The following is a 72,089-nucleotide window of genomic DNA, read 5'->3' on the forward strand; positions in this document are numbered from 1 at the left end:
ATATTCTTCATCAGGCTTCTAGAAGTATACTATTCTTTCTCTATATCATACGTATGAGTTTAGAACTGTCGTAATCTCTGGTTAACCTTTGCTTTACGATGCGAGGTAAAGCTTAGGCTAATTAGGGTGTTACAAGTTACACCTATGATCCCTAGGTTTCTTAGCATGTAAGTAATTCCTGTGTTTTTTAAGGCTCCTAGCTTATTGTGTTCTTTCCTAGGTGTAAAGTTCTGTGTGGTAGGGTGTTACACTTGTTGCTTGTCCTTTCTCTGAGATCTCCTTTTGAGTGACTCGAGATTTGTTTTGGTGCCATACGTGACCTTTAAGCATAGCAAGTGATACGCTAGTTGTTTAGTACATGTTTTGTGGATGCGAAAGGTGAAGCTTTTAAGTGTGCGACGTCACAGGTTATTCTAGAGCCTTGTTTCACGTAAAAGAGTTTTATTGATGTTTGGTTTGTGACCAGTAAGGGGTTGCAAAGTATTTGATGGGGTTGAGAATTCACGAATGATCTGTTTGATAAAGTATGGATTGAAATGGTGAATATACGTCAGATTGAAGTTTGGGAACTTGAAACTCTTAAGTTAGTACGAGATCAGTGTGCAAACGTTAATCACATTATTTTAACGTCGGCTTGTTTTGTGACCCTTCGCCACACTATCCTACCATCGCATGTTTGAACCATATAATTTTTTGCATCAAGTCTACCTTGTAGCTTCTACTTCGCACCATACTTTTTTTCCTGTATATATTTTATGTCATATGAATATCATGGTATTTGAAATTATATGTATATATCTATATGCTGAGACATTTTGATTTTTAATAAGTTGTTTAAAAAGTAGAGTGCTGAAACTATGTAATGTTTTTTGTATTATGTTAATTTTTATATGCTTTAATTTGAATAATTAGATTTTAAAATTTATTTTATAATTTAAAAGAAATTAATTTAATTATCTCTAATTATTAAATTAGAGTATTTATTTGAAAATAATTTGTAAGTTGATAATTAAATAGAATTTTTATACATATGAGAGAGAGAGAGAGAGAGAGAGAAAGAGATGTTGTGAGCTCGCCAACAGAGGATCCCGCATCACTGTCGTTCATCCGCGTCTTGCTGTCGTCGTCTGTGGAGTCACCAGGAGCTGTTACTGTTGCTGCAGAGCCACCATCAATGCGAGGAATAGCGTGTGAAAGAAAGGAGTTGTCGAGGGAGAAGCAGGTCGCGCGGAAGAAGGAATCTTCACCGCCGTCAAGCTACTGTGCGCCGCAAGATCTTTCTGGAGCTGCCATCCCCTACCGCCGCTGTCATGGGCCTCGTGGTTGTTCCCCTAAGTTGCCGTCGCCGTTGTTTGGATCGCAGTGGTCAAAACGGCTGCTGATGGAATTCAGCGGAGCTGTTCGGGGGTTGTTACCACTCCGTTGTCTCGAATCTTTCTTAGTACAATAAGCTATTTTCCTTCAAAACTTTTATAGTCATTGTTCTATTATATGTTGCTGAGATTTTTACAACGTTAATGTCTTAAGGTTGAAATACAGTTCTTGCGTGCTGTGTTTAGAGGCTATGGCTGCTGTAGGGATGGTCGGTATTGATGCCACTGCTGCGAGATAAGAATAGAAACAGAGTCTATCGCGAACAAGGTAGGAGCTCTTTCCTTAAACTCATTTTATTTTCAAGAATTGTTATAAATCGATATTGATGCAAAAATATATTTTTGTTGATTGTGTGAGTCTTATGGATTGACTAAGTTATTATGAAAGAATGTGATTGTTTACTTGATTGAATTCTTGATTGATTGAGTTGTTGTTGTGATAGTTAATAAAATCTTGATTTGAAAATCTGATTGGTATATTTATATTGAGAATTGAGTTGCGTTGGAAGTCTGGTTTATATATATTTATATTGAGGAAATGTTTGGTTTGAAACTGTTTGAGAAGGCTGAGAATTCTAAATTATTGGTTGATGAGATTGGATGATTGTGCATTCCTTGTATTGTTTTGACTATGTTTGAACAAATGAGAGATCCCTTATGCTGATGCTGGTGACATTGAAGGTTGTTCCTGATGTGATATTGGCTATAATTGTTCTCTAATTGATTCTATTTTGAGACTGAGTTTTGATGGTGATTTGATTTGAGTTGGGCCGGAGGCCGTATTTTGGCTTGATTTGGGCCAGAGGTCGAGTTGATTTGATTATATGTTGGGCCAGAGGTTGAAATTGATTATGTTATGAGATATTAATTGAGTTTTGAAATTCTTTTAACTAAAGAAGTGAACTTTCAATTTTTGGATAATTAATTATTAATGTTTTAAATATATTCATAAGACGAGCGATAATCACTATAGTTGAAATCAATTCTTTTCTTATACGTATCCTCTTATGACAATTCTTAAAAAGCCTCTACTGAGAATCAGCGAGGACTATGTTCTCACCCCCTACAGATTTCCCTTTTAACGACAGACAAAGAGTTTAAGGAGTTCCTTCTTCACATCTGATTGTGTTTTATATCATTGTATGTATTATAGTTTTTCCTAGCCCTTGTTATTATATCTTTATAAGAGGGATAGGAGTTGTAATGACATATATGCTTATAATAATTTGTAAGTTAATTGTATAAGAAGTCTGGTTTGTTTATATCAATATATATATATATATATATATATATGAGAGTTGTGATTAAAATTTGGTTATATGCACATGTTTGATTCATTAAGAAAAGTATTTTCGATTTTTCAAAGAAAACAGCGATATGGTTTTGAGTCAAAGGCTCTTATTCTATTATTAAGTATATAGAAGAAGTCGTAATATTCTCACCATCAAAGTGGCGCAGCCAGAAGCGTGACATTCTGATAGTAAGGATGTTACAGCTTATTTATACAAATTATTAGATAGTGATATCTATATAAAAATTCATGAAGAACTAAAGATATTTAAACCATCCAATGAATATTCATAAGAGTTATACTCATTCAAATTGCAAAGACCTTTATATGGTCTAAAACAATCTGAACAAATGTGGTATAATCGTCTTACCTAGTATCTGGCCAAAAACGGATTCAAGAATGATGATATCTGTCCATGTGTTTTTGTAAAAAAATCTACATCTGGATTTGTTATAATTGCTGTGTACGTTGATGAATTAAATATCATTGGAATCCTTGAAGAGATTCTAACCATTATAAAATCTCTAAAAGAAGAGTTTGAGATTAAAGATCTTGGAAATACCAAATTTTGCTTCGACTTACAGATCGAGCATACAAACAATAGGATCTTTATTCATCAAACAACATACACAGAATAGATCTTGAAGAAATTTTATATGGATAAGTCACATCCATTAAGTACCCCCAATGATCGTAAGGTCTTTGGATGTGAAAAAGGATCAATTCCGTCCTAAATAAGAAAATGAAGATATTTTTGGTCCCATATCTCAGTGTCATTGGAGCACTAATCTATCTTGCTAATAATGCATGACCTGGTATATCATTTGTTGTGAATTTACTAGTAAGGTATAGTTCCTCTCCAATCAAAAGACATGGAAAGGAATCAAACAAATCTTTCAATATCTTCATAGAACTATTGATATAGGAATATTATATCCATATGAATCCAAGTCACAATTAGTTGACTATGCAGATGCAGGATAATTGTCTGATCCACAAAAAGGAAGGCCTCAAACAAGATACATATTCACATATGGTGATACAGCTATATCAAGGAGGTCTACAAAAACATACGATAGCCACAACATCCTCTAATCATGCTGAAATACTAGCGGTACATGAAACAAGTCATGAGTGTTTTGGCTTAGGAGTTTAATCTAATATATTCTGTTATATTTAGACTGATTGATCATAAAATAGCTCCAACTATTCTGTTTGAAAATAATACAGCATGTATTGCTCAACTTAACGGTAGATATATCAAAGTTGATAGAACAAAATGTAACACCCCAATTAGTCTAAGCTTTACCTCGTGTCGTAAAGCAAAGGTTAATCAAGGATTACGACAGTTCTAAGCTCATACATATGATATATAGAAGGAATAATATTATCTAGAAGCCCGATGAAGGATATAGCTCAAAAATCAGGATTTGAAAAGCGCAAAACGTACTAGCGAAGCTACTAACTTAAGGCACAAGGAATAGGTACGGCATAACAAAATATCATAGTAAAATAGTATAATATCATAAGACGCTAGCCACGGCTCGCGGAGTTTAAGCCGACTAGCCATATACGGACAATACATGAACCCAAACAGTAAAAACAGCTTATACAAATTTTTTTTCTCTCAGATACAAACCTCTAGGTGAAAGAAAATACAAAAGTGAGAGACATAATTCAAAATAAATTAAAAAACCCAAAAGGAGTATCCAAATCCTCCGCTTCTATCACCAACTAGATAACTCACCAGGGTGGGTTGCGACCTACATCTGAAAACAACAACAGAAATATGATATGAGAACCGGGGGTTCTCAGTATGGTAACAGTGCCCAGTGGTGTAGGATATAAGACCCAAGGACGCCAAAGGCAATTCTAGACTCCATATCCATCACAAGAATTCAAGCTTAAATCATTCTAAACCAAATAAGCATAATAGGTAAAACCTTAACAAAACTTAGAACCATAGCACCATAAAAGTGTAATCTATCTTAGAGAATTTCTAATCTAATCAAACACCGCTGTCCCACAGCCTTCACCAACCGATCCTCCATGTGATCCCATCGCCACCGCCTTCCGAACCTCCTCAAACCCAGTAAAAGCGCAAGTATATACAATACAAGTAAAACACGAGTATAGGCATGAATAGCAATTAAGTCAAATAGCAATTAGACATGTTATACAGATAGGAAAACAATATCAAGTCGGCAAAGCATACAAACAGATAGAAGATGCACATGATGAATGCCTGCCCTACTGGCTGTGATATCACATTGTCGGTTCAACTGCCAACCCGACACATCTCCATGGAGACGTCGCCTTTCGGAATCATCATATGGGAACCCCCGAGATATACTGCTCAGATCACTATCCAAGATTGTGCGCCTGTACACTTTGGAGATCCGAAGGGATGCGAGTGGGATCTATTGCCACCGACCTCACATCTAAGCGCAAGCGGGACGAACCACCGCCCTTACGCCGCCGCCGCTACCTCGAACAGGTGGGATCCAACCTCGGCCCCTGCCGAGCGCATAGCGTCTTATAATCTCAATATACAATGATACATCAATGGTTCTCAGAAAACATTTTCAATATGTCATGGATCCTTCAATTCCTTCAGAGTCTTCGACTCAACCCAACCATTGCCAATTCATATTTCCATTCCTCTTCTCACTCTGCTAACCCATCCTCAGTACACCAGAAACCTAAACCTCAATTTCTCTATTTTTTCATAATAAGCATCAACTAAAACCCTTAGCCTATTTCCCATATTTTCATACTCAAAAATTAAGTCCAAGAGTCCTAAAATGGTGTTAGAGAAGCTTACAACCTTGTTGGAAATGTAGAATAGTTGAAAACAAAGTAAAATTTGAGAAACAGAGCGTGTGCGTCCGCACAGGGGTGTGCGTGCGCACGCCCAGGAAAATTTTTTTAAAAATGTGTGTACGCACAGGGGTGTGCGTACGCACAGGTGACAAAACTTGCAAGATTTGTTCACTCGCACAACCTGTGCCAGTGCCCCCAACAGACTGGCCTCCCAACGTGTGCGTGCGCACGAGTTTGTGCATACGCACAGGTTGTAATTTCCCATTGGTGCGCACGCGCACGAGCTGTGCCAGCGCTGCAAGCAGACTGCCTGCCTCTGCGTGTATGGACGCACATGTCTGTGCATGCGTACAGGTCACAATTTTCGCAGAGTGTGCGTGCGCACATACCAGAAAACATAAAATTCTGTAACTTTACAGAATTTCAAATTTTCCACACCAACTTTGAATGATCATAACTTCCTCTACAAAATTCCAAATTTCACAAACTTTATATCAATTTAAAGGGTTTTCAAAGATCTTTAATTCTAAATAAATCTCAACCAATTTTGAAAATTGAGGTGAAAGTTATGATCAGACAAATTTTACCAAAATTCAACTTTTACCCAAAATCACAATTTCCTCAATCTTTCATAAAACACAACCAAAACCAAACCAAATTCCATTTTTCACCACCATTAACACTATATGTCATATTACACCAAGATTACTATATTTTCCTTTACCATTCCTTATCATCAACCTTAACATCAATATATTACATTATAATTAATCCTCATTAACACTCTCCCAACAACATTACCAAATCATCAATATTATCATCACATATATCAACACAAATCACTTCTCAACTTTACAAATCATTCATCATCATTATATCACTATCAATTAACATAATCCAACTCAACAATCCTCAATCCTTCATAAATCACCACATACCATCATTCAACAACTCAACAACCATATAATTTCAAACATATCTTATGGGTCACTAGTCTAAGTGTCCATGAATATTATATACTACATAGAGGAAACCGAAACCATACCTTGGCCATTCCCAATATGAACCAAATGAGCTTTCAACCAAAATCCAACCACCAATGTAACTCCAACAAGCACCAACAAGCTCCAAACTCACAATAATCAAGCTATATACATATAAATCACCACAAAATCAACCTAGGGTTCCATTTAAACATAATATCACAAGGGTTTAATGGCTCTTACCTTTTTCAACAGATTTGATAGCAAAAATTCAATGCTAAGCAAGGATTAGAGCAAACCTAAACATCCAAAATCACAAAAACTCACTTAACCTAAAGTCCTAAAACCCGAAATTTAGAGGAGAGGAACTGGAAAGATTTTAAACTTTTCTTACCAATTTCTTACATGGGTTTTATAGAGCTCTTCACAAGAAACGCGTAGCCGCTGACGGCACGTAAATCGGAGCACCATAGCTCAAGATATTAGCTTGGAAAGATTGAAGTGAATAGTGCTCAAGGATTTCTCTTCTCCCCCTTCTCTTCAGCTGAGTGTGTGTGTGTGTGTTTGAGTGTATTATGAGTGTTTGGGTTCATTAATGAACCTTATATATGTTGGACTTGGGCCCAACTTGGGCCCGGTTCAACCCGTTAGTGTTTTTAGTCAGTTTGGCCTAATTTCGGACCAAACTTTTAACACTAACACCCGATTTTTCATTTCTAATGTTTTTCTAAGATTTTTGACTGTTTTCACTGTTTCTTGCGCAGCACCGAGTATACTTGAACCGGTTCAACCGGTTCGACTACTGGTTCGCGGTTTTTCACGGCTTTTCGTAGAAAACACATTTATCGGAAGGACCTACTGAGTTCAAAAATTATATTTAAATCCCCAAATTCTCATCCTAACTTTCCGGAATTTAATTTGGGCATTTAAATGATTTTATCCGTGAAAAATCCGGTTCTTACACAAAACATATTTCTCCCAGATTCTTCTTCACTCATGACTTTCAAAATCAAGGAATAATTAATATCCAACAGATCAGCTCAAGCAATAATTTGGCAGATTTATTTACAAAGTCGCTTCCAAAATCCTCCTTTGAAAGATTGGTATATCAGATTGGGATGCACCGATTTCAAAATATTAAATAATGTCAACAAGAGGAAGAGACTGTACTTTTTTTTCTTGGTCATGTTTTTATCCCTATTGGATTTTTTTTGACAAGATTTTTAATGAGACATTTTTCATCATAAAAGATATTGTACTCTTTTTTCTTCACTAAAGTTTTTTTCCATTGAATTTTTCTTTAGTAAGACTTTAGTGAGGTATAATCCTAAATGGACATTCAAGGAGGAGTGTTATGATATGGATGTCCATGACTTCTTTTACAATATGAGTGACTCGATTTTTCAATGTTGGGAGACTCATGTTATCAAGAGAGATTGAATTTAATGAGATTTGTATAAATAGAATAGTAGAGTCTCAGATAAGAAATACACAAAATACTATATATATATATATATATATATATATATAAGTGTTTTATGCTATGAAAAAGTGAATTATCAAAAAATATATGAATTGTATCAATTATATTGAGATAATAATATTAGAGAATATTAATACTAAAATTTTTTATTTACATTTTTTATTTTATATTTATTTCCTCTTTTTTATTTATTTATTTATTTTATAACACTTTGTTATATATAAGTATATTATTCGATGATCTTGCTCTCTTAACACATATAAGTATATTATTTTACAACACTTTATTTATTTATGCCAACTTTGTCTTCTGCTTCCTGTTTCCCACTTTCCCCACTTTGGTACTCTTAGTTTTCCTTCTAGGGTTGACTTATCCGAAGCACTTATTTATACTCTTAATTTATATAATTTATTACTTTACAGATGAAATTCAAAATAAATCAAACTATAAATATAATTTTCATTATATTCGAATACTTACTATTATGAATATTATCATTGTTTTTCTTGTTCAATATTAATTTATGATAGATTTTAACATGTAGAATCTATCATGATGTAATTCTTTCTTGAGATACTTTTTCTTAATGTTTTTGCTAGAATTTTTCACTAAAAATTTATTCTTGAAATTACTTTATCCCTTTAAGACATAAACAAGAAAACTTTAAGAACAATCAATGCTCGTATACACTAAAGACCAACCATCAAATCAATTATTTGTATAAAATATATATTAAATATAAATTAAATCTCTCATATATTTATATACAAATATATAATAATTAATCATTAATTTAATGATTGACATTTTGTGTACGAAAAATTTTTTTGAAGAACAATATTGAGTATATTAATATTAATAGTGTTAATAGCCTTTAAGACGCACACATGGGTTGTTACCGTATGACACTAATCACTAGTAATGTGCATCAAAGAATACAGTGTATTTGATCCATCCGATATTGAAAAGGTTTAAGTACATGTTTAACCCAAAACTTTCCTATAACAGAAACTAATTACATTGCCTCTAAAATGTTGCTTGTTCAACACAAGAAAATTTAGACATGCCCCCAAAACATATGGTGAAAATACCACACAGCCATTATGCTGCCCTTAAGATTTCCCTTCAAATAAAATCATTATCTATGAAAGAATATTACAAATCAACTAAGCCAATAGGAAACACAATTAAAATCCATATACCATAGAAGTTTCTTCTATTTTAACATGATCACCAGCGGCCAGAAGAAAATGTTAACCTGCAGATTCGACATTTTTCCTTACTCCTTTTGTTGTCTGGCAATTTGCTTTACATCCCAGATGACGATGTTCGGTTTATCCTCTGAGCACCTAATTTTAGAGCAGCTGGTTTGGCTCCCCGGCCTCGGCCTGCTGCCAAGGGTTTGACCTTAGTGGTGGGTGCAGGAGCAGCAATAGCGGCCCAGGGGTCATCATCATCAGTTGCATTTGGTTTCAAATTTAAAGGTTTTGATGTTTTCGGAGCAGGAGCTGCTATGTAACCCCACAATTCATCATCTTCGTTCAACTTCGGTGTACTTTTGCTTCTCGAATTTGAGGCTGAAAGAAATATAAATAAGAAAGCCCACTCGATTAACACATGAGCAAACAATCAACCAAATTATACAGATGACTAGTTATAAAACAGTAGAATCCCTGAAAAATAACTGTATTTCTCAAGATAATTATCAAATTCAATGCCATCTAACAAACAACAAAAGCTCAAAGTGCGTTCTGCTTTAATTCCCTTTTAGTAAAGGCCAATCCATTCATTTGGTGCAAGAATTCACACACACACGCACATAGTATACATGACTTTCAATATCTCATTCATATTTGCAGATAATGGAAACAAGGAATTCCAAACCAGAACATTAACACTTGAATACTTGATACCTAGTTTTGTCTGTGCAACAGGTTGAGTAACTGGCCGCCGTTGAGCTGCTTGAATGTTTGCAAGAGCCGGAGCTGGCTTCGATTCTTCTAGTGGTTCCAGATCACCCCACCCATCTTTGTCATCTTCATGCTCTTCATCAATTCCGTTCTCTAGTTCCCCCCAACCATCCGTTGATGTAGGGGATGGAGGAGCAGGCTGTTCAGCAAAATCAGTTGAGGAGCTTACTCGGACAGGTACTGTTGATGGTGTTTCTACAGCTAGAATACACAAAATGCAAAAAGAAATAAACATGTTAGACCTAAAACCAACTAATAGAAGGAAACCTTTCTAATAAAGCAAGATAGCGTCAACAAATCAAATAAGGAAGAAAAAATAACGGGTTCAGTTTTGCCTTCTCTTCACACTTCTCCATTTACTTATCCTCCCCTTCATTTAAAAATCATCACAAATGAGAAGTAAGAGGTATGCAGACGAGTTTTGGAAGCACACGATTTCATTTAAGTAGAAATATGTTGGAATAAATGAAATGTAAGTTTAACAGGAGTAACAGTAATTTTAGCTTAAACATTAAAATTAAAAATCATATCATACCACAAGTAACATACATTAATAAGCATCTTGTGTTTGTCGTACAAAATGATGACAAAATAGAGGGATGTAAATTAGATAATCTAAGATAAATGGATAAACTAAAGGAGAGGTGACTGTTACTTGTGGTAGAATCTAGAAATGTATCATAGAAATGTATCATGTAAGTCTAAAATAAAATATTACAACTAATAAGCCTACAATGTCATATAGGAATATATATTGGTTATTACAAAACCAAGAGAATAAACAAAACATTGTAAAGATGAGAAAGTTATGGTTAATAACAGCACAGATTAGACTCTGTCTCTAACAGCAGGTAGGGCACTTGACATAAACGAAAATGCACAAGAAAGGAGTTATACCCAAAGTTAATAAACCAAACTGTATCGTGGCTTCATCGGTTATATAGTAAGAACAGTTCAATCTTCAGATACCCTCTCAAAGAAAAAGGGGAGAGACAACAAATCCTTTAAGAAACTTTTCTCAGATAATTTCATTGTTTTAGAGGAAGTTCCATTATCTTAATCCTGACACTTACATTTGTCATTCCAGGAAGTCGATTTTTTATTCTCTAAATAGCTAGTTTTAGCATTATTCTGGTTAACTAGTATGATTGACTAAGGCTAATTGGAAGGCATCATTAGCATTTGAAATTATCTAAATGATAAGCAGGGTGGAACCCTCCCGCATGGTGTAGATGTTCAGTGCGAAAGTAAAGACTAATCAAAACAGCTAGATGCAATTCATGACACAAATTTAGATTATGCAATAAGCAGATCAGGTTCAAAATAAGTAAATGCGTGAGACACTAGTACCCAAAAACACACAAGCACACTGATCATTTAGCATACCTGAGCTGGCACTAGAAGTTGTTTGTGTACGTGTGCTAGTGGTTGCTGAAGCAACTGGAGCATGATGATCAGAAGGTTTACCCTTCAGGGTCAACGAGCTCATAGCCCATCTGTGGAGTGACAAGAGTTTAATCAGGAACACAAAGACAACGGGAAGAATCAATCATGTTAAACAAGGAGAAATATCAGGTACTCTAAGTTGACATGCACACTCGCCTTTGAGAATATGAGATATCTCATGCTTTCCTATGCTATCATGTACGTTATCATTGGTGATCCTCCCTAGTTATCACATTCATATATTTATTTATGTGGCCACTGAATCAAGTTTTCAAAAGCAGATTACAAGAGATTACATATTAACGAAAACAGTACCAAAACAAAGTAGACAGGAATTTAAGAATTAGCTACTATTTTCTGAATTTCTTTGACATTAATAGACGGGGTACTGCAGTAAATAATCATAATAAGAAAAGCTAATGCCAAAAAATGTTTAATGACATTCTTGCTTTCTCTTATACTTTAACTTGTTAACTGACAGGCCAATAAAATTTGCACGGACATACCCAAGTAAGCCAGCATTTTCTGGAACAGATGAGCTTCCCATGCCTGCAGCTGCAGCACCCTCTGCTACATTTGTCTGGAAGAGAGAACAGAAAAGAACATGACCATCAGAAATTCAGTATCACAGATCAGCAATAAAAGGCGGCAACAACAAATTATCACCACAAAAAATATTTAATTTAGAGGCCAGTCAGCAAAAATAAAAAAGTTGCTCAACCAGTCCAACACTAAACTGTATATATGCAGTCATTCATGATGGATGCAGGCCATAGAGGATAAACCGCAAATACATAAGAAATCAGTTTAGCTAAGAGAAGTTAATAAACTAATTATGTGCATACACATAAGATTTACTTACAGTTAAGCATCTGAATTAAAGATAAAAAACTTCAGAATTTACCTTCTGATAATAATTCTTCGCTATCTGTAAAAATTGATCAACAGCTTGAAATGCCTTAGCTCGAACATCACTATTTGGAACATGACAAGGATAACATAATCACTGTCTTAAAAAGGAGAAATAACTAAAGATCTGATCATAAGAATGATATCTATTTGGAATCTGAACACACAAAACAACCAAAGCACCACATAGCACAAATAAATGCTCACACAAAGGAACATTCATCATGAACATTCCCCTACAACAGTACTGGAATTTGAAAATGGAAATCAAAAAGAGAATCTTGCAGCAATGCTAGTACAATTGTATGATGAAAAACTAAGTGAACCCATTAAAAGATATTAAATAATCGCATATATCAATTTACTAGAGAACTCCTTCATGTACAAATAGCAAAAGGAATATAAGGAAATAACAACCCATTAATCATTCTCTTATCTTCTAATGAAATGTCTTTTTCTAGAAAGAAATAAAGAAAGAAAGAAAAAAAGATGTAACCTGTCAGGATCAATTGTGAGTACAACAACATTAGGAAGAATACGCGTTGCAACTTCAGTAATGTCATAGTAGGAACTGGTGGCACATAAAGCCATAATGCCTGACCGAGTAAAGTTAAAATGGTCAGAAAATACTGCTTGAAGAATTTATCGGCTGAACAAGAACAACTCAATAAAAACACTAATAGATATGTGTATGATTGAGTTACCTGCTGCTCTAGCAGGTGGAAAAGTATCACGCAAAGCACGAGCAGTAAATGCATTAATCAACACTCTTTTTCTTGTCTGCAAATATAGTTATTAAGCCATCAGTAAACTCAACAATGAAACATAAGCTACTATCATAAAGTAAAATATAGTAAACCAATTCTATTTGAGTTTGCAGATATCATTTAGATCATACCCCATCATTTAAGTAGGTTGCAATATTTCCCAACAAGATGGTGGTATTTGTTCGTATAGCTGGTTCTTCATCAACCTACAAAGCAAATTTCAGGTTTATAAAGTTTAAATTGGAAAACCGGAAAAGAGTTAAAAAAAAAAATTTCATTTACAAAAAATTAAAAGGGTAGCCCAGTGAACAAGCATCCCACGTTAGTAGTTAACGCAGGGTCAAATGCTCCAATTTGAAACGAATTTAGCAGTTATAAACTGTTAACACAGCTAAAAGAAAGCTATCATATGCTTCACTTCATCAGTCACCAGAGGCAACTAATCTATAACTCTCCAAACTTTAGTGGTATAAGCAGTACCTGTAACTTTGACAGATACTTTAATAAAGACCCTGAAATTGTCCTTTGAGAAAGCTGCAATTATGAAGAAAACATAAAAATTTAAGTAAATGAGAAACCAGAGATAATGCATAATTTTCTAACATGAATACGAAAGAAAGCATGCCTTTGGAGCCAGAGTTAGCATGGATTTGAGAGTCAGCTCCCTTAAAAAAGCAGATGTATCAGAGAACCCAGTAGCAACATGAGGGTAAACCTGAACATAAGCCGATAAGTGTCAACAATAATTGCAAAGTAATCATATTGTAGTTGAGAATCTTTCTTGATGTAACAAGAGGAGGACAAAAAAAGAATCACATACCTGCTCATCAACAATTTGTGCTGATAATGACTCTCCATATTGATCAATATGTTGAAGTAGGGCAACTCTAATAGATCGGTCATTAGAGGCATATAGTTTAACAATTGTTGGAAGCACCTAATATTAAATTATAATGATGAATACTGAATTAGAAGGAATATAGTACTTTATTAAAAAAAGAGGAAAAAGTGAAGAAACTGATACCTTGACACGAAACTCCTCAGCAGAAAGCCAGGAACCCATTTTCAAAAGTGCAGTCAAAGCAGGGGCAGCAGCTGAACCAAATTCAAGGGCAGAAGCTAATAAAGGAAGTAACTGTGAAAACCAAAAATGAGTGACATAATCAATTGGTATTAAATGAGGTTGATATAGAATTGAAAAATTATAACTTCCAAAGAGATTTACCTTCTTCAATACAATTGGACGAGGAAGCTGCTCTGCTAAATTTGGAAGCTTGCGGAAGAAGGTGTCTTTTTCAACACTATCTTTCAAACTCAGAATTTCCATGAAATGTATTGTATCAACCAACTTATTTTGAAAATACTCTGCAAATCCATAGGGGATCGACACAAATTAAATACAAGGATCACAGAGAATTAGATAAGGGATTCAATCAGGTGAGAACTATTGAAACAAGGGGAAACTCTGGATGTGCATAGATTTGATAAAGCGAAATTTCATTTCAACTGTTTGCAATGACCCTGAAAGCAAAGGCGCCCCGCCCCCCCAAAAAAAAAAAAAAAAAAAAAAACACACACACACACACACAAACACATCTATCTCTAATCTGGAATAGCCGAAATCAATGTAAATTATATAATGTGCTCAAACATGACTCTCATCTAAACAATAATCTCAATATGTGTATAGGCTCTAAAAATGTGAATCACCATCTTTTCTTTTTGCTTGTCTATAAATAGTTGAGCAGAAGAGTTTACAATCATATATATAAGCAGTAAAAGATGTAAAAATCAGTTTACACAAGCAAATTCTGCAATATGATATGAGCCTATCATGTTAAGAATAACCCTCAGTACACATATATAATACCCTAAACACAACAAAATATATTGGTGCGTATACCATCAAAAAGTAGGGTTTAAGGTTTAGGTTTAGAGTTATACAACACATGGCAGACTTTGGCTTAGTTTGGTAAAGCTTTTACTTTTTAAAAGTAACTTATCAAAGCTAATTTTTAAAAGATGGCTTTTTAAAAGTTGTAGCATTTATGATTGGTAAATCAAATTAAAAATAGCTTTCAATAAACACACCCAACAATAATTGTGTTTGGTAAAACGGCTTTTAAAATTTAAAAATACTATAATAGACATAAATGAGAGCATTAAATTTGAAAATTAGTTATCATATGAGGTTATATTAGACTTTTAAATTTTGAAAAAGCACAAGCCAACTTTGAAAAGCTCTATCTTAGGTGCTTTCAAAAGTACCCCGATCTTTTAAAAACTGCAAGCACAAACACATGGTCTTTTTTATTTACCAAACACAAAATGAAGAGCTTGAGCTTTTAAAAAGCACAAACACCTCTTCAAAAAGCTTTACCAAACCAAGACTTTAACTGCAGCCTGATTATAACAAAGTACAACCTTTAAAACTGATTATACAAGGAACTTCCAACAAAAGCCTTATGCTAGCTAAGAATAGATTGCTAAACCATTTATTTATTAACAATACCATATTGGTCAAATTCATGCTTCTGAAGACCTCAATATAACAAATAAAGGCTTTAAGTAGCCAAGAGCCATTACAAGCTACAAATCAAACTAATATCACCAAGCCTATGATAATATCAAGCTAAAGAAATGTTGTTTAACTATAAATATATCAAAGAGCAGAGCACCTACCACTGTTTTCTATAAGCTTTGAAGTATTTAATCTACGAGAAGGCATGGAACTCAGTAGTCGCTGGTAATCTGGAAGCAGAGACTGAGAGGGGAGGGGGGGACAAACATGAAAAACGATTATTCCATTAGAATAAGATGTAACTTTGCACACAGCCATAACTAAAATATATAAACAAACCGATAAATTCCTAAGTAGGCTGACCTTTGGAATGGAGCCTGTGTTGCGCAACTCCTCTGTTTTTCCCAATCTCGTGCCAGAGAATATCTCATAGATTAGACAACCTAAAAATCCAGAATGAGGGAGGTGCACTTGGAACAGGTAAAATACTAATATATAATGGGGCAAAAAATGTTCTGTGAACCTACATGTGTGTTAGTTCACATAATTTAAACTAAGGTTACTAACTCATAATTCAAAGAACATTTATGTTAAGAAAAAATGTTTGGATAACTAATAAAATAGTTTTTATTATGCCATTCATTATAGTTATCCAAACATACCATATGATCTGTTCCCCACAAAGCAAGAACTAATTGAGGCCCCAAAGTTGGCAAGTATGTAAGCATGCGTCGAAGACCCACTCCTAAAAAGCTTAATATGTTGTCCAAGGTTGGACATTGGCTTGTATATCCTAAACACAACCTTCACCGTATACCAATCTAGACCGTAAGCATGAACAATGCAAACACTCACTCACTGTGCTGAAACTCACTTTATTTAGAGCAATGGAGGTGGCCGGAAAGAAATACTAACCACAGTTCATCTAGCATGCCAAGGACCAACTCTCCAAGAAACTTAAACAATTAAGTGAAAGTTCAAGGTTTAGTTTTTATAACTCTAACCGCAAGAATTTCACACACTAGAAATCAAAACTTAATAGTATGTATATTTACAGAAGCAGAGAAACAACAGGTCTAAATGAAGAATAAGTTTCGAAACATAAGTGTGATGGCCATGTGCTAAATGGGATATTAACTGGCCTAGATAGCAAATGAAAGTTGTCACCTTCAGCATGCAAGGAAAAACAAATAGAAAAACACTGGATAGTCCTTATATTCCAAATTGCTATTATATTGTGTTATTTATTAAGAAGAATATAAAGGGTCAGCATATAACATACCCATGCCCCAAGAATCAATGGACCACGGAGGAGACTTCTTAATTGCAGCCCAGTCCGATTTTACCAGCTCCATTGGTTTGTATTGTGCCCCAACAAGCCATGCATATTGCTGAATGGAAAACATGAGACCATATGATGATTATATATTTATTTTTAACTACTTCAATTTTTAATTGAAAAAAAAAATCAGAGGAAATCCTTGCAATTAGCCAAAAAAGGGGTAAAATTGCAAGGGAGCATCCATTATGTCAGTCAATTTTGTCATAAATGCAGCAAGTATACAACAGATGGCTGAAACTGGAAAGCAGGTTACAGATGGCTCACTTCAGTCTACTCAACAATTACAGGGTAGTACAAGCAATCAAGAAATTACCAGCATTGAGGTAGATGAAGTTTCATTATTCCCATCAAACTCCGATAGAACATCAAAAGCATGGAGTTTCCAGTCCAAAGTTTGTGTGACGACAACACTAGCCATGCAAACATTACCATGAACCTGCAACGGACAAAGTATGTCAAGAATCACAAAACAAAACTAATGAACATAAGAAAGAAGAACATGAGAGCCAGAAACCACATTTAGCTCACAAATACTCACAAGTTTACAATCGTTATTTAAGAAGCTCACAGCTTTAGCTACTTGGTGCAAACCCCAAGCATAGTACTCATCCCTACATCCCCAATAATCAATGTATTAACAAGTGAATTTCAACTTAATTCATAAACCAGATTAACACATGACAGTACTATGAAAGTGTAGACCATAAAAAAGAAAACATAAAAGAAATAGTTTGGAGCAATTGAAATAAATACTTGACAACTGAAACTTATGAAGTAGGAACCCATTCTTACCTTTGTGTACCTTCAAGGCCTAGCTCCCTAATCTTGTCCGTAAGTGGCATCACAGGCTCAGTCACAATGTAGATGGTAACCTTGGGAGAACTGCCATCATAGGTTTCAACTTCGGTACTATGAAGAAATGACAAGATATTCGGATGCCTAACCTGAAAACCAGCACTACCATTCAAAATAGGGGGAATTTTCGACGAAACTGAAACTCTCACAAACGTTTAAAAATCTGACAGCACACAACATAACATTAAGATGAAACCCACAGTTCGGAGTCGCTTGACACCATTCCGACCCGCAGCTAAATGCCCATCCTGGGCGGTGCTCCCAGTCAGAGAGAAGATTGATACCGGAGACCCGTCATCCTGAATTCGACAAAAACTGTAGCATTATCAACCAAATCAACGTGATATTTAGAGGACTACCATCATTCAATCTAGCAAGTCCTATGCAGAAAGCTCCATGCTAAATCTCAACCAAGAAAATCCAATAGTGAGCAAGTGCATACATGAATCAAATAAATTGTTTTTTGTTTTATTTGGTGGGGGTGGGGGGTGGAGGAATGGCAAATAATCAACTTGGTTCTAGCAAGCATAAAAGCACATCACCCTAAATCAAATTAATAAACTCATATAGCGAGTAAGTAACTACATGATTGATCGGTTGTTGCTATGTGATATAACTAGATGAGATCAAGCAACATGTATTATAACATTAAAACTAGGCGATCATTAATAATTACAATCACAATCATAATCATAATTGTAATTATAATCCTAATGAGGGGGATAATTAGGAGGGGGTACCTTGTTGGTGCCGCGGTGATGAACCCAAGAGCCCCAAGCGGAAGGGTAAGCCTCGCCGATGTTGTAAGGCAGATCCTTCAACCCTGTCCCAGATCCACCCACTACCTCTTTCAAAAACTTGAACATTTTCTTCTTCTTTTCTAGCTTTTATTATTGTGAATTTTGGATCCCAAATCTGAAGAAGATGATGAAGGTGGAATCTACTTAGTTGCTGCTGCTAGCTACTGTGTTACTGGATCTGATTGCTTCGTTCGTTCTTTCGTTAGCTTTCTGTTCCTATGCCTTCGCAGCAAACAGAGATCCTTATTGTAGATTCGTCTACTTCAGAAACCCATCCATTTCCAGCACCTTAACTACGAAACACCAGCCATATTATTATGAAATTCTTCTTATTAATTCTGCCATTTTTTGTTATCGTTTAGTAAGCTAAAAATTAGTTTATTTAAGTGTAAACACCCGAATTATTTTGGGCTCGAAAAATATTTCTGAATTTTGATATCAACAAAAATACTTTATTTTTATAAATAATAAATTATTTCTATATTTAATAAATTCTGTAAATATTTGATCTAAAAGATTGATAAAATAGTTATTTATTTTTTGTTAAATTATATAATTGTTCTTATACTTTTAGTAAAATTGTATATTGATCTTTATATTTTAAAAATTTGTAATTAAATTTTTTTAAAAAATTAAAATTTACAATTTAGTAATTTTTGTCGTTTAAAAGGTATTTGATTTAACAGAATATTTTCAGTATATTCTCTATTTTAAACATGTGAGCTACACTTGTTACAAATAAGGACCAATTTATAATTTTAGTGAAAGTATGAAAACCAATCATATAATTTAACCATTTGAAAATGGTCAAAAACTATCTAGGCTATCTGAATCCACCCTACCCCTCCATAGCTCTCTAATTCTCACTTTTTCACTTTTCAAAATGGCACCCCAACCCAGCACTCTTCGTCTCTCACCTTGATTCACTATCGTCGTGCCTCTCGTCCCCGTCACCACGCTAAATCCATTGATAAATTGAGTTGCTAATATTTATGTTAATTTGTTGTTATTTTCTTCTTAGACATTGAATTGTTCGCTTTGAGCGTGTTTGAGATTAGAAATGTTCTCTTCCATTTATCGGTGTTCAGTATTGAGATTGGAAGAGAAGAAAAAGTCGCCGGATAAGAGAGGCAAGATGGAGGAAGGAGACGAGACCCAACTCATGAGCACAAATACGGTGGATCCAGCACGGCAACGGTAAACCGAGGTGAGAGACAGAGAGCGCTGGGGTTGGGGTGTCATTTTGGAAAGTGAGAAAGTAAGAGTGAGAGAGCTAGGGAGGGGCAGGGTGGGTTCAGATAGCTTAGGGATTTTTTCATCATTTTCAAATGATTAAATTACACGATTAGTTCTCATACTTTCACTAAAATTGCAAATTAGTCCATATTGTCAAACGTGCAGCTCACATGTTTAAAATAGAGAATATGTTGAGAATATTCTTTTAAATCAAACACTTTTTGAATGGTGGGAACTAAATTATAAATTTTAATTCTCTTTGTGGACCCAGTTATAAATTTTTAAAATATAGAGACCAATTTACAATTTTACTGAAAGTATATGGACCAACTGTGTAATTTAACCTCCATCCTTTTATTTTTAATTTTTTAAGTAATTTTTATTTAATCTAATTAAATCAAACTTTATTTGAAAATAAACTTTAACAATATTCTCACCATTTTTTCATATTAGATCGTACCGATCTCTCTGATTTCTTAATCCAACTTAAGAGAAGTAGTGAATAAAGTAAACAATCTCGATTCTTTCTTTAAACTTGATTCAAATCTTTTCATCTAAAACACCAATTCAAATGCTTGTAAGCTTTAGCAAATTGCCCTAATAGCACTTTAATTTTGCACAAACGTGTAATATTGTATCTTTTAATTTTGCTATTAAAATACTCGTTGATAAAATTATTAGGTGCTCAGTGCTCTTAAAGAGTTAAGAGTGCGTGTGTGTGTTGTGCCTCTAACCAAAAAAAAATAAAAATTGTGTTATTCAATAAAAGTTGAAGTAAATGATAGATTAATATTGGAACAATTTTTTTTCCAATATACTACTGTTTTAAATTTTTATTACCAAAATGTCGTCGTTTTTACTTAGGTGCACTGTTTATCATGGTAACATAAACCCCTCATATTTGTTTTCGCATTCTGACTGGATGGTGTTTAACTGAATTTCAGGCTCTAGCATGTGAAAAAACATGGAATGGCACTGTGATAAAATGGTGACATTTAAATAAATAATTTAAAAAGTATAATATTTTGATCATAAGTGTTTAGAATAATAGTATACTGAAAAAAAAAAACTCTTAATCAGGCACGGACCCAGTAAGGGCAATGAGGGGGCACTTGCCCCCACTGCTTTTTCATTTTTTTTTCTAAAATAGTTATATATAATAATATATCTTTATTTTAAATTTTAAATGATCACACTATAAATAAATTATACTTAATTGGTTAAAGTCTAAAATTAACTTTTTATTTTTTATTATTTTTATTATTATTTAACCTAATTAAATTTAATTATACCATTATTCTTTTATTCTCTTAAACTCTTTTTTTATTTTTATATTTTTAATATTTTTTTTTATTCTTTGTCTAGTAGTCATCTTCTGTTCATCAAAAGGTAAATTTTAAATTTTTTATATTTTGTTTTATTTAACTTTCTATGACTCTATGTATCTTCTAATTTCATTATTTTTCTTTTTGATATTTTCAATAATAAATTTTAATTCAAACAATTATATTTTAGATATTAATTTAATATTTTTCTTCATGACTTTATATATTTTATTTTATTCTCAATTTATTCATTCTTATTACTTATTTTTTATTTTTTGTTCTATTATATGTACCTGTGTTGCATATAAAATTTTAAGATAAATTAATTAATTTACTAATTTAGAATATATTTTTTTATTTTTAAAAATAATAAAAATAAAATATTTTAATTACAATACATAATTAAATAGATAAATAAAATCTTTCATCTAACAATATATCAAAATTAAATTAAAAAATATATAACAAACTTAATTATATTAAAAAGAACAAAAGAAAAAAAATTGTAAATTAAGGTTATATTATTTTATATAAACATATTTTTATATACAGATTTAATTTTTCTAGTATTTATATATAATTCTAGTTTTAAATTATAAATATTAGTATGTCATTAGTTGCTAATGTGCCAATTGAGTCGGTCTTTTATTATTAAATGTGTATAAAAAAATTAGTTAAGATAACAAATTATCTATAATTTAATTAAAATATTTTAAGTTCAAGTTTTAAAAATAAAAAATTTTTTTATAAAAATAAAAGTGTTCATTAACTTTTTTAATTTTTATATCTTTATATAATTAATAATATTTAACAAAATTTATTTTAATGTATATATTTTTGCCCCACTTCTAAAATTTTCTAGATCCGTCACTGCTCTTAATATTGTCAGCATTTTTAATGGAGTGTCCGAATCTATGATATATCTCAATGATGTTAGTAGCAATTTTATAAATTCTACCGTTGTTAATTGCCTTGAAAAAAATTTAGCGATTTAACAAATTGGTTTGCTCAATTTCACACCGTATATATAGGGTGGGTTAAACTAACAAACCATTCATTCTTCAAAACATGCTAAATATTCATAAGCCACAAACCAGATTAGACCTCGTCAGTCTAGTCTTTCGGAGTTACACAGATATATTTGGATGATTGATTAATTTTCCTTGATCACCTCCTTCTTCAAATCTTAATTATCCATATCCATCTCTTGCTCCTTCACTCTCTCCTACATTTGATTCTATACAATTTACACACATAGCCCATTCACAACATTAAGTCACATGAATCGATCCGATTCGTCATCCGGGCGATACAGAAACTATGAAATGGCCATGAATTGCACACGAATCGTCGGAACCAGTCTGGTGTAAGAACACCATCAATCAAATAAGTTTATGGCATTGGCCTTTGTGTATCACACAGTGGGAGATCTCACTGTTGGAAAGCCTGACTTGGTTGAATTTCATGACACTGAGACACTTAAGTCAGCAATTCAAGCAATAGCAGATTCACCTGGAGGCAGCATACCAATCTGGAAGAAGAGATCATTGTCGCTGTCATCATCATCCTCAGATGTTAATGCCCATGAAGACAATGAACTGAGGCAACAAAGATTTGTTGGCATGCTCAGTTCTCTTGACATTGCTGCTTTCTTGGCCAACACGGCAACTAATAGTCAGGATCAATCTTTGGACATGGACAGGAAGCTCAACTCCCCAGTTTCCGAGGCAGTTGTCCCAAACAACTCCCTACTAAAGATTGTTGATCCTTCAACAAGGCTCATCGATGCACTCGAATTGATGAAGCAAGGAGTAAAACGCCTGCTTGTTCACAAGTGCCTTGTATGGAAAGGTTCGTGCAAGCATTTCTCGGTTGTTTACTATTCTAGATGGCTCAAGAACATTGAATCTAGCAACAGCAAACAAACAAGCATGAGTTTTCAAGCATCCTCGACATCATCACCTTCAAGAGTTACCTCGATTCCTAACAAGTTTTGTTGCCTCTCCAGAGAAGACGTGCTCCGATTCATCATTGGTTGTCTTGGAGCTTTGGCACCTCTTCCTTTAACCTCCATGGCTCACCTTGGTGCAATCAATTCCCATTACAACACCGTTGAATCCTTCAAACCGGCCATTGAAGCAGCAAAAGCAACTCCAACGGACTCCATTGCAGTTGCAGTGGTGGAACAAACACCGGAAGGCAAGAACAAGATTATAGGGGAAATCTCTGCGCATAAGTTGTGGAAATGTGATTACATAGCTGCATCTTGGGCTTTGGCGAATCTGTCCGCAGGACAATTCGTAATGGGAGTTGAAGATAACGATAACGATAGTGATATTGAAACTGAGTTGAGTGTGGATACAAAAAGACCTAAAAGGTTCAGTAGCAGGAGCATTAGATTCTTGAGTAACCCTTCAGGCCCCGGCATTTTCGGCCAAAGCAGGAGCATGTACAGAGGAAGAAGTGCTCCTTTGACATGTAAAGTGAAAAGCACATTGGCTGCTGTCATGGCTCAGATGCTTTCACACAGAGCAACTCATGTTTGGGTGACTGAGGATGAGAGGGATGATGTTCTAGTTGGCATTGTAGGATACGCCGACATTTTAGATGCTGTGACAAAGCCTCCTACTGCATTTATCCGTGCAACTAAATCCACTGAGATAATGTGAAATAAGAACTGACTTGAAAATTCTTTTTTATTTTTCCTTTTTAATGATTGTGTCTTTTGTGCTGTGCGGCATGTGTTGGAAATGTGATATTTGCCAAAAGATTTTCATGTCTAACAAGGTTGCCAATATTAATGTAACATAATATCTCTGTTGGTTTTATTTAGCTCAATCTGCTTCAGCTCAGAAAATGTTTAAAGTCCTCAAATTTGGGTTTAAAATAGGGAACTTAATCAGAAACTTTTCATCCAAGTAGTGTCACATGGATTTTTTTTTTTTTTTTTTTTGCGACTAAATATAAAGGAGGAAAAAAAGAAGACAAACAAAAGAAATAAAACGCAAGCCAAATCAGATGGCTGGGATCATGTCTAAACTAATAAGGTGTTGAAGCTCATCGCAAGGTTGATTCCAATCCAAATACGGGTCCGCACTAGAGGTAGCAGGTTTAGCCATAAAATTAGCCACATTGTTTGCTGATCTTTGGATCAAAACTATGCTAACCTTCCAATTCCCATTCATGACCTCTTGAATCTTTTTAGCCAAATCCCACTCTGCAATACCATTACTGAACATCCTTCTGTTCACCAAAGAGAAGGCATCCAAGCAATCTGTTTCATAATACACCGCTCAGAACCCACTGTCCCAAGCAAACAGTAAGCCCCACCAAATAGCAAACCTCAGCAAGTAGAACGGTACTAGTTTCAAGTTTCCCAGTACAGTCTTTCAACCAACAATCATCAGAGTTGCGGATAATACAACCAAAACCAGCAAGACCATTGGAAGCACTTAAACTAGCATCACAATTTAATTTAACTGGATTAACAGTGGGAGGAAACCGGGACAAGCAAAGAGAAGGAGTTCAGGATTGATGCATGGAGAAAACAATACGTAGCTCCTTAGCTGAGCTACGGATCAGTCTACCCACTTTGCTAGTACTCCAAGAATCATCCGAGTTAAATAAGTCCTTATTTCTATTTCTCCAAATCCACCAAAGGGCCGAGTAAAACACAGAAGCATCTCCTTGTCTATAGCTTTTAGTCTTTTACGAAGCCATTGACTCAAATTTGGATGGTGTGAATTGATGCGTGAGCATCTTTCCTATCTTTTTCTAATGAATTTATATTTAAATTGTTGAGTTTAATCAAGAATTAATTATCTTTTAGCCATTATGGATGCTACTTTGAGTCTTGTGCAATTTTGTTTATTTTAGGTAGCATTTGACTGGATTTGGAGCACAAGAATTAAAGGAGATGACTAACGAGGAGCGACACGTGCACGCACCTAACGCGTACGCGTTGATGGTAGTGACACCCGAAGAAGACCATCAACGCGTACGCGTGACTGACGCGTACGCGTGATATACGTCACGTGCAGAAAACGCAGAAAACGCTTGGGGCGATTTCTGGGCCCCATTTTGGCACTCAAGTAAGGCGCAGCTCTTTGTCAAGTTAGGCGCAGATTCACTGAAGCCAAGTGGTCCCCACGTTACAAGGCGCGGACTATTTAATTAATTCTGATTTAAATTTAAATTTTAAAATAGGAAAAGATATTATTTTAATTTTAAAAATTAGATTTTAAATTAATTAGGATTAGATAAAAAAGATAATATTATTCTATTCCAACGGGGATTCCGCACTTTACAGTTTACCTGAATCCTAGTTTTCCACTCTGAACCATGAGCAACTAAATCTCCACTGTTAAGGTTAGGAGCTCTGTCTATTGTATGGATTGATACTATTATTTTTCTATTTTAATTCATGTTTGATTTATATTTCAAGAATTGTTTTTGTTCTTTATCTTATGAATTTGGGTGGAACGGAAGTATGACCCTCTTTCTAATTGAGTTCTTGTATAACTTGAAAAAGCTATTTACTTGAACAACAGGTTAAAAACAATTTCTCCTAAATTCTAATTATCTGGATTTAACAGGATACATGACATATAATCCTCTTATATTTGGATAATTAGGATTTCTGTGGCATATAAACTAGAATTGAATTTCACCCTCTAATTGGAATTAATTGACCAAGGAATTGGCAGTTGATGAGAATTAGAGGAGACTAGAAAGGTCTAAGGAATTAAGGTCTAGTCACATATAATTTACCATGAATTAAATCTTGCATGATTAAAATAAATTAATAAGAAAAGTCAATCCAGAAAATAGATAACTCTAAAGCCTTAACTGCCTTCTTCATATTGTTTTTCCAACTTATTTACTTGTCTGTCTTCTTATATTCTGAATTTACTGTTTAATGCAATTGAGACCCAAACGCTCTTTTCTTCTTGTCTAACTAAGCCAATCACTCAATCATTGTTGCTTGATCCATCAATTCTCGTGGGATCGACCCCCACTCACCTGAAGTATTACTTGGAACGACTCGATGCACTTGCCAGATGCACTTGCCAGTTAGTTTGTGGTTAGAAATTCCGCACCATAAATACAAGCCTAAAAGGTTCCAAATCTCGTTGGGTTTAACAAAATCTTTGAGACACTGCGTTAAAGTTTCAAGGCCCAGTTGACATTGATGGCAAAGATTCAACATAGCTATGCCACAATTAAACCTAATCTTCGTTGTAGGAACATTACAAAAACTAAGCCAAATCAAGAACTTATACTTATCCAGAACATGATGCCACCAGATCCACAACCAATTTCCATGCTCCTCCCACCCAAATTTTCTTTTAGCTAGTCAACTATAACCACTGCTTGCCCAAAGGGGAGATCACTAGCAATTGATCCCTCAAGACTCCACTTGTCAGACCAAAAAGATTGATTCAATGAGCCAATACACCAAATAAGACACCCTAAAAGCATTAAGGTTTTCAACTCCATGCATATTGCATGCGTATGCTTGAACTTGAATCTTAATTTGTAGAACAAGGAATGCAGTTTCCAGCATAAATTTCACTTCTCTGCAACATTATGTATTTGCACATCCCGTTAAGCTTAGTAAATCTATTGTTCCTCAGCTATTATTTCTGAAAATTCAAAATGTCTGTTACTTGACAATCTATGTGGCCTTCCAAGTTCTGCGACAACAGAAACTGTTTTTGACCCCTTTTTTTCATAGAAGTATCATGGACAGTGAAGGAATTCCCATCCACTTGGTTGTAGGTGGGTGATGCACAATAAAAGATTAAACATAGTAAAATTCACTAAGCCAAATGTTGGTTTAAAGCTTAAATTTTTCCCTAAATAAAATTAAAGGCACATTATCGAATCCAGACAAATGATTCACCAGTAAAGTGAACTCAAGAATCTTAAACTGAACACTGCAAGTAACCTGGGATCAAAAGGTTTGCAACAGTACTCAACAACTGCTTAAATCCTAGAGCAAAAAACAATAAATTAGGAAGTTTTCAACATGATACATATGAGCATGCTTAAATATCAGGGGAGAAAAACCCACATAAAATGTTTGTCTAAACTGATTAACAAGTACATTCTTCAACTAGTACTGCTTGTTTTTTGCTTCGCCTTCTCAATCAGGGGCTTCAATTGCTTCTTCTCAGCAAGAATCTTTAGGAAGTTAAACAAGAAGGGTATGTAATTGTGTTTCCTACGAATATTTTCTGTTCTCCATTTCTTAAACTTCTCTTCCTCCATCAAGATCTTCTCTGTAGCGGCTTCAATCCCAGCATTAACTTCAGACAGAGAATTGTTCAGTAACTCAAAGTTGCTGTTGTCCACCAGTCTCTCTGCCTTTGATGCAGCCAGCTGCTGCAAAATTCGCTCCCTCCTCTTCTGAAGCTCCTTGAGCTCGGCAGTATAAATCTCCTTCCTGTTCTTGATGATTGCCATAAGATTGAACCTTATTTCGCTTTGGGAATACCTCTCAATACGCTCTTGGATCACAGGTTGCACCATCTTAAGCCAGTCCATATCGGCTTGTCCACCAGAGCACTGGCCAAGGCTAATGGGACCCTCCTTTAATCCATCAAGCTCATACAACACCCCATCAACAGGAAGATAGCTAATAAAATGGTAAACATCATCATCTTTGGTAGCAACCTTTTGCTCTTCAGGGACAAAAGGTTCTGGCCTTGCAAAGCTATTATGGGCGGTACGTATGGCTTCACTATTATTGATGGCCAAACCTTTGAGCTCAGGAGGAAAGTTCTTGGTAAATTCTTTCAATTTGGTCAACTCTGGGCCAATATCAACATCTGGTGAATTTAGAAGAATAGACAAGATCGCCTGGGTTGCACAAGCATTATTAATTACCTACAAATGCACAAGGATTAGAGTTTTTTAAGATCAGTAAAACTGTAAAATGGTAAACTTTTATGATATTTGGGTAGAAAAATTAAAACAAAGCAGCAGACCTGGCTTGCAAAAAACAAGTTGGGGTTTGGATCTTTGATTACAACACGGTCATCCTTTTCTCCAGGACGCCATTTGAACAGAAAGATCAACCCATACACAGGCCTGTTATTGACAGTGCAAATCCAAAAAAAGGGGGTAAAGGCAGATGCTCATAAATTAATTATCATGATCACTGAATATCAGAAGTCCAATACTAACTGAGACAGTACACTAACCTAAGGCTGTTTAGAGACTCAAGGTCCAATGAATAAAGTTCCTCAACCTGCCAAATAATCGCAGGTACAAAGATCATAATCACAAACAAAAACAGAAACTGAGATATGTATCTCCTCTCCGGAACTCATAAGATGATATGAGACCAGTAGAATCTGATGCATGCATCCAAGTTGGAAAACTAATAGAAAATTAAAAGAACACAAACTGATAGTCTGTAGTGATAACTCAGGAACTTGAGAGGCCTGACCTCTCCCGAATTCCCCTTTCTTTTTCCCCTCACCAATTCCCTTTTTCCATGTCCCCTGCTGCTATGTGAGAAGTGCTTAGTTTACAATGAAATTATGCCTTTCTCACTTTCTAGGTGGAATTACAACCCGTACTCTTTCTAAAATATACATAAAGAAAATTACATATACAGAAATACTAAACAAATATGGAGGTACAAAAATAAAATGAAGTTGCCAGCTTATCCATTTCATAACAAACCTGACTGCAAGTTAAATCAGATAGGAAATTATTTTCCATGTCCATAGATTTTACTAGAACTATTCTGGTCACCAAAATGAACACTTGTTTTTCTCCCCATTAGCCTGTTCCAAGAAATTAATTATTTGTTCAGTTGATGGGAAGTGTAGTTATCTTCCCCTTCTACATTTACTATTTCCTAAGGTCAATTTTCTCTTCTGATAAGGAAACCACCAACTTATACCATTGTTGTGACTTATGAAAAATCTTATATCATTATCCCAAAAAGGTTTTTTTTCCCCTTCTTTTTTTTTCAAAAAAAAAAAACAAAAAAAGAAATTCCCCAAGCCATTAACAATTTAAATAAGGTTGCACATGATTCTTCTACTTCATGACATTTTGGTGCTGTAATGCTATTATGCTGAAGTACACTGCTGTCGTGTTATTTTTAGTTCCAGAATGATGGAACAATTCCTTTAGGATTAAGCATAGACCTTTGCTTTTATAGGGTTTCTGATGGCTTGCTATAAAGGTTTTTGGAGTAGGCTAAGTTTTAAACAGCATATAGTTTATGCCCAATGCTTGCATAAATAAAATGCATTAACAAATTGTTTAACATAAACATATATACCACCAATATTATTTACCATGAATTGGTGTTCATATCAGTCAATGGTTACACAAGAGGAAAACAGCTGAAACTAAGGTAGCATTTGGTGAAGAGACAGAGACGAAAAGACTGAGACTGAGAGATAGAGACTAAGAGAAAGAGATTGAAATAAATCTCAGTATTCTGTTTGGTGCAAAGTGGGAGACAAAAATTGAAACAAGAATGAAATTCTAATTTAATTTGTGAAAAGAGTAAAATTGGAATTAATTAATTGAAATGAAGGTATTTTAGGTATAAAATGTTATTAAAGTTTCAGTCTCTATCTCTAAAAATTTTAGTCCCATGTGTCCCCACTTTTTGGAGGTACTGAAATACTGAAATTTTGAAGACAGAGACAGAAATTTTAGTATCAGGCTCTGAACCAACAAACATGATATTGAATCTCAGTCTCCTAGTCTCTGTCTTAGTACCTCAAAACAAACGCTACCTAAATTCCCTATTTTCTCAATGCTTTCGCATAACATAAACACCTCCTTAGCTATGGTTCTATTTTCGTTTTACTAAAGACGATAAATAAACAAGCCCAATGCCTTATAGCTCCAACCCGAACCCCGAAAAATTGAAATCCCATACCATGAAGCTGGGACCTAATACATATCCAGTGAATATTGAACACAAATGGCAATATTTGCCAGTTTATTATCCCTGTGAAAACGTGGATGCTAGAGCATGCCAATGAGATCAAAGCAGAAATCCTTAAGGAAGCAAAAAGTCATAAAAGAGAATACCAAAAATAAAGGGGGAGAAAAACAACATCCAAACCTAAACAAAAACCATGAAAAGTATGTGCGATTCTAAAAGAAAACAAATGTCATATAATAAAAATAAGTTACAGACCTGTACTCCTTTCACTTGCATTTGCTGAATGAGCTCTGTAAAAACCCCTGACAACGAAAAATATATATAATTTAATGACAAAAAAAAAAGCAGTAAACTGCTACATAGTGTACCAATTTACGAATCAAATTCTATGTATCCAGTGGTCACAGAATAAACAAACATAAGATTACTTTTTTGCGAGCCCTCACTCTAACAATCTATATAGACATGTTTGTGTAAAAGACGTCAACCATTCAGCGAACATAGTAAATTAATAAATAAAAGGAAATATTTAAAAAAAAAACTAATTGCAAATTTATTGGGAAAATTTGAATAGCATGCAGAAAGAGCGTACCTGGATCGGATTCAATGGTGCACCACGACATGATTTTGGATACACGAATCACCAATCTGCACACGAAAAATTACAAAAAAAAAAAAGACAAGAAAGAATCAATTTTAATTTTGTTTTCACAGCACCGAAACGAGAATGTGATTTTTCATATAAAGCAAAACCACCTATGAAGGATTAAATACCTCTTCCTCTGTGTGTCTCTGGTATATGTCGAATTCGAGTAGCTTCGTCGTCTTACTTGCAACCTTTGCAAATGAGGGTTTATACTTTTTGCTCGTATACCGTCAGCTCTCCACCGCTTTACTTTTTAATTTATTTATTTATTCCAATTCAAAACAAAATAATTAAATAAATAAAACCTGAAAACATAAATAAATAATTAAATACGGGATATACTATGGATTTTTTTTAAATTAAATAAGTATTATAATTACGAAAATACATTTAATAAAAAAATTACCAATATACATTATCGGTCATATCCCGGGTCTAGGAAAAAAAAACATTAAATATACAAATTGAGAGGTTCTATACCTGAAATAAATTTAAAAAAAAAATAAAGAAACCGGGTGGCGGCCTGGCGGGTGCACCCAGAATAAGCCACAACGACAAGACAGATTTAATGCATAAATGTATAGGGTTTTCTGTACTTTAGATATGTACATTTTAAAAAATGTTGTGATAAGATCAAATTAGATGCCTTTTAATATGGATGGTTGAATTTTATTTTTAATGTTGAATGAAGTTGAAAAAAGTAAACTTCGTACGCTTAAAAATAGAGGAGCAATCTCAAGAGTATTACACACATATAAAAAATAAGGCTCAATTTTTTAATATGGAGACTTTGTGTGTGTTTTTTCTGGATATGAAGTCATGGGGACGCCATACAAATATGTGGGACATCTTTTTTATTAGTGTCGGGTCCAAGAACTTGGACCGTACGACTTGTTTGAGTTTCAAGTTTGGCATAGCAAATCGATAGGTCCGATTTGAGGAGGAAGAGATTTTGGAATTCTGAAAGGTGGTAATCGTACCCTCCGAATTGTTAGTAGTGTTGATTTTTTTTGTGTTGTGTTATGAAATCGGAGGGTCCGAGCTAAGTTTTTTATTATTTTTTTGAATTCACTAAAGGTAATCGCATGGTCCGATTTGGTTGGGACTTTAAATAAAAATTGGTGAAAACTATATCAGAACAACAACTCGCATCTTTTTCTCCTTCTTGAACGGTTCTTTCTTCTGGTTTTTAGTTCCTCTGTTTCTTACTTGTTTGGCATAATAGCTAAAAATCTAAAACCCAAGTTTATGAGCTTGTTAATGTGATTGAGAGAAATGAGTGACAGAATGTTATTGAAGGTGTATTATTTTGGTCAGATTTTGTTACAAACATCTGAAGGAGTAACATTTGTTTGTGAAAATCCATTAGATGTTGTGATTCCTTTCACAATCTCATTTGAAGAGTTCAAAGGTGTGATCTGTGAAAAGATTCATTCTGAGAGGGCAAGAAGAATATCCTGTATTCTATATAGATATCCTATACAAGTGTTTGGTGGATTTGTCCAGTTTCAAACCAAATATGTAACGGACGAAACGAGCATGCAAGATATGTTTTTCATGTATATTGAAAATCAGAGTCAACTCTCGTTCATCGAGTTGTATGTTGAGTTTGAGCAATCTGAGGCCGACCGGAATATTCTACGGGAAGATTACAATAGTGACAGTGAAGAAGAATTCGAAAGCAACTACGAAGTTGTTGGTGCAGATGGAGATGAGGTTCAAGGTGACGGAGCTATGGCTCCGGATGTGTCTGATGTGGCAACTGCACTGGCAAACGATGTGCCGTTTGAGGAGCTATCATTCATGCGAGTTTTGAATTTGGAAGCTATGCATGTTCCGGAGTTTTCGGATTATATCAGTGCAGGTACGTAATTCTCCGTATTTATAAGAAAGATTGGAATTTTTTAATAATTTATCTTGATAGTTGGACCAAGTAGCTAAGTGAGGTGTGAAAATATACTCGATCAGTATTTATTTTTGTTTACCTGTTTGTGTATTTAACCACTATGAAGCCCGGACTGCTGTAAGATCTCAATATCTAGCCGACTTCGTCGCGGAATACACTGAGACCCCAGGAACCCCACTCTCATGGAATCTGTATGTCGACGGGTCCTCAAACAAAACAGGAAGCGGAGCCGGTGTTATACTCGAAAGCGATCAAGGAACACGGATAGAGCTATCCCTAAAATTCGAGTTCCAGGCCTCAAACAACCAAGCTGAATACGAGGCCCTACTAGCAGGACTAAAGCTAGCCGAAGAGGTCGGAGCCAAGAGAATCACGATCTTCAGTGACTCCCAGGTCGTTACCTCACAAGTAAATGGAAGCTACCAGGCCAAAGACCCTACTATGAAAAAATACCTGGACCAAACACAGGCGCAATTACGACACTTCCCGGAAATACAAATCCAGCACATACCTCGGGAGCAAAATGCTCGGGCAGACGCCCTCTCAAAACTTGCTAGCACCAAGCCCGGAGGGAACAACAGAAGTCTCCTCCAAGAAACTCTACAATCTCCGTCCGTGTTAAGGGAAGAAGAAATACTAAACATATCCGACCAACAACAAGGATGGATGACCCCCATACTCAGCTACCTGAAGTCGGGAACTCTCCCCGCCGAAAGAAGAGAAGCTAAAAGGCTTACAAAGGACGCCCAGAATTATACACTAATCCACGACGTATTATACAGAAGGGGATTCTCAAACCCCCTCCTGAGGTGCGTCCCGACCTCAGAAACAAAGAGCGTCCTCGAAGAAGTCCACGAAGGCATGTGTGGGAACCATCTCGGAGCTCGGGCCCTATCCAAGAAAATAGTCAGAGCCGGACTCTACTGGCCGACCTTGCAAAGAGACGCAGCGGAGTTTGTGAAAATATGCCCCCCCTGCCAAAAGCATGCCAATTTTCACAAAGCACCACCCGAAGACCTCATAAGCATCACTGCACCATGGCCCTTCGCAAAGTGGGGACTCGACCTACTCGGCCCGTTCCCACAAGGACCGGGGCAAGTCAAATACCTCATGGTAGGGGTCGACTACTTCACAAAGTGGATCGAAGCTGAACCCTTAGCCACTATTACGGCTCAGAAAAGCCGTAAATTCCTATACAAAAACATTGTCACGAGGTTCGGAGTCCCCTACTCCATCACAACGGACAATGGAACACAGTTCACAGACACAAGTTTTCAGAACTTAGTGGCCGAGCTAAAAATCAAACAGCAGTTCACGTCGGTCGAACACCCACAAGCCAATGGACAAGCAGAGGCTGCAAATAAAGTCATCTTGGCCGGATTAAAACGAAGACTCCAAGAGGCCAAAGGGGCATGGGCCGACGAACTCCCCCAGGTATTATGGGCATATCGGACAACCCCACACTCTACAACGGGAGAATCCCCATTCCGACTAGCTTACGGAATGGAAGCAATGATTCCCGTCGAAATAGACGAAGGATCACCCAGAGCCATCTTCTACAACGAAGAAGGCAACACTCAGGCACAAAGGGAAGAACTCGACCTCCTCCCCGAAGTCCGAGAAAGAACCCGAATCAGAGAAGAAGCCTTAAAACGGCGAACGGCCCTCAGATACAACCAAAAGGTAATAAAGCGAAGCTTCTCCACTCACGACCTGATTTTAATCGGAACACAAAAGTCGGGAGAAGGAAAACTAGCCGCAAATTGGAAGGGGCCCTACAAGGTAACAGAAGTCTTAGGGACAGGCTACTACAAGATCTCCGACCTAGAAGGCAATGAGCTGCCCAGAGCCTGGCACGCCTGTAACCTAAGACGGTACTACAGCTAGAAAAACTTAACCCGAGGTGTACTCTTTTTCCCTACGAGGGTTTTTTAACGAGACACCCGGTTAAGTAGGACACCCGACCTAGTCAAAGGGGTAAACACTTTGTAAATACTCTTCTTTTTTAATACTAATCAAATTTCTTTATTTTCTCTTCTTCGTGATGAAGCATATCCTAGAAAAGTACCCCACCAAGGCGCATTAATTTATGCTCGGCAAAACGCAAAAAATCATTTGCCAAAGGCCATACAAGGTCGGCAAAGATAAAGCGACGAGGTTCAAATTAATGTGAGAAGTTATAAAAGTAACTCTGAAATGGCTCGAAAAGCCGAATAGAAAAGAAGTTACAAAAATAACTTAAAAAGGCCGACCAAACGACGAAGTCGGACCTGACTAAAGGAGGTACTCAAGGATCCCGATGTCCGAGAACAAACTCGGACCCAAGAAAGAAGCCTTAAAACGGCAAAGAACTAGGACTTCGAGAAAACGCTAGCTAAAAAGTTGTTACCCAAAAACAACTAAAAAGCAAAAAAGCGAAAACGAGAAGTCACAACGCTAGCTAAAAAGTTGTTACCCAAAAACAACTAAAAAGCAAAAAAGCGAAAGACAAGAAGTCACAACGCTAGCTAAAAAGTTGTTACCCAAAAACAACTAAAAAGCAAAAAAGCGAAGACAAGAAGTCACAACGCTAGCTAAAAAGTTGTTACCCAAAAACAACTAAAAAGCAAAAAAAGCGAAAACGAGAAGTCACAACGCTAGCTAAAAAGTTGTTACCCAAAAACAACTAAAAAGCAAAAAAGCGAAGACAAGAAGTCACAACGCTAGCTAAAAAGTTGTTACCCGAAAACAACTAAAAAGCACAAAAGCTAAAACGCGAACAAGGCTAAAAGTTTCAAGACGCTAGCTAAAAAAATTGTTACCCAAAAACAACCAAAAAGCATAAAAGCGGAAGCAGAAAAACACAAAAGCATGGCATAATAGAGCTACAGAATAGCTAAAGTAAAAAAGATGTCCAAAATGTTTGCAGAACACATCCAAAAAACAAAGAAACCCACAGGCCGGGCCAACCACCAAAAAGATCACAAAGGATCAAGGACCTTCCCGGTCTCCACATCAACAGAAGGCTCCGGAGGGACCATCGAAATCGGGACCGCAGGAACAGCACCATCCCCCCGGCTTGGAACCTCCATACCAGATCTATCCTCAGCCAAAGGGGAAGTCGGGTTCACAACCGGAACCTCGGGATCGGACGCTGGAGCCTGGGGATCGGACACCGGAACCTCATCCTCGGCAGGAGCAGGAACAATCTTTCCCTCCACAACCATGTTATCAGTACTGAATAGGCTCAAATCCAGGTCGGGAGCAAGAACCTGGACCTGATCCCTCAAGTTCACAAACATAGCATCCATACCCTTGGCCACATTATCCTCCAGCTCATAAAAATCATCCCGAGCTGACTGCAACTTCTCCTTCGTCTCCAAAAGCTCAGCATACAGCTTAGTGTAGTTCTCCGTCGCCACCCTCGCCATCTCCTCAGACGTCTTCGCCGCCGCCACAGCCGCGGTAGCCCTAGTCTTCTCTTCCTCCAAAGACTCCTCCAGCTCGGCAATCCTAGCATCCTTCAGCTGACTAACCTTATCAAGCTCGGACCGAGCCTTCTCAAGTCGGGAACTGGTGGTCCCAAGGGGAGCTTTCTTGAACTCCCGAGCAATAGCGGCATGAAGGCTAGCCATCCGAACACAGCTCCGCGCCATATACTGAAAGTGATGCTCCATAGACGCATCATCAGTAGAAATATAGGTTTGGGGGAGAATGTGCTGCTCAACCCAACCAAGAGCGTCAAAATCCTTGTCATTAAAGCCGGCAAGCTCTCGGGAGGTCTTCTGTTTCTTGGGGGGAGGACCCAAGGTCGAGGACGGAGAAAGCTGACCGGGTCCGGAGGACGGAGGATCCTGAGTTATAGCTCGGAATTGAGGGGTAGGAATGGTCTTCGACCGAGTCTGAACACCTATGGTAGTCTTCTGTGGAGAAGGTCGGGCAGAAGCCTCAGCCTCAATATTCCGAGCAGCCGCAGACTTCTTCGACCGACGAAGGAACTTCATGGAATCAGCCTGAGAAGACATCTCTGCAGAAACAAAGGAAAAAGATTATCGCAAACAGAAAAATCACCAAGATAAAGTCAAAATATTAAAGATGAAAAGCTCGGAGAGGTCGGGAGCTACCTAACTCGGAACGGAGAAGGCTTGGATCTCCCAACATTTTCTTCGTGTCCAAGTGAGGTGCCCGACCCCATAAACTACTCAACACACCCACAAAAGCCTGCTCCACCTCATCTAAGCTCTCAAAGGTATACTTAACCGACACCACATTCTCCTGCCAACAAAGAGGAAAAGAAGGCTCCCCACTCTCATCTAGAAAGAAAGGTCGGACATCCCCAGCAGCCCGGACCTTGAAATAGTAGTTCTTAAAATCATGAAAAGACTCATCATACAAGGTACAAAACTTCTTTCCGGCGTTTGCCCTAAAAGAGACCCAAGACACCTTCCCTCCACCCGACCCCGGCTTCGTCAACACAAACAGATAAGAAAAAAGGGAAACAGAAGGGGAGACACCCAAAATCTGACACAAAAGTTGGAACAGCTTTAAAAACGCCCAAGAGTTTGGATGAAGTTGCGTAGGGGCAAGATTACAGGACCAAAGGACCTCGGACTCTAAGTCAGTAAAAGGAAGTCGGACACCCAGCTTAGAGAAAAAACAGTCATAAGCATAAAAGAAAAACTTCTCGGAACTCTCTAAAGGAGGGAAACACACTCTCTCCTCGGACTCCGGGGCTACTAGCTCGTAATCCCGCTCAGACTCCCTGTTCTCACAAATACTACACTCCCTACGAAACCTAAGCAGGTACTCAGAATCTACAACAGACGGGACCCTTAGAGGAGCAGGATCTACCCAACCTAGACCACTTGGAATCTTGGTCGACATTGCTTGAAACACCTTTCGAGACATAAAAAATTCTTGCCTACAAAGAATAATACAAACAGCAAGCCAAAAAACACATAAGGCAGACAGCAAAAAAGTCATTCAACAGAAGCAAGAAAAAGAAGTTCTTTTTGAAAAACAAGCAGCAACCCGAAAACAAAATAACAAGAGAAAAGAGCCCCCCCTACATACAAGCAAAGCAATGGCGGCGCCTCTTTTCGGGACAACCCAGGCATAAGAAACAGAAGCACATGTGCACAGCGAAAATAAAGAACAAAAAACCAACCTGGAAGAAAGGAAGAAGACGACGAACTCCAACGCAAAGAGAGCAAGAACGACGGCAGCGAGAACGGCGGCGCAAAAGAAAAAACTTCGAAAAAAGCACACGGAAAGAAACCGGAGAAGACGAACAGAGAAGGAAAGGAGCTCGAAAGGAAGGGAAAGGAATAAAACAAAGAAAAAGGAAAGGGGCAAATAAATAAAGCCTTCACAGAGCCCGCGCGGAAATCGAGGAAGAAACGGTAACAAGCAATAAATGCCGAAACGACCGTTTTCAAATTTTGAAACTACTAATGCCCGAGCTCGACCTCTCAAAAGGACGAACTCGGGCAGGGGCACTGTTCATACCCTGACCGAGCTCTCCTAAACTCGGCCACCCCACCAAAGGTCCGACCTCGTCCTAAAGGCCCACACCTGAGGTCGGACCTCGGACCAATAGAGGGAAAAGGCCCATCAAGAGGAGCGAAGCCCAAAACCTAAAGGCCGAAAAGGCCTAGGAAAGGCGGTTCCACAGAGATAAAGATAAAACTCCCAAAAGATAAGATAAGATAAGAATATCTTATCCAGGGATGATCACAGCCAACTACTATAAATACACTGGAGCACCCAGGTATAACTCATACTCTAATTCTACTTGATATCTGCTTGGACCCATGCTAACTTAAGCATTGGAGTGTCATTGCAGGTACAACCCCCCGCCGTTCAGCACACCAAGCTCGGGTCACAGACCCCCACCTCGGGCCTTGCCAGACGACCGAGCTGTACGTTTCAGGTAACCCTCGGAACAGATACCATTCTGGGCGTTTAATGCCAGGATAGCACCAAGTAGGTAGTTTTGTTTTCAATTCAAATCTTTTTCAATTTTTCAAGCTTTAAAACTAATTTTTCAAAATCTTATCTTTTTCATATCCTCTCATATCAATCATATCTTTTTCAAAATCAAATTTTTTCATTTTTCTTTTAATATTTTCGAAAATCCTTGCTAACAATTAATGTTGTGATTCAAAAATTTCAAGTTTGTTACTTTCTTGTTAAGAAAGGTTTAATATTTGAATTTTAGAATCATATCTTTTAATTTCTTGTTAGTCAAGTCATCAATTTTAAAAATCAAATCTTTTTCAACCATATCTTTTCAATCATATCTTTTTAAAAAAATCAAATTTTCTTCAATCGTATCTTTTCAATCATATCTTTTTTTTAAATCAAATTTTTTTTTCAATCATATCTTTTTTTATTTTAATTTCAAAATCTTTTTCTAACTTCTAATCATTTCAAATCCTTTTTTTTATCTTTTTCAAAACAACCTAACAACCTTCTCTCACCAATTTTCAAAAACCACTAACAACTTTTTCAAAAATCTTTTTAATTAACTAATTATTTTAAACTCTAATTTTATTTTATTTTCGAAAATTCTCTCTCTCATCTCTTTCTATTTAATCACTAACACTCCTCCTCTCTTAGCAATTCAAATTCTCTACCTCATCCTTCTATTCTTCTTTTCCTTTGACACATCAAGGAATCTCTATACTGTGACATAGAAGATTTCATACTTTCATTGTTTTCTTCTTTTTCATATGAGTAGGAATAAAGATAAAGGCATTCTTGTTGAAGCTGATCCTGAACCTGAAAGGACTCTAAAGAGGAAACTAAGAGAAGCTAAAGCACAACTCTCTGGAGAGGACCTGATAGAGATCTTCGAAAAAGAAGAAGACATGGCAGCCGAAAATAACAATAATGCCAAAAATGCAAGGAAGGCGCTTGGTGACTTTACTGCACCAACTCCCGACTTCTATGGGAGAAGCATCTCTATTCCTGCCATTGGAGCAAACAACTTTGAGCTTAAGCATCAATTAGTTTCTCTGATGCAACAGAATTGCAGGTTTCATGGACTTCCATTGGAAGATCCTCATCAGTTCTTGGCTGAATTTTTGCAAATCTGTGACACTGTTAAGACCAATGGAGTTGATCCCGAGGTCTACAGACTTATGCTTTTCCCTTTTGCTGTAAGAGACAGAGCTAGTATATGGTTGAACTCACAACCTAGAGACAGCCTGAACTCCTGGGAGAAGCTGGTCAATGCCTTCTTAGCTAAATTCTTTCCACCTCAAAAAATGAGTAAGCTTAGAGTGGAAGTTTAAACCTTCAAACAAAAGGAAGGTGAATCCCTCTATGAAGCTTAGGAAAGATACAAGCAATTGATCAGAAGGTGTCCCTCTGACATGCTTTCAGAATGGAGCATCATAGGTATCTTCTATGATGGTCTGTCTGAGTTATCCAAGATGTCATTGGACTGCAGGCAGATCTATTTATCTGAAGAAAATGCCTACAGAAGCTTAGGAACTCATTGAAATTGTTATAAATAACCAGTTCATGTACACTTCTGAAAGAAATCCTGTAAACAATGGGATAACTCAGAAGAAAAGAGTTCTTGATATTGATACTCTGAATGCCATTGGCTCAGAATAAATTATTGACTCAGCAAGTCAATATAATTTCTCAGAATCTGATTGGATTGCAAGCTGCATCTGGCAGTGCTAAAGAAGCCTCCTTTGAAGGAGAAGCTTATGACCCTGAGAATTCTGCAATGGAAGAGGTGAATTACATGGGAGAACCCTATGGAAACACCTACAATTCTTCATGGAGAAATCACCCAAATTTCTCATGGAAGGATCAACAGAAGCCTCAATAAGGCTTCAACAACAGTAATGGTGGAAGAAATAGGTTTAGCAATAGCAAGCCTTTTCCATCATCTTCTCAGCAACAGATAGAGAACTCTGAGCAGAATTGCTCTGGCTTAGCAACCATAGTCTCTGATCTATCTAAGACCACACTAAGTTTCATGAATGAAACAAGTTCTTCCATTAGAAATTTAGAGGCACAAGTGGGTCAGCTGAGTAAGAGAGTTACTGAAACTACTCCTAGCACTCTCCCAAGCAATACAGAAGAAAATCCCAAAAGAGAGTGCAAGGCCATAACCACGTCCAATATGGCCGAACCTGTGCAGGAGGGAAAGGTAGTGATTCCCAGTGAGAAAGACCTCATGGGACGTCCACTGACCACTAGGAAATTCCTTTCTGAGGAACTAAGGGAATCTGAGGCTCATACAAAGATCATAGAGATTCCATTGAACCTACTTCTGCCGTTCATGAGCTCTGATGAGTATTCTTCCTCTGAAGAGGATGAAGATATTATGAAGAGCAAGTTGCTAAGTACCTTGGAGCAATCATGAAGCTGAATGCCAAGTTATTTGGTAATGAGACTTGGGAGGATGAACCTCTATTGCTTATTAATAAACTAAATACCTTGGCTCAGCTAAAGATACCACAAAAGAAACCAGACCCTGGAAGGTTCTTAATACCTTGCACCATTAGTACCATGACCTTTGAGAAGGCTCTGTGTGACTTGGGATCAAGTGTAAACCTCATGCCACTCTCTATAATGGAGAAACTAGGGATCTTTGAGGTACAAGCTGCAAGAATCTCACTGGAGATGGCAGACAATTCAAGGAAATAGGCTTATGAACTTGTAGAAGATGTCTTAGTGAAGGTTGAAGGCCTTTACATCCCTGCTAACTTTATAATCCTGGACACTGGGAAGAATAAGGATGAATCTATCATCCTTGGCAGACCCTTCCTAGCCACAGCAAAAGCTGTGATTGATGTTGACAAAGGAGAATTGGTCCTTCAAGTGAATGAGGATACCTTGTGTTGAAGGCTCAAGGATCTCATTCTGTACACATTGAGAAGAAGCATGAAAAACTTCTCTCAATACAGAGTCGAACAGAGCCCCCACATTCAAACTATAAGTTTGGTGTTGGGAGGCCCCAACCATGCTCTGAATATCTGTGAGACTCCATGAAAGCTCACTGTCAAGCTATTGATATTAAAGAAGCGCTTATTGGGAGGCAACCCAATCTTTATTTATCTATGTTGAATTTCCATTTTCCATTGTTATTTGATGTTTTCTTTAGGTTGATGATCATATGGAGTCACAAAAATAACTACAAAAATCAAAGCAAACACAAAAATAACATTAAAAATAGCACACCCTGGAGGAGGAGTAAACGCCAGTAAGGGTAGCAGAATGGGCGTTAAACACCCAGTCTGGCACCATTCTGGGCGTTTAACGCCAGAAAAGGGCACCAGACTGGCGTTTAACACCAGAAAAGGGCACTAAGTTGGTGTTCAATGCCAGAAAGGGAATAAAAGCTGGCGTTAAGCGCCAGAAATGGGCAGTAATCTAGCATTTAACGCCAGGATTAGCACTCAGAGGGCATTTGCACGCCAGAATGGTGCAGGGATGAGAAATTCTTGACACCTCAGGATCTGTGAGCCCCACAGGATCCCCACCTACCTCAACTCAGTCTCTCTCCTCGTCACATATTCCAATAACACCCTTCCTCAAATACCCTTCACCAATCACCTCTTCACATCCTTTCCCTCCCAAACCAAACCCTAATACACGAACCCTACCCTTCTCTCCATTTCTTCTTCTTCTCCGTCCTTCTTTCTTCCTTTGCTCAAGGACGAGCAAACCTTTTAAGTTTGGTGTGGTAAAAGCGTTGCTTTTTGTTTTTTCATAACCAATTATGGCACCTAAGGCCGGAGAAACCTCTAGAAAGAGAAAAGGGAAGGTAAAAGCTTCCACTTCCGAGCCATGAGTGATGGAGAGATTTATCTCAAAAGCCCATCACTAGAAAGAGGATGAAGCAAACAAGAGAGCCCGCTCATAGACCTCAACAAGAGCATGAGGAAGTCCCTCATCAAGAAATCCTTGAGATTCCTCAAGGGATGCATTTTCCTCCTCACAACTATTGGGAGCAATGACGTTAGGATTTTCGCTAGTAAAGAATTTTACAAAAATAGTCGCGTTGTAGATATAGATTCTAAACCAACAGAAATCCCTTCGTGCAAACGTTTTGGTTGTCACAAGTAACAAACCCCTTTGAAATTGATAACCGAGTATTCAAACCTCGGGTCGTCTTCTCAAGGAATTGCAGGGAGGTATGTTCTTATTATTGGCTATGAAAAAGGCAAAATTGGGGTTTTGAGAATGAGGAATAAATATGACAAATAATTTAAATGACAATTACAATAAATAAATACTGTAAAGCAAATCTTTTGGCAAGATATGAGAAATTGGAAGTCCAGACTTAATTACCCTTATCAACAATAATGAAAGTTGAATCTTAATTCTACTTAGTTAACCTTTACTAAAGCAAAGGAAAGTCAAGGGACTAATTAGTTTGACCTTCGAATCCTATTTACTTCCTAAGAAAAGGTTGGGATTATTGAAGTTTAGTTCAATTAGCAAAGATAAATGGTGGACGAAATTGTGATCTATTGTCTTTGTACTTGTATGAAATTTAATAATTGGCTCTATTTGAATTCACAACTCCATTCAACTAACCAGCAAGTGTACTGGGTCATCCAAGTAATACCTTACGTGAGTAAGGGTCGATCCCACAGAGATTGTTGGTATGAAGCAAGCTGTGGTCACCTTGTAAATCTCAGTTAGGCAGATTAAATTGGTTTATGATGAGTTCGAAAATTAATAATAAATGGAAAATAAAATAAGATAGAAATACTTATGTAAATCAATAGTGGGAATTTCAGATAGGTGTATGGAGATGCTGTGTTCCTCTTGAAATTCTACTTCACTACTCACTCTTCCTTCAATCCTTCTTACTCCTTTCCATGGCAAGCTGTATGTAGGGCATCACTATCATCAATGGCTACTTTTAATCCTCTCGGGAAAATGGTCCTATGCACTGTCACTGCACGGCTAATCGTCTGGAGGCATCACCCTTGGTTGATAGCTACATCCCATCCTCTCAGTGAAAATGGTCCAAATGCTCTGTCACAGCACGGCTAATCATCTGTCGGTTCTCAATCAGGTTGGAATAGAATCCATTGATTCTTTTGCGTTTGTCATCACGCCCAGCCTTCAGGAGTTTGAAGCTCGTCACAGTCATTCAATACCGGAATCCTACTCGGAATACCACAGACAAGGTTAGACTTTTCGGATTCCCAGGATCCTACTCGGAATACCACAGACAAGGTTAGAATTTCCGGATCCTCATGAATGCCGCCATCTATCTAGCTTATACCACGAAGATTCTGTTGGGGAATCTAAGAGATATGCGTCCGGCCTAAGGTAGAACGGAAGTGGTTGTCAATCACGCGCGTTCATAGGTGAGAATGATGATGAGTGTCACGGATCATCACATTCATCAAAGTGTTGTGCAACGTATATCTTGGAATAAGAATAAGAGAGAATTGAATAGAAAGTAATAATAATTGTATTGAAACTTGAGGTACAGCAGAGCTCCACACCCTTAATCTATGGTGTGCAGAAACTCCACCGTTGAAAATACATAAGTGAAAGGTTCAGGCATGGCTGAATGGCCAGCCCCCAAAACGTGCTCAATGGCCTCCTAAGATGAAGAATAAAACAAAACTGAGACCAAAGATGAAACGTGGTCAAAAGATGACTAATACACTAGTAAAAAGTCTTATTTATACTAAACTAGCTACTAGGGTTTACATGAGTAAGTAATTGATGCATAAATCCACTTCCGGGGCCCACTTGGTGTATGTTTGGGCTGAGCTTGATCTATCCACGAGCTGAGGCTTTTCTTGGAGTTGAACTCCAAGTTATGACGTATTTTGGGCGTTCAACTCCGGATCATGACGTTTTTCTGGCGTTTAACTCCAGACAGCAGCATGTACTTGGTGTTCAACGCCAAGTTACGTCGTCAATTTCCGAATAAAGTATAGACTATTATATATTGCTGGAAAGCTCTGGATGTCTACTTTCCAACGCTATTGCGAGTGCGCCATTTGGAGTTTTGTAGCTCCAGAAAATCTATTTCGAGTGCAGGAAGGTCAGAATCCAACAGCATCAGCAGTCCTTTTGTCAGCCTTTTTCAGAGTTTTGCTCAAGTCCCTCAATTTCAGCCAGAAATTACCTGAAATTACCGAAAAATACACAAACTCATAGTAAAGTCCAGAAATGTGAATTTAACATAAAAACTAATGAAAACATCCCTAAAAGTAGCTTGAACTTACTAAAAACTACCTAAAAACAATGCTAAAAAGCGTATAAATTATCCGCTCATCACAACAACAAACTTAAATTGTTGATTGTCCCCAAGCAACTGAAAATCAAATAGGATAAAAAGAAGAGAATATACTATAAATTCCAGAATATCAATGAACATTAATCATAATTAGATGAGCGGGACTTGTAGCTTTTTGCTTCTGAACAGTTTTGGCATCTCACTTTTTCCTTTGAAGTTTAGAATGATTGGCTTCTCTAGGAACTTAGAATTTTGGATAGTGTTATTGACTTTCCTAGTTAAGCATGTTGATTCTTGAACACAGCTACTTATGAGTCTTGGCCGTGGCCCCAAGCACTTTGTTTTCCAGTATTACCACCGGATACATAAATGCCACAGACACATAACTGGGTGAACCTTTTCAGATTGTGACTCAGCTTTGCTAGAGTCCCCAGTTAGAGGTGTCCAGAGCTCTTAAGGACACTCTTTTTGCTTTGGATCACGACTTTAACCACTCAGTCTCAAGCTTTTCACTTGGACCTTCATGACACAACCACATGGTTAGGGACAGCTTGATTTAGCCGCTTAGGCCTGGATTTTATTTCCTTGGGCCCTCCTATCCATTGATGCTCAAAGCCTTGGATCCTTTTTACCCTTGCCTTTTGGTTTTAAGGGCTATTGGCTTTTTCTGCTTGATTTTTTCTTTTTCTTTCTATATTTTTTTTCGCAAGCTTTCTTTTTCACTGCTTTTTCTTGCTTCAAGAATCAATTTCATGATTTTTTGGATCATCAATAACATTTCTCTTGTTCATCATTCTTTCAAGAGCCAACAATTTTAACATTCATAAACAACAAAATCAAAATTATGCACTGTTAAAGCATTTATTCAGAAAATAAAAAGTATTGTCACCACATCAATATAATTAAACTAAATTCAAGGATAAATTCGAAATTCATGTACTTCTTGTTCTTTTGAATTAAAACATATTTCATTTAAGAGAGGTGAAGGATTAATGAATTTTATTCATAGCTTTAAGACATGGTTACATACTAATGATCATGAAGTAGAGACACAAAACATAGATAAACACAACATTAAAAACCGAAAACAGAAAGAAATAAAGAACAAGGAATGAATCCACCTTAGTGGCGTCTTCTTCTTGAAGGACCAATGATGTTCTTAAGCTCTTCTATGTCCCTTCCTTGCCTTTGTTGCTCCTCCCTCATTGCTCTTTGATCTTTTCTTATTTCTTGGAGAATGATGGAGTGCTCATGATGTTCCACCCTTAATTGTTCCACATTGCGGCTCAAATCTTCTAAGGAAGTGTTGAGTTGTTCCCAATAGTTGTTGGGAGGAAAGTGCATCCCTTGAGGCGTCTCAGGGATTTCTTAATGATGAGCTTCCTCATGCATCTCTTGAGAACCGTGAAGGGTCTCTCTTGCTTGCTCCATCCTCTTCTTGGTGATGGGCTTATCCTCTTCAATGGAGATATCTCCTTTTATGATAACTCCAGCTGAGTAACATAGATGGCAAATAAGGTGAGGAAAAGCTAGCCGTGCCATGGGAGAAGGCTTGTCGGCTATTTTGTAGATTTCATTGGAGATGACCTCATGAACTTCCACTTCCTCTCCAATTATGATGCTATGAATCATGATGGCCCGATCCAGAGTAACTTCAGATCGGTTGCTAGTGGGAATGATGGAGCGTTGAATGAACTCCAACCATCCTCTAGCTACAGGCTTGAGGTCCAGTCTTCTTAGTTGGACTGGCTTGTCTTTGGAGTCTCTCTTCCATTGAGCTCCTTTCACACATATGTCCATAAGGACTTGGTCCAACCTTTGATTAAAGTTGACCCTTCTAGTGTAGGGGCATTCATCTCCTTGCATCATGGGCAAGTGGAATGCCAACCTCACATTTTCCGGACTAAAATCTAAGTATTTCCCCCGAACCATTGTGAGATAATTCTTTGGACTCGGGTTCATACTTTGATCATGGTTCCTAGTGATCCATGCATTGGCATAGAACTCTTGAACCATTAAAATTCCGACTTGTTGCATGGGGTTGGTTAGGACTTCCCAACCTCTTCTTCGGATTTCATGTCGGATCTCCGGATACTCATTTTTCTTGAGCTTGAAAGGGACCTCAGGGATCACCTTCTTCTTTGCCACAACATCATAGAAGTGGTCTTGATGGCTCTTGGAGATGAATCTTTCCATCTCCCATGACTCGGAGGTGGAAGCTTTTGTCTTCCCTTTTCCTTTTCTAGAGGATACTCCGGCCTTAGGTGCCATTGATGGTAATGGAAAAACAAAAAGCTTATGCTTTTACCACACCAAACTTAAAATATTGCTCGTCCTCGAGCAAGAGAAGAAAGAAGAGAAGAAGAAAATATGGTAGAGAGGGAGAGATGTAGGTTCGGCTAAGTGGGAGAAGAGGGGTTTGTGTTGTGTGAAAATGAAGTAGAATGGAAGGGTATATATAGGGAGAGGGGGTAGTGTGTATTCGGCCATTTAGGGTGGGAATGGGTGGGAAATTGGTTTTGAATTTTTGTGTGGGGTTTATGGGGAAGAGTGGATGGATATGAGTGGTGAAGGGGGTAATTGGGAAGAGGAATTGAGGTGATTGGTGAAGAGTGTTGGGAAGTGTGACATGGGGAAGAGTAATCACAAAAACTAGGATTAGGAGGTAAGGTGGGAATATGGTAGGTGGGGATCCTGTGGGGTCCACAGATCCTGAGGTGATCCTGTGGGGTCCACAGGTCCTGAGGTGTCAAGGAATTCCATCCCTGCACCAAATAGGCATGTAAATTGCCTTTGCACACCATTCTGGCGTTTAAACGCCGTGTGGTGCACATTCTGGGCGTTCAACGCCCATGTAAAGCATGTTTCTGGCGTTGAACGCCAGTTTCATGCTTGTTACTGGCGTTCAGCGCCAGCTTTTCTTCTCTGGGCACATTCCTGGCGTTCAGCGCCAGAATGTTGCTTGTTTCTGGCGTTCAGCGCCAGAATGATGCTCTGTTCTGGCGTTGAACGCCGGCCAAATGCATCTTACTGGTGTTGAACGCCAGCCTGTGCTTCCTCCAGGGTGCGAATTTTTTTCTGCTGTTTTTGACTCTGTTTTTAATTTTTTTGATTTTTTTCGTGACTCCTCATGATCATGTACCTAATAAAACACAAAATAACAATAATATAAAATAAAAATTAGATAAATAGAATTGGGTTGCCTCCCAACAAGCGCTTCTTTAATGTCAATAGCTTGACAGTGGCTCTCATGGAGCCACAAGGTGATCAGGTCAATGTTGTATAGTTCCAACACCAAACTTAGAGTTTGGTTGTGGCCTCACAACACCAAACTTAGAGTTTGATTGTGGCCTCACAACACCAAACTTAGAGTTTGACTGTGTGGGCTCTTCTTGACTCTGAACTGAGAGAAGCTCTTCATGCTTACTCTCTTTTGTCACAGAGGGATGGCCATGTGCCTTAAACACAAGGTAGTCCCCATTCAATTGAAGGATTAATTCACCTCTGTTGACATCTATCACAGCTCCAGCTGTGGCTAGGAAAGGTCTTCCAAGGATGATGCAATCATCCTCTTCCTTCCTAGTGTCTAAGATTATGAAATCAGCAGGGATGTAAAGGCCTTCAACCTTTACCAACACGTCCTCTACTATTCCATAGGCTTGTCTTAATGACTTGTCTGCTAGTTGTAATGAGAACAAGGCAGGTTGTACCTCAATGATCCCCAACTTCTCCATTACAGAGAGTGGCATAAGATTTATCCCTGACCCCAGATCACACAGAGCTTTTTCAAAGGTCATGGTGCCTATGGTACAAGGTATCAAAAACTTGTCAGGATCTTGTTTCTTTTGAGGTAGAATTTTCTGAATCCAGGTGTTTAGTTCACCAATGAGCAAGGGAGGTTCACTTTCCCAAGTCTCATTACCAAACAACTTGGCATTCAGCTTCATGATAGCTTCTAAATATTGAGCAACTTGCTCTCCAGTTACATCTTCATCCTCTTCAGAGGAAGAATAGTCTTCAGAGCTCATGAATGGCAGAAGGAGATTTAATGGAATCTCTATGGTCTCTATATGAGCCTCAGATTCCTTTGGATCCTTAATAGGAAACTCCTTCTTGCTTGAGGGACGTCCCAGGAGGTCTTCCCCACTGGGATTTTCGTCCTCCTCCTCCCTTGTGCATTCGGCCATATTGATTAAATCAATGGCCTTGCACTCTCCTTTTGGATTCTCTTTTGTATTGCTTGGGAGAATACTGGAAGGAGTTTCAATGACTTTCTTACTCAGCTGGCCCACTTGTGCCTCCAGATTTCTAATGGAGGATCTTCTTTCATTCATGAAATTGAAAGTGGCCCTTGACAGACCAGAGACTAGATTGGCTAAATTAGAAGTGTTTTGTTCAGAATTCTCTGTCTGTTGCTGAGAAGATGATGGATATGGCTTGCTATTGTTCAGCCTGTTGCGTCCACCATTGTTAAAGCCTTGTTGAGGCTTTTGTTGATCCTTCCATGAGAAATTTGGATGATTTCTCCATGATGAGTTATAGGTGTTTCCATAAGGTTCACCCATGTAATTAACCTCTGCCATGGCAGGGTTCTCAGGATCATAAGCTTCTTCAGAAGCTGCCTCTTTAGTACTGTTGGATGCATGTTGCCATCCATTCAGATTTTGAGAGATCATGTTGACCTGTTGAGTCAACACTTTGTTCTGAGCCAATATGGCATTCAGAGTATCAATTTCAAGAACTCCTTTCTTCTGAGGTATCCCATTATTCACGGAATTCCTCTCAGAAGTGTACATGAATTGGTTGTTTGCAACCATATCAATGAGTTCTTGAGCCTCTTCAGGCGTTTTCTTTAGGTGAATAGATCCACCTGCAGAATGGTCCAATGACATTTTCGAAAATTCAGAGAGACCATAATAGAATATATCTAATATGGTCCATTCTGAAAACATGTATGATGGACATCTTTTGGTCAGCTGCTTGTATCTTTCCCAAGCTTCATAGAGGGATTCACCATCTTTTTGTTTGAAGGTTTGAACATCCACTCTCAGCTTGCTCAGCTTTTGAGGAGGAAAGAATTTATCCAAGAAGGCTGTGACCAGCTTATCCCAGGAGTCCAGGCTATCCTTAGGCTGTGAATCCAACCATATTCTAGCTCTGTCTCTTACAGTAAAAGGGAAAAGCATGAGTCTGTAGACTTCAGGATCAACTCTATTCGTCTTTACAGTCTCACAGATCTGCAAGAACTCAGTTAAAAACTGATAAGGATCTTCAGATGGAAGTCCATAAAACTTGCAGTTTTGTTGCATTAAGGCAACTAGCTGAGGTTTCAGCTCAAAGTTGTTGGCTCCAATGGCAGGAATGGAGATGCTTCTTCCATCAAATTTAGACGTTGGCTTTGTGAAGTCACCAAGCATTCTCCTTACATTATTATTATTTTCGGCTGCCATCTCTTTCTCTTGTTCGAAAATTTTTGGAAGGTTGTTTCTGGATTGTTGTAATTTAGTTTCTCTTAATTTTCTCTTCAGAGTCCTTTTAGGTTCAGGATCTATTTCAACAAGAGTGCCTTTTTCCCTGTTCCTGCTCATATGAAAGAGAAGAAAACAAGAAAAGAAAGAGGAATCCTCTATGTCACAGTATAGAGATTCCTTTACGTTAGTAGAAAAAGAAGGGGGTAGAAGAATGAAGAAGAATGGATTCGGATTTTTGGATGAAGAGAGGTGAAGAGAAGTGTTAGTAGTTAAATAATTAAATAGAATAAGAAAAGAGAGGGAGAATTTTCGAAAAAAATTTTGAAAAAGGAGTTAGTAATTTTCGAAAATTAAAAGATAAGATAGAATTAAAATTAAAACAATTAATTAATTAAAAAGAATTTTTGAAAAAGAGAGATGTATTTTCGAAAATTAGAGAGGGAAAAGTAGTTAGGTGGTTTTGAAAAAGATAAGAAACACACAAAAAGTTAGTTAGTTGATTGAAAAAGAATTGAAATCAAAATTGAAAAGAAGATAAGAAGATAAGAAGTTTAGATAAGATATTTTGAAATCAAATTTTGAAAAAGATAAAATTTTGAGAAGGATGAGATAAAAAGATAAGATAAAAATTTTAAGAAAAAGATATTTTGAAAAAGATTTAATTAAAATTTTTTTTAAAGAAAAAAAAACTTAACTAACAAGAAACTACAAGATAAGATTCTAGAATTTAAAGATTGAACCTTTCTTAACAAGAAAGTAACAAACTTCAAATTTTTGAATCAATCACATTAATTGTTAGCATATTTTTGAAAAATATGATATAAAGATAAGAAAAAGATTTTGAAAATATTTTGAAAAAGATTTTTGAAATTTTCGAAAAATAAGAAAAAATGGAAAAGATATGATTTTTGAAAAAGATTTTGAAAAGATAAGATTTTTAAAATTGAAATTTTGACTTGACTTGTAAGAAACAACTAATTTTGAAAATTTTTGGCCAAGTCAACCCAAAATTTCGAAAATTTGGAGGGAAATAAGGAAAAGATATTTTTTTGATTTTTGAATTTTTCATTCTGAGAGAGAAAAACAACAAAAATACTCAATGCATGAAATTTTTGGATCAAAACAATGAATGCATGCAAGAATGCTATGAATGTCAAGATGAACACCAAGAACACCTTGAAGATCATGATGAACATCAAGAACATAATTTTGAAAAATTTTTTATGCAAATAAAATATGCAAGACACCAAACTTAGAAATCTTTAATGCATGGACTCTAACAAACAAAAAATGCATATGAAAAACAACAAACAACTCAAAACAAGAGAAAATCAAGACCAAACAAGAGGACTTATCAAGAACAACTTGAAGATCATGAAGAACACTATGAATGCATGAGAGTTTTCGAAAAATGCAAGAAAAATTTTTTTTAAAGCATGCAATTGACACCAAACTTAAAAAATTGACTCAAGACTCAAACAAGAAACACAAAATATTTTTGGTTTTTATGATTTTATAATTTTTTTGGATTTTTATTATTTTTTTTCGAAAATAAAGTTTAGAAAAACGAAAAATAAAAGAAAAATTTTTGAAAAAGATTTTTGAAAAGAAAATTACCTAATCTGAGCAACAAGATGAACCGTCAGTTGTCCATACTCGAACAATCCCCGGCAACGGCGCCAAAAACTTGGTGGACGAAATTGTGATCTATTGTCTTTGTACTTGTATGAAATTTAATAATTGGCTCTATTTGAATTCACAACTCCGTTCAACTAACCAGCAAGTGTACTGGGTCATCCAAGTAATACCTTACGTGAGTAAGGGTCGATCCCACAGAGATTGTTGGTATGAAGCAAGCTATGGTCACCTTGTAAATCTCAGTTAGGCAGATTAAATTGGTTTATGATGAGTTCGAAAATTAATAATAAATGGAAAATAAAATAAGATAGAAATACTTATGTAAATCAATAGTGGGAATTTCAGATAGGTGATTGGAGATGCTGTGTTCCTCTTGAAACTCTACTTTACTACTCACTCTTCCTTCAATCCTTCTTACTCCTTTCCATGGCAAGCTGTATGTAGGGCATCACTATCATCAATGTAACGACCCAATTTCTGGTAAGTCATGATCATACTAGAAACTGAGCGCTACCAACTTGTCTTCCTAATTATTATCTATTATTTACTATATGAGCCTGATTCGTTGTTAAAAGCGTAGTTATTTTACGAGGTACTTTTTTTTTTGAAAACATTTGTTTGGATTAACAAACGGTATCATTCATAATCAATTCACAACTAATAATATATAAAACATTTACAAACAACCACACATAAACATATCACAAGTAGTTGACAACATTCGGTGATTCAGCCTTTATTAGGATATAGACTGTTAGTTAGAACACCCCTAGATATAGCTAGATAATAACTATATACATATATATACATACAACATCCCAGGTCCTGACCTGTTCAAGAGGTCCCTAAGCTGGCACCCAGACTAGCCTAGACTCTATACTCACCTAGTCCCTCTAAACTACTAAAGCGAGGGAAAGTACGTTCTAAGTCTTCAAAACTCAAGTCAGGTGGAACATCATCAAAAGGTAGAACATCATTTGTTACTCCTCTGCACGATCAGACATTGCCATATGACGTCTCTCTGGTACCTCATCAAGTAGCCACATAACGGGAGTCTCGTACACAGGATTCAGGTTAAAGTGCGCATACGAACAGGGTGCAGACGTTGGCTGGTCTCACAGTATATACATATACATAGATAAAGAGATTCACCCTAGATTCAGAAGACTACCTAGAGCGGAATTCTCTTTACGAAGGTCATCAGCGAACTACGGAAGGGTACTCATGCTTCCATCTGGAGGGGGAAGGGAGAGAGAAGGGGGTAAGAACTGGGGAGTTCTTAGTAGGGCCGGGGTTATTAGTTACGTTCATTAATTCCGTGTTGTTTAGCAGATACATAGCAGAATATCGAGAAGTAGTAAACAGAAGATAGATAAATAGAGAAAATAGAGAAAACAGAAAAAGATCACAAACAGAAGAATACAAGAAAGTAAAACACAGACACAAACACGGAGAATAGAATACAAACAAAGAAAGCATACATTCATGCAACAATCATAATAGAGAAAATGCACAACCAAGTATGATGCATGTCTAGTCCTAGCGCAGGTAATGAGCTCATTTGTCGGTTACATACCCGCTCCCGACGTTACCCAGCAACCTTTGTCTGGATAAGGCTTTCCTGTTGGCGATAACCACTGCGAGCAACCTTTGTCTTGCAGGGTATCCACTGCAAGCAACCTTTGTCTTGCAGGGCGGCACTTATTAGCCAATATACGCCCAACACACTGTAAGCAACCTCTGTCTTACAGGTGCAACAACACACTCACTGTAAGCAACCTCTGTCTTACAGGAGCACAACACACTCACTGTAAGCAACCTCTGTCTTACAGGAGCACAACACACTCACTGTAAGCAACCTCTGTCTTATAGGAGCACATTCATATTGATACTTCTGTAAGCAACCTCTGTCTTACAGCAAAGCATTATAGCAAGGTATCCCAGGAAAGCGTTCTCAGTGGTCGTACCACCATCTATCTGACTGCCTCTCTGCAGCAGATTCTTACATAATCATTCTCATTATCATCATTCATTAACATTCTCATTATTCATCATCACTTTCACATTCTTATACATTACCTCTTTCTTTCTCTGTTCAATCATGCTATACAAACTTTACAGCTTTTACTTTTTCAACATCGTAACTCAAACCATTTCTCTTTATCACATTACTCTTTTCTCTTTGTCTTTTTACTTTGCTCTGGTTACTCTTTTCTCTGTATCCCTTTATTCTGCTCTGGTTACTCTGTTCTCTGTGTTTCTTTACTCTGTTCTGATTTCTCTGTTGAACGTATGTATTTAAAGCTTATGTAAATTTCGATATGATTAGTTAGCCTGCCCCAAGTATAGGTTCATTAAGTCTATACTGAAACAGTTTAACTTTTCATATAATACCTGTTCATACCCTGACCGGGCTCCTCCAACTCGGCAAATCCATGAAAAGGTCCGACCTTGCCCTAAGGCCCACGCCTAAAGGTCGGACCTCGGATAATCAAAGCAAAGGAAGGCCCATCAAAAGGAACGCAGCCCAAAACCTAAAGGCCGAAAGGGCCTAGAAAGGGCGGTTCCACAAAGATAGGGATAAAACTCCCAAAAGATAAGATAAGATAAGAATATCTTATCCAGGGAAGATCACGGCCAACTACTATAAATACACTGGAGCACCCAGGTATTTGATACATTCTACATTCTACATATATCTGCTTGAACCCATGCTAACTTAAGCATCGGAGTGTCATTGCAGGTACAACCACCAACCACTCCACATATCAAGCTCGGGTCCCTGACCCCCACCTCGGGCCTCTCCAGACGACCGAGCTACACGTTTCAGGTAACCATCGGAACATTGGCGCCGTTGCCGGGGACCTGGAAGTCATCCCTCTACCATGGCGGACGACCCTCACAACAATGACCGCGCTGCATCTGAACAAGAGGAAGAAATTGACACCGGAGAACGTCCGGACAGCCCTCTATCACCACGCACTCCAGGAGGAAACAAACAGAATCGCCCAAAGACATCACTCCCAAAAGATCCACAAAATCCCGAAAAAGAAAAGAGCTCGGAAATTCTAGAAGCAGTCCAGGCACAACAAAACCGACTAAAACGACTCGAAGAGGACATAAAGAAACAGAAAGAAACTGAACAAGATCTGAGGAGGGAGACTCGAAAACGCAGAGAATTAGAAGAAAAACTGCGGAAAATAGAGGCCAACCTGAAAGGCCGGGCAGAACGCGGCACCACCCCCGAAGGCAACCACGATCCCTTCACGCAAGAGATCATGAAGGAGAAGGTACCGCGAAACTTCAAACCACCCGATATGGATCTCTACAACGGCACCACCGATCCAAGTCACCACCTCAGCAACTTCAGAAGCAGAATGTACCTAGTCGACGCCTCCGACGCGATTCGGTGCAAAGCCTTCCCCACCACCCTCACCAAGTCAGCCATGAAGTGGTTCGACAACCTGCCACCAAGATCAATCACCAGCTTCGAAGACCTGACCAAAAAATTCCTAACAAGGTTCTCTATTCAAAAGGACAAGACAAAGCATGCCCCCAGTCTACTCGGGATCAAACAAGGTAACCAAGAAACTCTCCGAGAATACATGGAGCGATTCAACAAAGCCTGCCTGGACATACAACACTTGCCCACTGAAGCAGCTATCATGGGACTAGCAAACGGCCTAAAAGAGGGACCGTTTAGCCAATCCCTATCCAAACGATACCCGACCTCCCTATACGAGGTGCAGGAGCGGGCAGAAAAATATATCAACATGGAGGAAACCTCCCAGCTAAGAGACTCGTCTAGGAAGGAATCAACCTACCCACTCCGAGATCGAGATCGGGAACAGAAGAAGAAAGAAGAACCCAACTCGGACAAGCCACGGAAGTACCACAACTACACCCCCCTCCGAGTCTCCCTGGTAGACGTCTACAGAGAAGTATGCCACACCGAAAAGATCCCCCCGCCCCGACCTCTAAAACACAAGAGAGCGGGGAGAGATCGGTCCGAATACTGTGAATATCACAAGCTCTACGGTCATTCTACTAACGACTGCTACGACCTAAAAAATGTTATAGAAAAGCTAGCCAGAGAAGGAAAGCTCGACAGATACATAGCGGAGAAAGGAGAAGAGACCAGAAAAAGAAGGCGGGGAGATAACGAAGGTCGGGCCGAACAAACCCCGCGAACCCCCGAAAGGCACGTACATATGATAAATGGAGGTTTTGCAGGCGGAGGAACATCCAGATCCTCACGGAAAAGACACCTCAAAGAAGTCTATCATGTCCGAGAAGACAGTCCCCTGCCCGAATTACCTACTATCTCATTTACCCGAGAAGATGCCCAAGGGATAATACCCGGGCACGATGATCCAATGGTAATCACCATTATCCTAGCAAACGCCAACTTACATCGAACCCTGATTGACCAGGGAAGCTCAGCAGATATCCTGTTCAAAACGGCCTTCGACAAACTCGGACTTGAAGAAAAAGAGCTAAAGGCCTATCCCACCGACCTATTTGGGCTAGGGGACACCCCGATCCATCCCTTAGGATACATCTCGCTACACACTACCTTTGGAAGAGGCGAGCAATCTAAAACATTAAGCATCGACTACATTGTAGTCGACGTCACTTCAGCATACAATGCCCTCATTGGACGACCAACCCTAAACAGACTGGGAGCTATAGTCTCGACCCCACACCTCTGTATGAAATTCCCTACTACAAAAGGAATCGCTACCCTAAAAGGCGACCAGAAACTAGCGCGGCGATGCTACAACGAAAGCCTGAGCCTAAAGGGGAAGGAGATCAACACAATAGAACTCGGACGAGTTCAAGCCCGAGAAGATCTTCGGCCACAACCAGAGGGAGAAACCGAAAAAATCCAGATCGGGGACACACCTGAAAAAATAACAAACATAGGAGCAAACCTCGAAGCAGGCCTAAAAGAGGGACTCATAACCCTCTTAAAGGAGAATTCCGACCTCTTCGCCTGGAAAGCCTCCGACATGCCAGGCATAAGCCCCGACCTGATGTGCCATAAGCTATCAGTATACCCGGGATCCAGACCGGTCCAACAAAGACGCCGGAAGCTCGGACCTGAGCGCATACAAGCCATAGAAGAACAGGTACAAGCACTGCTAGATGCAGGGTTCATTAGGGAAGTAAAATACCCCCTATGGCTCGCAAACGTAGTCCTGGTAAAAAAGCCTAACGGAAAATGGAGGATGTGCGTCGATTACACGGATCTCAACAAAGCCTGCCCCAAAGACCCATATCCACTACCAAACATCGACGCCTTAGTAGACGCAGCCTCAGGCTACAGATATCTCTCCTTCATGGACGCATACTCGGGATACAATCAAATCCCGATGTACGGACCCGACCAAGAAAAGACCTCGTTCCTAACCCCAAAGGCAAACTACTGCTACGTAGTAATGCCCTTCGGGCTGAAGAACGCAGGGGCAACCTACCAGAGGCTAATGAACAAAGTGTTCTCAGAGCACATCGGACTACAGCTGGAAGTGTACGTCGACGACATGCTGGTAAAGACACAAGAAAACAGAAACTTGCTGACCGACCTCACCAGTGTCTTCGGCACCCTCAGAAAACACAACATGAGACTTAACCCGACAAAGTGCACCTTCGCCGCAGAAGCCGGAAAATTCTTAGGCTTCATGCTGACTCAAAGGGGCATCGAAGCGAACCCAGACAAATGCCAAGCAATACTCAATATGAAGAGCCCGACGTGTGTTAAAGAAGTACAGCAACTGAATGGAAGGCTAGCCGCCCTATCAAGATTCTTGGCAGGATCAGCAATAAAATCACTACCTCTCTACTCGCTCCTAAAGAAAGGAAAACCCTTCTCATGGACCCCGGAGTGCGAAAAAGCCTTCCAAGAATTCAAGGAATTCCTCGGGCAGCCACCAGTCCTAACCCGACCTCTAAAAGGAGAAGAACTCGTACTATACCTCTCGGTTGGAAATCGAGCAGTCGCTTCAGCGTTAATACGAGAAAATGACCAAGAACAACGCCCCATATACTTTGTAAGCAAAGCACTACAAGGGGCCGAATTAAACTATCAGAAGATAGAAAAATTCGCCTACGCCCTAGTGTTCACAGCTCGGAGGCTCCGTCCCTACTTTCAAGCCCACACCATCAAAATTCGGACAAACCAACCCATGAGACACATCCTGCAGAAAACAGACCTGGCAGGACGAATACTACAATGGGCGGTGGAACTGTCCGAGTTCGACCTCCACTATGAAGCCCGGACTGCCATAAAATCTCAGTATCTAGCCGACTTCATCGCAGAATACACTGAAACCCCTGGAACCCCATTCTCATGGAACCTATATGTCGACGGGTCCTCAAACAAAACAGGAAGCGGAGCCGGGGTTATACTCGAAAGCGACCAAGGAACGCAGATAGAACTATCCCTAAAATTCGAGTTCCAGGCTTCAAACAATCAAGCCGAATACGAGGCCCTACTAGCAGGTCTAAAGCTAGCCGAAGAGGTCGGAGCCCAGAAAATCACGATCTTCAGTGACTCCCAGGTCGTCACGTCACAAGTAAATGGAAGCTACCAGGCCAAAGACCCAACTATGAAGAAATACCTGGACCAAACACAGGCACAATTACGCCACTTTTCAGAAATACAGATCCAGCACATACCTCGGGAACAAAACGCACGGGCAGACGCCCTCTCAAAGCTCGCCAGCACCAAACCCGGAGGCAACAACAGAAGTCTCCTCCAGGAAACCTTACAATCTCCCTCCGTGCTAAGAGGGGAAGAAACGCTAAATATATCCAGCCAACAGCAAGGATGGATGACCCCCATACTCAACTACCTGAAGTCGGGAACTCTTCCCGCCGAAAGAAAGGAAGCTAAAAGACTCACGAAGGACGCCCAGAATTATACGCTAATTCACGACGTATTATACAGAAGAGGATTCTCAAACCCCCTCCTTAGGTGCGTCCCGACCTCAGAAACAAAGAACGTCCTCGAAGAAGTCCACGGAGGCATGTGTGGGAACCATCTCGGAGCTCGGGCATTATCCAAAAAAGTAGTCCGAGCCGGGTTCTACTGGCCGACCTTGCAAAAAGACGCAACGGAATTTGTGAAAATATGCCCCCCTGCCAAAAACACGCCAACTTCCACAAGGAACCACCAGAAGACCTTATCAGCATCACCGCACCATGGCCCTTCGCAAAATGGGGACTCGACCTCCTCGGCCCATTTCCCCAAGGACCGGGGCAAGTCAAATACCTCATAGTAGGGATCGACTACTTCACAAAGTGGATCGAAGCTGAACCCCTAGCCACCATTACGGCTCAGAAAAGCCGCAAATTCCTATACAAAAACATTGTCACAAGGTTCGGAGTCCCCTGCTCCATCACAACAGACAATGGAACACAGTTCACGGACACAAGTTTTCAGAACTTGGTGGCCGAACTAAAAATCAAACAGCAGTTCACCTCAGTCGAGCACCCACAAGCCAATGGACAAGCAGAGGCCGCAAATAAAGTCATCCTGGCCTGGTTAAAACGGAGACTCCAAGAGGCAAAAGGGGCATGGGCCGAGGAGCTCCCCCAGGTACTATGGGCATATCGGACAACCCCACACTCTACAACAGGAGAATCACCATTCCGACTAGCCTACGGGATGGAGGCAATGATTCCTATCGAAATAGATGAAGGGTCACCCAGAGTCATCTTCTACAACGAAGAAGGCAACCCGCAGGCGCAAAAGGAAGAACTCGACCTCCTGCCGGAAGTCCGAGAAAGAGCCCGAATCCGAGAAGAAGCCCTAAAACGGCGAACGGCACTCAGATACAATCAGAAAGTAATAAAGCGAAGCTTCTCCATTCACGACCTGATTCTAATCCGAAATGACATCGGAACACAAAAGTCGGGAGAAGGAAAGCTAGCCGCAAACTGGAAAGGACCCTACAAGGTAACAGAAGTCTTAGGGACAGGCTACTACAAAATATCCGACCTAGAAGGCAATGAGCTGCCCAGGGCCTGGCACGCCTGTAATCTAAAACGGTACTACAGCTAGGAAAAATTTAACCCGAGGTGTACTCTTTTTCCCTACAAGGGTTTTTTAATGAGACACCCGGTTAAATAAAGACACCCGACCTAGTCAAGGGTAAACACTCTGTAAATATTCCTTCTTTTTTAATACTAATCAAATTTTTCTATTTTCTTTCTCCTTCCTCATAAATGAAACAAGTCCTGGAAAGTACCCCGCCAAGGTGCATTAATTTATGCTCGGCAAAACGCAAAAAATCATTTGCCAAGAGACCACACAAGGTCGGCAAAGATAAAGCGACGAGGTTCAAATTAATGTGAGAAGTTATAAAGCAACTCTGAAAAGGCTCAAAAAGCCAAATAAAAAGAGATTACAAAAATAACTTAAAAGGCCGACCAAACAAGGTCGGACCCAACAAAGGGAGGTACTCAAACGCCCGAGGTCCAAGAAAAAGCCCGGATCCAAGAAAGAAGCCTTAAAAACGGCAAAAGCCAAGATTTCGAAAACGCTTACTAAAAAGTTGTTATCCAAAAACAACTAAAAAAAGTACAAGCGAAGAAACGAAATCGAAGGAAAGGATAAAAACGAAGTTTCAAGCGCTAGTTAAAAAGTTGTTATCCAAAAAACAACTAAAAAGCATAAAAGCGGAACAAAAAGTCAAAGCAAAACACCGCATAATAAGCTAAAAAGTTACTACAAGTAGCTAAAAAGCGTCCAAAGCGTTCACAGAAACCATCCAAAAACAAAAGAGCCCACAGGCCGGGCAAAGAACCAAAAATAAAAGATTACAGAGGATCAAGGTCCTTTCCGGATTCCACATCGGTAGAAGGCTGCGGAGGAAGAACCATAGAAATCGGGACAGCCTTGACAGCACCATCATCTCGGTTTGAAACCTCCACACCAGATCCATCCCCGGCCAAAGGTGAAGTCGGGTTCGCAACCAGAACATTAAGGTCGGACACCGGAACCTCATCCTCGTTGGGAGCAGGAACAATTTTTCCTTCCACAACAACGTTATCCGTACTAAAACAAACTCAGATCCAGGTCAGGAGCAAGAACCCGGACCTGATCCTTCAAATTCCCAAACATAGCATCCATACCCTTGGCCACATGACCCTCTAGCTCGTAAAAATCATCCCGAGCAGATTTCAACTTCTCCTTTGTCTCCACAAGCTCGGCGTATACCCGAGTATAATTCTCCGTCGCCGCCTTCGCCATCTCCTCAGATGCTTTCGCTGCCGCCACAGCCGCGGTAGCTTTAGCTTTCTCCTTCTCTAGAGAGGCCTCCAGCTCAGTAATCCTAGCAGCCTTCAGCTCACTAATCCTCTCAAACTCAGACTGAGCCTTCTCAAGTCGGGAGCTGGTCGCACCAATGGGGGATTTCTTGAACTCCCGGGCAATAGCAGCATGAAGACTGGCCATCCGAACACAACTCCGCGCCATATATTGAAAATGGTGCTCCATAGACACGTCATCAGTAGAAATAAAAGTCTGAGGGAGAATATGCTGTTCAATCCAACCAAGAGCATCAAAATCCTTATCGTTAAAACCCGCAAGCTCTTGAGAGGTCTTCTGCTTCTTGGGAGGAGGACCCGAGAACGGGGGAGGAGAAGAGGTAGCAAGCCCGGAGGTCGGAGGGTCTTGATTTATAGCTCGGAACTGGGGAGTCGGAATAGTCTTCGACCGAGTCTGAACACCCACAGTAGTCTTCTGCGGAGAAGATCGGGCAGAACCCTCCTCAGCCTCGATATTTCGAGCAGCCGCAGACTTTTTCGCCCGACGAAGGAACTTCATGGAATCCGCCTGGGAGGACATCTCTGCAGAAACAAAAGAAAAACGATCACCACAACAGAAAACCCACCAAAACAAGCAAAACAAAAATACTAAAAAAATGAAATCTCGGAGAGGTCGGGAACTACCTAACTCGGAACGGAGAAGGCTTGGATCTCCCAACATTTTCTTCGTGTCCAAGTGAGGTGCCCGACCCCATAAACTGCTCACCACACCCACAAAAGCCTGCTCCACCTCATCTAGACTCTCAAAGGTATACTTAACAGACACTACATTCTCCTGCCAACAAAGAGGAAAAGAAGGCTCCCCATTCTCATCTAGAAAGAAAGGTCGGACATCTCCAGTAGCCCGGACCTTGAAATAAAAGTTCTTAAAATCATGAAAGGACTCATCAAACAGGGTACAAAACTTCTTTCCCTGGTTAGCCCTAAAAGAGACCCAAGATACCTTCCCTCCACCCGACCCCGGCTTCGTCAACACAAACAAGTAGGAAAAAAGAGAAATAGAGGGAGCGACGCCCAAAAACTGATACAAAAGTTGAAACAGCTTTAAAAACGCCCAAGAATTTGGATGGAGCTGCGTAGGGGCAAGGTTACAAGACCACAACACCTCGGACTCCAGGTCGGTAAAAGGAAGTCGGACGCTCAGCTTAGAGAAAAAACAATCATAAGCATAAAAGAAGAGCTTCTCGGAACTATCTAAAGGCGGGAAGCAAACTCTCTCCTCGGAATCCGGGGCTACTAGTTCATAATCCCTCTCAGACTCTCTATTCTCGCATATGCTACAGTGCCTACGGAACCTAGCCAAATATTCAGAATCTACCACAGAAGGGACTTTTAGAGAAAGAGGGTCTACCCAACCAAGACCACTTGGAATCTTGGTCGACATCGCCTGAAGAACCTTTCGAGACATAAAACTCTTACCTACAAAGAAGAAATACAAAAGCAAGCAAAATCACATAAAGCAGATAGCGAAAAACACGTTCAGCCAGGCAAGAAACAAAAACCCGGAACAAAGTACCAGAAAAACAAAAAGAGCCCCCCCATATACAAACAAAGCAATGGCGGCGCCTCTTTTCGGGGCAACCCAGGCATAAAGAAACAAACAAGAGCCACACAAAGAACAGAAGCATATGATCACAAGAAAATAAAAACAGGAGAACAAACCTGGAAGAAAGAAAACGAAGGCGAAAAGCTCCGAAGCAAGGAGAACGAAGCGGCGGCGCAGAGGAAACCCCGGAAAGACACACGGAAAGATTCGGGGAAGAAGAAACAAAGAAAGAAGCGGCGCTCGAAAAAGGAGATGGCGAAACTTAGAAAAACAGGAAAGGAACAGAATAAACGAAGAAAAAGGAAGGGAGCAAATAAATAATGCCTTCACAGAGCCCGAACAGAAATCGAGGAGAAATGGTAAAATGCAATAAATGCAGAAACGGCCATTTTTGAAATTTTGAAAAACTACTATGCCCGAGCCCGACCTCCCAAAAAGGACGAACTCGGGCAGGGGCACTGTTCATACCCTGACCGGGCTCCTCCAACTCGGCAAATCCATGAAAAGGTCCGACCTTGCCCTAAGGCCCACGCCTAAAGGTCGGACCTCGGATAATCAAAGCAAAGGAAGGCCCATCAAAAGGAACGTAGCCCAAAACCTAAAGGCCGAAAGGGCCTAGAAAGGGCGGTTCCACAAAGATAGGGATAAAACTCCCAAAAGATAAGATAAGATAAGAATATCTTATCCAGGGAAGATCACGGCCAACTACTATAAATACACTGGAGCACCCAGGTATTTGATACATTCTACATTCTACATATATCTGCTCCATGCTAACTTAAGCATCGGAGTGTCATTGCAGGTACAACCACCAACCACTCCACATATCAAGCTCGGGTCCCTGACCCCCACCTCGGGCCTCTCCAGACGACCGAGCTACACGTTTCAGGTAACCATCGGAACAATACCTAAACCCTATTTGCAAATCAAGAACCAACTATGTTGCCCTAGTTTGTTCACTAGTCTCTGTCTGTTTCTCTGTTGTTAAAATTTTACAGACTTTTTCTTCGATTTTTATCTTTCCTTTGACTTTTATCTTTCTTTTATCTTTACCTCACTAATATGTTCTTACCACTCCCTAAGTGTTTTATGAAGGTAATTAGGAGAATTCTGCACTTAAAGTTGTCTTTCTAAAGCTTTTACAGAAAACTGCCTTTTCTGCATTATTTTATTATTTTTATTAAAATATTATTTTTAATTAAATATTATTATTTAATATTTTATTATTATTTATTATTTTATCATTAATTTTTCGAAAATTAACTTTACTTTAACCTTTAACCTTTAAAATTCACTTTTTACCCCGGTAACTTTTAATATTTCTACTTTAACCACCCTAACTTTCAGAAATTACCAAATAACCCCTTAAACACCAAAATAATTACTTCCTTGCCCTTTATAAGATCTAAAAGGTGTTCTTCATTGTTCTTCATCACACTCAAAGTGTTCTTCATGTTCTTCATAAATTCTTCAGATTCTTTCTCTGTTTTGACCCGTTTTTCAGTCTTTTCAGCAACCGATTTTTACCATAATTCAAAATAAAATTGCAGCCACTAAAACCCCATCTTTTCTACATGATTTCAACACAAATTGAACCCCAATTTAAGCTCTAGGGATTCGTTTTTCAGCAGCCATAAGAACACACATTCATAGCTTAAATATCATCAAATTTCATCAAATTTTCAACAAACTTTCAACAAGAATCACTCATATAAACAATCAATTTCAAGCACAGCCAAACCATATCATAATTACACAACTCAAACACAATCAATCAAGATTAAATTCATCAAACCCTACCTGGTTTTGCTGCTCCTAATTCAATCAAACTTTCAGGTGGTCCTTAAGCACTTTTTCCTCCTAAAACACATCAAGAAAACACATTTTTACCCATGTTTCCTTGAAACCGAATTAAAGAGGGAGGGAGACAGCTATCTCACCTTATTTCCAGCCTTGATAATTCACATGGTTATGTAGAGAAAGAAGAGAGGATCATTTTGGTGAAATCGGTGTTTTGATTTGAGTTTTAGTTCAGAAGAAATCAAGCTTTGAAGATTTATGAACCAAGAACTTTCTCTCCTTTTTCTCTTGGTGATTTTCGGCCACAATGAGCAAATGAGGCAGCCTTGGGGGTTTTGGGGGTGTAGGGTGAGTTGTGATTGGTTGGCTTGGAGGTGGATTAAAATAATATTAAAATATCTTAGGTGTATAACTACTAAAACTAGATGTATCGGAACACTTGTAAAAACATCTCTAAAAATTATTTTCTGAGCTACTAGCATAAATGACACTAGTAACATATTTATTATGAGAATAGAACATGTATGATGAGGCCTTAGCATTGCTAAAGTCATCAGAGAGTGCTGGTGCTAAGCTGCACCAGTAAACTGTGAACCCGGTTAAACCGATTTTCTGTTTTTAACTAAAACTGACCAGGTAACCTTATAATATCATTCAAGAAACTTTTATTACTAATATAATGATGATATTACCCTATTATCTCTCTTCTCTCATGAATTGAGTCCGGTTCATCAAACTGAGACTATTTACGAAAAACCGGATCAAAACTCCTAACCAATACGATTCAAAAACTATGTTCTTCGTGACTGCGTTATCGAGCTTGACTCGGAAAAGGTTCTAGCTTAAAGATGACATAATGACAATGAGGATTGAGATACTTGATGATATATCAAAGGTTCTCCTTTTACCGATCCTCCGGAGTTCTCCGTATCTTTAGAAAAGATCTCACGTACTCGAAAATTAGGGTTGTTACATTCTACCCTCCTAAAAGAAAATTTTGCCCTCAAAATTTCAGCCGCATGCAAGAATCCATCTTCAAGCAGTCTATTTCCTTCAAGCCATCCTGACGAAGATATCAGTTTGTTCCTTACAGCATCTAAATATCACATAGCCATGGCCATGGAGATCATAACAGCTATAAGAATAGTTGTGCCTGACACGAATTTGTCGTTCGAAACTCGATTAAACCATGCCTATTCACAATCATTGAGGTCTTATCAGCACCAAACAATCAATATTAAGGTGATCAGTCTTAATATCTCAAGTTAAGTACAAACATTCCCAAAATGAGCACTCATAGACATTCATGCCAAATGTATCTTAAAGATACCCTAACGGCATGAGACACACAAGCAGAGTATGCAATGAAGCATAGTCAGTCCACTCCCCAGGCTCTACTGGGAACGAACTGCTCTGATACCAAATTGTAACGACCCAATTTCTGGTAAGTCATGATCATACTAGAAACTGAGCGCTACCAACTTGTCTTCCTAATTATTATCTATTATTTACTATATGAGCCTGATTAGTTGTTAAAAGCGTAGTTATTTTACGAGGTACTTTTTTTTTTGAAAACATTTGTTTGGATTAACAAACGGTATCATTCATAATCAATTCACAACTAATAATATATAAAACATTTACAAACAACCACACATAAACATATCACAAGTAGTTGACAACATTCGGTGATTCAGCCTTTATTAGGATATAGACTGTTAGTTAGAACACCCCTAGATATAGCTAGATAATAACTATATACATATATATACATACAACATCCCAGGTCCTGACCTGTTCAAGAGGTCCCTAAGCTGGCACCCAGACTAGCCTAGACTCTATACTCACCTAGTCCCTCTAAACTACTAAAGCGAGGGAAAGTACGTTCTAAGTCTTCAAAACTCAAGTCAGGTGGAACATCATCAAAAGGTAGAACATCATTTGTTACTCCTCTGCACGATCAGACATTGCCATATGACGTCTCTCTGGTACCTCATCAAGTAGCCACATAACGGGAGTCTCGTACACAGGATTCAGGTTAAAGTGCGCATACGAACGGGGTGCAGACGTTGGCTGGTCTCACAGTATATACATATACATAGATAAAGAGATTCACCCTAGACTCAGAAGACTACCTAGAGCGGAATTCTCTTTACGAAGGTCATCAGCGAACTACGGAAGGGTACTCATGCTTCCATCTGGAGGGGGAAGGGAGAGAGAAGGGGGTAAGAACTGGGGAGTTCTTAGTAGGGCCGGGGTTATTAGTTACGTTCATTAATTCCGTGTTGTTTAGCAGATACATAGCAGAATATCGAGAAGTAGTAAACAGAAGATAGATAAATAGAGAAAATAGAGAAAACAGAAAAAGATCACAAACAGAAGAATACAAGAAAGTAAAACACAGACACAAACACGGAGAATAGAATACAAACAAAGAAAGCATACATTCATGCAACAATCATAATAGAGAAAATGCACAACCAAGTATGATGCATGTCTAGTCCTAGCGCAGGTAATGAGCTCATTTGTCGGTTACATACCCGCTCCCGACGTTACCCAGCAACCTTTGTCTGGATAAGGCTTTCCTGTTGGCAATAACCACTGCGAGCAACCTTTGTCTTGCAGGGTATCCACTGCAAGCAACCTTTGCCTTGCAGGGCGGCACTTATTAGCCAATATACGCCCAACATACTGTAAGCAACCTCTGTCTTACAGGTGCAACAACACACTCACTGTAAGCAACCTCTGTCTTACAGGAGCACAACACACTCACTGTAAGCAACCTCTGTCTTACAGGAGCACATTCATCTTGATACCTCTGTAAGCAACCTCTGTCTTACAGCAAAGCATTATAGCAAGGTATCCCAGGAAAGCGTTCTCAGTGGTCGTACCACCATCTATCTGACTGCCTCTCTGCAGCAGATTCTTACATAATCATTCTCATTATCATCATTCATTAACATTCTCATTATTCATCATCACTTTCACATTCTTATACATTACCTCTTTCTTTCTTTGTTCAATCATGCTATACAAACTTTACAGCTTTTACTTTTTCAACATCGTAACTCAAACCATTTCTCTTTATCACATTACTCTTTTCTCTTTGTCTTTTTACTTTGCTCTGGTTACTCTTTTCTCTGTATCCCTTTATTCTGCTCTGGTTACTCTGTTCTCTGTGTTTCTTTACTCTGTTCTGATTTCTCTGTTGAACGTATGTATTTAAAGCTTATGTAAATTTCGATATGATTAGTTAGCCTGCCCCAAGTATAGGTTCATTAAGTCTATACTGAAACAGTTTAACTTTTCATATAATACCTAAACCTTATTCGCAAATCAAGAACCAACTATGTTGCCCTAGTTTGTTCACTAGTCTCTGTCTGTTTCTCTGTTGTTAAAATTTTACAGACTTTTTCTTCGATTTTTATCTTTCCTTTGACTTTTATCTTTCTTTTATCTTTACCTCACTAATATGTTCTTACCACTCCCTAAGTGTTTTATGAAGGTAATTAGGAGAATTCTGCACTTAAAGTTGTCTTTCTAAAGCTTTTACAGAAAACTGCCTTTTCTGCATTATTTTATTATTTTTATTAAAATATTATTTTTAATTAAATATTATTATTTAATATTTTATTATTATTTATTATTTTATCATTAATTTTTCGAAAATTAACTTTACTTTAACCTTTAACCTTTAAAATTCACTTTTTACCCCGGTAACTTTTAATATTTCTACTTTAACCACCCTAACTTTCAGAAATTACCAAATAACCCCTTAAACACCAAAATAATTACTTCCTTGCCCTTTCTAAGATCTAAAAGGTGTTCTTCATTGTTCTTCATCACACTCAAAGTGTTCTTCATGTTCTTCATAAATTCTTCAGATTCTTTCTCTGTTTTGACCCGTTTTTCAGTCTTTTCAGCAACCGATTTTTACCATAATTCAAAATAAAATTGCAGCCACTAAAACCCCATCTTTTCTACATGATTTCAACACAAATTGAACCCCAATTTAAGCTCTAGGGATTCGTTTTTCAGCAGCCATAAGAACACACATTCATAGCTTAAATATCATCAAATTTCATCAAATTTTCAACAAACTTTCAACAAGAATCACTCATATAAACAATCAATTTCAAGCACAGCCAAACCATATCATAATTACACAACGCAAACACAATCAATCAAGATTAAATTCATCAAACCCTACCTGGTTTTGCTGCTCCTAATTCAATCAAACTTTCAGGTGGTCCTTAAGCACTTTTTCCTCCTAAAACACATCAAGAAAACACATTTTTACCCATGTTTCCTTGAAACCGAATTGAAGAGGGAGGGAGACAGCTATCTCACCTTATTTCCAGCCTTGATAATTCACATGGTTATGTAGAGAAAGAAGAGAGGATCATTTTGGTGAAATCGGTGTTTTGATTTGAGTTTTAGTTCAGAAGAAATCAAGCTTTGAAGATTTATGAACCAAGAACTTTCTCTCCTTTTTCTCTTGGTGATTTTCGGCCACAATGAGCAAATGAGGCAGCCTTGGGGGTTTTGGGGGTGTAGGGTGAGTTGTGATTGGTTGGCTTGGAGGTGGATTAAAATAATATTAAAATATCTTAGGTGTATAACTACTAAAACTAGATGTATCGGAACACTTGTAAAAACATCTCTAAAAATTATTTTCTGAGATACTAGCATAAATGACACTAGTAACATATTTATTATGAGAATAGAACATGTATGATGAGGCCTTAGCATTGCTAAAGTCATCAGAGAGTGCTGGTGCTAAGCTGCACCAGTAAACTGTGAACCCGGTTAAACCGATTTTCTATTTTTAACTAAAACTGACCAGGTAACCTTATAATATCATTCAAGAAACTTTTATTACTAATATAATGATGATATTACCCTATTATCTCTCTTCTCTCATGAATTGAGTCCGGTTCATCAAACTGAGACTATTTACGAAAAACCGGATCAAAACTCCTAACCAATACGGTTCAAAAACTATGTTCTTCGTGACTGCGTTATCGAGCTTGACTCGGAAAAGGTTCTAGCTTAAAGATGACATAATGACAATGAGGATTGAGATACTTGATGATATATCAAAGGTTCTCCTTTTACCGATCCTCCGGAGTTCTCCGTATCTTTAGAAAAGATCTCACGTACTCGAAAATTAGGGTTGTTACAATCAATGGCTACTTTTAATCCTCTCGGGAAAATGGTCCTATGCGCTGTCACTGCACGGCTAATCGTCTGGAGGCATCACCCTTGGTTGATAGCTACATCCCATCCTCTCAGTGAAAATGGTCCAAATGCTCTGTCACAGCACGACTAATCATCTGTCGGTTCTCAATCAGGTTGGAATAGAATCCATTGATTCTTTTGCGTTTGTCATCACGCCCAGCCTTCAGGAGTTTGAAGCTCGTCACAGTCATTCAATACCGGAATCCTACTCGGAATACCACAGACAAGGTTAGACTTTCCGGATTCCCAGGATCCTACTCGGAATACCACAGACAAGGTTAGACTTTTCGGATCCTCATGAATGCCGCCATCTATCTAGCTTATACCACGAAGATTCTGTTGGAGAATCTAAGAGATATGCGTCCGGCCTAAGGTAGAACGGAAGTGGTTGTCAATCACGCGCGTTCATAGGTGAGAATGATAATGAGTGTCACGGATCATCACATTCATCAAAGTGTTGTGCAACGTATATCTTGGAATAAGAATAAGAGAGAATTGAATAGAAAGTAATAATAATTATATTGAAACTTGAGGTACAGCAGAGCTCCACACCCTTAATCTATGGTGTGCAGAAACTCCACCGTTGAAAATACATAAGTGAAAGGTTCAGGCATGGCCGAATGGCCAGCCCCCAAAACGTGCTCAATGGCCTCCTAAGATGAAGAATAAAACAAAATTGAGACCAAAGATGAAACGTGGTCAAAAGACGACTAATACACTAGTAAATTGAAGTTCACAGATGCGACACGTTCGCATGGATCACGCATTCGCGTCGCCTAGCGTCAGGGCAACTGACGTTAGGATTTTCGCCAGTAAAGAGGTTCATAAAAACAGTCGCGTTGTAGATATAGTCTCTAAACCGACAGAAATCCCTTCGTACAAACGTTTGGGTGTCACAAGTAACAAACCCCTTTAAAAATTGTTAACCGAGTATTCAAACCTCGGGTCATCTTCTCAAGGAACTGCAAGGGGGTATGTTCTTATTATTGGCTATAAAGGTTGTAATCGGGGTTTAGAAGATGAGAAGCAAGTGATTTAAATGACAATTAATTTAAATGGCGATTAAAAGTAATTGATAACTGTAAAAACAACTTTTGGCAAGGTAAGAGAAATTGGAAGTCCAACTTGGTGATCTCTCTCAATAATAGTGAAAGTTGTATCTAATTTCCACTTAGTCAACCTTTAAAGTAAAGGAAAGTCAAGCGACTAATTAGTTGACCTTCGAATCCTATTTATTTCCTAAGAAAAAGTTGGGATTATCGAAGTTCAGTTCAATTATCGAGATAACGATTATCAATTATACTGAGTTTGATAACTGTTGAGTTACTGATTTCTTAACCAAGACCAAAAGAGAGAAAGTAAATTACTAGAATAAAAATATCTTCAAATCGGAAACAATGATAATTAAAAGGAACAATCATAAACTGGAATACTTCAATTATCATTAATAATAATCTGTAACATGGAATAATTCATAACTTGAATCATAAAAGTAAATAATCAATTCAAAGCTGGAATAAATAAACATAGTAAAAGGTAATCTTAAAACAAAGGAATATAAAACCTGGATCGAGAGTCACTCTTAAAAACAAAGAGAAGTCCTAAATCCTAAGAGAGAGAGGAGAGAACCTCCCTCAAAACTAAATCTAGATCATTGAAAATAAAAATGCGAGCTCTCCTGAATGGATGCATTCCCACACTTTATAACCTCTAGTCTATGCTGTCTGTACTTGGATCTGGGCCAAAAAGAGCTTCAGAAATCGCTGGGGCGTATTCTGTAAATTCTGATTCGTGGCCTCTGTCACGCGTCCACGTGGGTCACGCGGTCGCGTCATTCGGAGCCTTTCTTTGCCACGGAGTCGCGTCAGTCACGCGTCCGCGTCGTATGCGTTCTGCTTAAGGCGCGCGGTCGCGTCAGTCATGCGGCCGCGTTGCTGCTTCTTTGCCTTTGGCACGCGATCGCGTCGTCCATGCGATCGCGTGGGTGCCAGTTTCTTTGAAGCTCCATTTCGCATTTTCCTTCCATTTTTGTATATTTCCTTTTTCATCCTTTAAGTCATTATGCCTTAGAAAATCTGAAACTACTCAACACACTAATCACGGCATCGAATGAAAATAAAGTTAATTAAAATAATTAATTTTAAAGCTTAGGAAACATGTTTTTCACATACATCACATAATAAGGAAAGAAAAGTAAAACCATGCAATTAATATGAATAAGTGGGTGAAGGATTGAAT

General features: G+C 38.4%; 3 protein-coding genes and 2 non-coding genes across 5 annotated transcripts; 2 read left to right on the plus strand and 3 right to left on the minus strand.

The window, feature by feature from the left end:
- Positions 1-8,877: 8,877 nt before the first annotated feature.
- On the minus strand, positions 8,878-18,903 carry LOC130948589 (uncharacterized). The gene is made up of 21 exons (XM_057877373.1): positions 18,504-18,903; positions 17,964-18,062; positions 17,701-17,852; positions 17,447-17,519; positions 17,222-17,344; positions 16,849-16,957; positions 15,930-16,009; positions 15,728-15,809; positions 14,271-14,410; positions 14,070-14,180; positions 13,866-13,982; positions 13,671-13,760; positions 13,526-13,579; positions 13,177-13,251; positions 12,983-13,058; positions 12,775-12,874; positions 12,274-12,343; positions 11,876-11,949; positions 11,310-11,419; positions 9,867-10,124; positions 8,878-9,530 (listed from the first exon to the last, which is right to left on the minus strand). Exons 1-21 carry the CDS (start codon positions 18,627-18,629, stop codon positions 9,262-9,264), a joined length of 2,388 nt encoding a protein of 795 aa, XP_057733356.1. The 5' UTR covers positions 18,630-18,903; the 3' UTR covers positions 8,878-9,261.
- Positions 18,904-22,518: 3,615 nt separating this feature from the next.
- Positions 22,519-23,793, plus strand: LOC130949763 (CBS domain-containing protein CBSX6-like). Its single transcript, XM_057878401.1, has one exon. It carries the CDS (start codon positions 22,519-22,521, stop codon positions 23,791-23,793), a length of 1,275 nt encoding a protein of 424 aa, XP_057734384.1.
- Positions 23,794-27,009: 3,216 nt separating this feature from the next.
- LOC130950856 (ubiquitin carboxyl-terminal hydrolase 2-like) lies at positions 27,010-30,954 on the minus strand. The gene is made up of 6 exons (XM_057879455.1): positions 30,825-30,954; positions 30,643-30,698; positions 30,306-30,352; positions 28,333-28,379; positions 28,117-28,219; positions 27,010-28,015 (listed from the first exon to the last, which is right to left on the minus strand). The coding sequence occupies exons 2-6, from the start codon at positions 30,671-30,673 to the stop codon at positions 27,239-27,241; spliced, it is 1,005 nt and encodes a 334-aa protein (XP_057735438.1). The 5' UTR covers positions 30,674-30,698; positions 30,825-30,954; the 3' UTR covers positions 27,010-27,238.
- An 8,904-nt stretch (positions 30,955-39,858) lies between these two features.
- Positions 39,859-39,966, minus strand: LOC130952877 (small nucleolar RNA R71). Its single transcript, XR_009075052.1, has one exon. It is a non-coding gene; the product is annotated as a small nucleolar RNA R71 (small nucleolar RNA).
- Positions 39,967-49,772: 9,806 nt separating this feature from the next.
- LOC130952645 (small nucleolar RNA R71) lies at positions 49,773-49,876 on the plus strand. Its single transcript, XR_009074822.1, has one exon. It is a non-coding gene; the product is annotated as a small nucleolar RNA R71 (small nucleolar RNA).
- Positions 49,877-72,089: the final 22,213 nt, after the last annotated feature.

The sequence above is a fragment of the Arachis stenosperma genome, chromosome 9 (genome assembly GCF_014773155.1).
Source record: "Arachis stenosperma cultivar V10309 chromosome 9, arast.V10309.gnm1.PFL2, whole genome shotgun sequence".
In the NCBI taxonomy this organism is placed as follows: Eukaryota; Viridiplantae; Streptophyta; class Magnoliopsida; order Fabales; family Fabaceae; genus Arachis; species Arachis stenosperma.

Excerpts from the sequence above, each read along its gene's own strand:
- LOC130948589 (XM_057877373.1), bottom strand. The coding sequence starts at position 18,629 with ATGTTCAAGTTTTTGAAAGAGGTAGTGGGTGGATCTGGGACAGGGTTG. Across the intron at positions 16,958-17,221 it reads CTTCATCTACCTCAATGCTG|CAATATGCATGGCTTGTTGG; the intron begins GTAATTTCTTGA and ends TTTTCCATTCAG. Across the intron at positions 11,420-11,875 it reads GAAAATGCTGGCTTACTTGG|ATGGGCTATGAGCTCGTTGA; the intron begins GTATGTCCGTGC and ends GTCACTCCACAG.
- LOC130950856 (XM_057879455.1), bottom strand. The coding sequence starts at position 30,673 with ATGTCGTGGTGCACCATTGAATCCGATCCAG. Across the intron at positions 30,353-30,642 it reads CACCATTGAATCCGATCCAG|GGGTTTTTACAGAGCTCATT; the intron begins GTACGCTCTTTC and ends TTTCGTTGTCAG. Across the intron at positions 28,016-28,116 it reads ACTTGTTTTTTGCAAGCCAG|GTAATTAATAATGCTTGTGC; the intron begins GTCTGCTGCTTT and ends GTGCATTTGTAG.
- LOC130949763 (XM_057878401.1), top strand. The coding sequence starts at position 22,519 with ATGGCATTGGCCTTTGTGTATCACACAGTGGGAGATCTCACTGTTGGA.